General features: G+C 52.0%; 6 non-coding genes across 6 annotated transcripts; all 6 read left to right on the top strand.

Annotated features, from left to right (window-relative positions):
* The first annotated feature begins 4,517 nt into the window (after positions 1-4,517).
* Positions 4,518-4,737, top strand: LOC120389437. Its single transcript, XR_005590917.1, has one exon. It is a non-coding gene; the product is annotated as a small nucleolar RNA U3 (small nucleolar RNA).
* A 2,533-nt stretch (positions 4,738-7,270) lies between these two features.
* Positions 7,271-7,483, top strand: LOC120389442. The gene has a single exon (XR_005590920.1). It is a non-coding gene; the product is annotated as a small nucleolar RNA U3 (small nucleolar RNA).
* Positions 7,484-10,448: 2,965 nt separating this feature from the next.
* On the top strand, positions 10,449-10,665 carry LOC120389511. The gene has a single exon (XR_005590983.1). It is a non-coding gene; the product is annotated as a small nucleolar RNA U3 (small nucleolar RNA).
* Positions 10,666-15,872: 5,207 nt separating this feature from the next.
* On the top strand, positions 15,873-15,946 carry TRNAT-CGU. Its single transcript has one exon. It is a non-coding gene; the product is annotated as a tRNA-Thr (tRNA).
* A 17,647-nt stretch (positions 15,947-33,593) lies between these two features.
* On the top strand, positions 33,594-33,673 carry TRNAS-UGA. Its single transcript has one exon. It is a non-coding gene; the product is annotated as a tRNA-Ser (tRNA).
* Positions 33,674-39,548: 5,875 nt separating this feature from the next.
* On the top strand, positions 39,549-39,620 carry TRNAQ-CUG. Its single transcript has one exon. It is a non-coding gene; the product is annotated as a tRNA-Gln (tRNA).
* The last annotated feature ends 14,502 nt before the right edge of the window (positions 39,621-54,122 follow it).

The raw sequence follows: 54,122 nt of genomic DNA, 5'->3' as shown, positions 1-54,122 counted from the left end.
AAGGTTCCTGCTTCAATCCCAGGCTTTGACAGGTTCTTTCATTCTCTTTGTACAGGGGGGCAGCTTGTTCTCTGGCAGCCCTGACTTCTTCATTCATCCCCTTTTCCTTATTTCCTGGCTGAGGCGGCGGCCTGCCAGGGAGCTCCCTGGCACCTCTGGCTGCCTGGGCTGAAGGCGAGAGGCAGGCCTAGGCGTGGTGAGGGCCTCCTGTCCGGGCCTGAGGCTGCAGTGCTTCCTGGCCCCCTTTTCCCACCCACACCGGCAGGCGGCGGCTGCGGGAGAACACGAGGGAGGCTCTGGGGGCGCTGGGCAGCGCTGTGTGTGTGGCTGTCAGGGGAAAGAGCCGAGGCTCCCGACTCGACCTGCCATTGACTCGCGTGGCTCTGCGCGGCCGTCAGCCGGGGCGGGCCAGGCTGCGGACGTGACTCAGGCTTGGGCCGCATGGCCGCGCTTTCCTGACGAGGTAGAACCCTGGGTGTCAGGTCGCTGTGCAGCTTTGATCTAAACTGACCAGCAGCCCACAGCCTCCCCCTGGGTCTGCCCCACCTGGTTACTCCTTACAGGCCGACCTTACCCCCCTTCCAGCCCCGGATTCACCCCCTAATCATCCTACTGCCACTCAGAGCCACAGCCGTGGAGGTGCTGAAGGAGGGAGGGGTGACTCCAGGGTGGGGTTCTTCTCTAAAGATGGCTGGCAGAAAGGTGGTGCTCAGCTCTGTCAGCCACCTGCCCAGGTGCCTCGCTGCCAGGGGATGCAGACATTTCTGTAAGGGGATTAAATGGGGTATTTGGCTTCTGAGTGAATGTGAGAAATGTGCAATTATGAGAGGGAATTTCCATCTCTCATTCTACTGCTCTTCAGTGGCCTAATGGCGAAAACATTAGCTTCCTAAACCAGATATTGTGGGTTCAAGCCCCATCTGGGGTGAAAAACTCCTCTCTTCTTGTATAAAGTACTGGATCTTCAGAACAGTCCTCTAGGAACAGCATCTTCCATTTGACAAATGCTTTCTAAACCCATCAGTAGCAAACAGTTAATACTAGTGTTTGTCTGAGAATAGAGTGAAGGGGAGTGTTTACTCTGACACAGACAGAAAGAGCAAGGCTGTTCTGAAAGAGAATGGATCTGTCTGGAGACAAAGCAGCCCATGAGACTGAGCAACCGTGTGAAAAGAAGAGGTTCAAATATGTTAGGTGTTATGTAGGTTGGCCTGGCAAATTTAGCGCTTGGCTACACTTGCAGATGTAGAGCGCTGGGAGTTAAACCAGCCCTCGGAGACCACAGCAGAGAAAATGCTGCTGTGTGTTTACTCTGACAGCTGCAAGTGCACTGGAATGGCCACACTAGCAGCTCTTGCAAATGCCACAGAGAGCAGTGCATTGTGGTAGCTATCCCAGTGTGCAAGTGGCTGCAATGTGCTTTTCAAATGGGGGGCGGGGGTGGAGTGTGTATGTGGGGGGAGATACAGTGTGTTTGGGGGACTGAGAGTGTCAGCATGCTGTCTTGTAAGTTCAGAGAGCAGCAGACCACCCCTCCCCCACCTCTCTCTCTCACACACACCCTGCATCATCGGCAGCAGCATTCCCCAGTAATGGTTGCTTTGTCCCGGAGCAGATAAGCAGCCGGCTGTCGGAAACAGAGCTTTGAAAGGGAATATCCGCATGCCGATTTCAAAACAATGACCACAGTGGGCACTTGACTTCAGGGGATTATGGAACGTTTTCAGAGGCCAATCACAGTGCAGTAATACAACACGTCGTCACACTCACACCTGGGCATTTCAGCCGAGGCAAAGTGAACTTTATGCTTCTCATGGAGGTGGATTACCAGGAGCGCTCCAGCTGCACAGCCCAGGTGCTCCATGTGCCTTGCCAGTGTGGACAACTCAGGAGTTAGGGCACCCGGGGCTGCTTTAATGGGCTCTAACTTGCAAGTGTAGCCAAGCCCCTAGACTTGCGACCTGACACCCAGGGTTATAAGACAGACATAGTGACCCCCTTACTGGCCTTGGGGAACCCCAAACCCTTGTTACTAAGGGCATTGAGGAGTCTCTGTCCATTAATAACTTCTGGGAGCTCCCCAGCAGGCTACGGGCATCAGCCGCCTCCTGCCTCACAGGTTAGACTCTTGGTGCTGTGCCAGCCGCCCCCTCGCTTGCAGGCCCAGTGTAAGAAGAAGGAGGCCCGGTGCTGGCAGAAGAGGGTTTTTATTAATCGATCTCTGTGTGCTGGGCACAGGACGCTTCCACTGTGTCCCTCTGCTGGCTTTTCTTCAGCAGCGCCTAGCGGCCCTGGCTCCAGGCTAGTGACTGGTGAGCTCTGGCACTGGCAGGAAGCGCTGCAGGGTGCTGGGCAGCGGCCCTGGCAAACCAGCTGCTGGTAGGTGTCTCTGTGATATCATGGGTCAGTGAGTGCAGCTGTTAATGGAAAGGAGGGGGGGTTATGCTCCCCCAGGGATGCCACTGAAGGCTCCTCATGGGCTCCTCAAGGTCTGCTGGGAGCCGTGTTGTCCCCCTTTTGCCACCTCAAAGGCTCCCTCTTGGACACAGTGGGGTCACCTGCTGCCTACAAGAGTGTGGGGGCCACGCTGCAAAAGCGCATCTCCCAGCAGCCACGCCAGAGCCTCAGGTTTAATCCTCAAGGCCGAGCGCAAAACCTTCAGCCGGGAACGTTTCGCTCCCTTCCTGCCTCTGCCCAAGGAGCAAGGGAGAAGCGGAGGAGACACGCCGGCTCAAAGACGCCTCCCTCCCACTTCCCTGTACGCTGTACAAAGCTCTTGGCCTGCCTCATGCCTCGTCAGGAAAGCACGGCCATGCGGCCCAAGCCTGAGTCACGTCCGCGGCCTGGCCTGCCCCGCCCCGGCTGACGGCCACGCAGAGCCACGCGAGTCAATGGCAGGTCGAGTCCGGAGCCTCGGCTCTTTCCCCTGACAGCCACACACACAGCGCTGCCTAGCGCCCCGAGAGCCTCCCTCGTGTTCTCCCACAGCAGCCGCCTGCCGGGTGGTGGGAAAAGGGGACCAGGAAGCACTGCAGCCTCAGGCCAGGACAGGAGGCCCTCGCCACGCCCAGGCCTGCCTCTTGCCTTCAGCCCAGGCAGCCAGAGGTGCCGGGGAGCTCCCTGGCAGGCCACCGCTTTGCCTCAGCCACCTCTTGCCTCACGGCCTAGGCTCTTGGTGCTCTGCTGGTCACCGGCTCGCTTGAAGGCCCAGAGGGAAAACAAATGAGCACACAGGTAGTAGAGGATGGTTTTGCTCCACTGACCTCTGGGCCCAGCACACTTCCACTGCACCACTCTGCTAGCTTTTCATCCTCTTACCCCCCAGCCACCACTATCCGGATTAGTGCCTTACGAGCTCTCGCGCTGGCAGGCAGATGCGCAGGCTGCTAGGCAGATGCGCAGGCTGCTAGGCAGCTGCCCTGGTCACAGGATTTTACAGCTTATAGAGGGTAAAAGGGATCTATTTGGAGTTTGGACCCCATTGGGAGCTGGGCAGCCGGTTTAAGATCGGGTGGCGTAAGGAATACACAATCTGCAATAGCCCCGATTGGTGGTAAAGGGCTTTGGTGTGTGGAAGGGTGCAGGGTTAATTCGGTTTAACACTGCTAAATTTGGTATAAACGCGTAGTGTAGAGCAGGCCTAACAGGGATCTCTGGGGAACAGACGTCATTGCTTTAAGAGCAGATTGCTTAGTGTGTACATCTCTTCTGAAGCACGTTAGCACCTTTGGCTCTTGCAATGTGTGCTTCTTGTGCGTAACTGTTCCGATGCGTCATTCCAACGTAGCCAGTTCCAGTTTGTTAGTCCCGCCTCTGTGAGTACAAGCTATGGAAGAAATATCTGATTGGCTGAAGAGGTGTTCCTCTCTTAGTTAGAAGAAGTGATTGGTGAAATTCGAGAAGACGTTTATTTGTAACAGAAGCTAAAGAGGCATTTTAAAAAGTTTCTTCATATGTCAGGTGCCACAATGAGACATGCATACAGTGTGCTGTTTGTCAGTCTCGCTGTCTCTGTGATCATAGTGAGATTTGATGTATTAAATTACACTCTGTAACCACTAAATATAGGCACTCTAGACGTTAGACTATAGCCGTGGGAGGTTGTTTTAACACAAAGTGATTGGATAGAATGGAACACACAGACAGGATATATTTATGTGTGTGTTCCATTCTATGCATCTGAAGAAGTGAGCTGTAGCTCACGAAAGCTCATGCTAAAATAAATTTGTTAGTCTCTAAGGTGCCACAAGTACTCCTGTTCTTTTTACGGATACAGACTAACACGGCAGCTACTCTGAAACCTGTTAGTTGGTTATATGCTGCTGTGACACACCCTTTACATAGAAATTGTTAGCTACCTGTTACATTTATATTTCTGTGTTAATTGGTTACCCACCATGTTGTATCCTACTGTATTGTACCCCACTATTGAAACCCCCCTACTGTTAACCAAAAGAAACCAATCCCCAAATGTCTACCCAAACAAACCCACACCCCTCACTATTGAATTTTCCGTTTTGCATTTTCTTAATAAAGTTTATTTTGCACCCCACCAGTGCAGTAATTGCCCCAAGATCCCCTACCTGCTGGCAGGGACAAGTAGGAGGATGAGTTAAAGTGCTTTTTCCTGAGTGTAAAGCAAGTAAGCAGTATTGCTTTGATGCAGTTGTCTGTTATTGATGATTTTTCTTTCTTCTCTCTGGGGAAGTAGAAGGGAAAGAACACAGACTGAGTGGTTAGTCTGTATAAACTACATTAAAAAACATTTTTTGGAAGTTGGTGTTTAACTTCTGTTTCTGATGTGTATATTTAGAGAAGGGATGTAGTGATTGTAACTAATTTTTAGTATATGTATTGCTTCTGTATTGTGGGAGGATGTGGGTGTTTTTCAGTGAGTTTTCTAATAGCATGAGAGAAGAAAATGCAGTGTAAAAATACAACAGTTTTTTATGTAAACAGTTGCTTAGTTGAACCTCTAATTGCTTAAACTTCTAAGTCCACCTTTTTATGCAGTGTCCCTCTCTTTTGTCCTCCCTCGTTCTAGTTTAAACTTATAGACTCATGCATATTAATTCTGCAAGTTCTCTCCACTTTCCACTTTTTCTTCTTTTCTCCACCCTCTCCCCCGTTTCGAGTAGCCCCTATTTCTACCCCTAATGCTCTGCCAGTTTGTTGGTATGCAACTTTCTCAGAGCCTCTCTGAGCCCTTAATACAGTGCGTAAGGTGTAAGTGGGGGAGGAGAAAATGGGACCCACAGAACCCCTGGCAGGTAAGGGGACTGGGAGAGCTTGACTTGGGAAGGAGGGAGGAATGGGGAAGAAGAGGCAAATAGGGGTGCACACAGTCTCTACAGTGGTGGAGAGAATGGGGCCCTGAAATGAAGCGAGGGGATAAGTGGAGGTACACAGAACCCCTCGTCCTATGGAGATTGGAAGAACCTGGCATGGGGAAGGGAGGGTACACAAAGACCCGGCATGGGGAATAGAGGGAACACAGAGTCCCTGCCATGGGGAAGTGGGAATGGGGGTGAGAACAGAGCCATTGGTGTGGGAAGAAGTGTGGGGAACTTGGTATGGGGAGAATAAGGGTGAGGAGATTCTCTGGTAAGGTCTGAGATTGGGGGAATTTCAGGGAGTCCCTAAAAGAGTGGCATGGGAGAGGGCACATAGGGAGCTTGCGGGAGGAATTGAGGGTGCTGGGAGCCTTGGGGCGGGCAATAAACTCGACCTGTACAAACTACAAAGTGTGCTCCCCACTTCTGTGAAGAACGTGGCCATCTGTTGACAAAAGGCTGTTTGCAAAGGTCCGATCCATTTTCTTTCGTGACCACTTGTTTTAAAAACGAGTCATTAAGACGTTAATCAGGGTAGCCGGGATTGGCAGTAGGGAGGTGTCTTTGCAGGAGAAATGGCCGGCGCTTAGCTAGAGACGTGCTTTCCAAAGGGATTGTTGGAGGACGATTTTTACCATGTTTTCTTCCAATCCGGCACCGAATAGGCGGGATTGCTCGAATGCAGCTGCTGTCTGGCGCTGATGCCCGCTCAGGGCCGCCCAGAGGGGGGGGCAAGAGGGGCAATTTGCCCCAGGCCCCGAGCCCCACGGGGGCCCCCACCAGAGTTTTCGGGGCCCCGGGCGGGGTCCTTCACTCCCCTCAGGGGCCTGGCAAACTCTTGTGCGGCCGGGCGCAGGAGCTTCTGCCGCTTCCGGTCTTCGCCGGCGGGGGGTCCTTCCGCTCCGGGTCGGAAGGACCCCCCGCTGGCGAATTACCGCCGAAGACGGAGCGGGACCCGCCGCCGAAGTTTAGCCCGGTCTTCGGCGGTAATTCGGTGGCGGGGGGGCCCTTCCGTTCCTGGACCCGCCGCCGAAGTGCCCCGAAGACCCGCGGTGGGGCCCCCCTCCGCCGAATTACCGCCGAAGACCGGGCTGCGCTTCGGCGGCGGGTCCCGCTTCGGCGGTAATTCAGCGGCGGGGGGGCCCCCGCCGCGGGTCTTCGGGGCACTTCGGCGGCGGGTCCAGGAACGGAAGGGCTCCCCACCGCCGAAGACCCCGGGCCCCTGGAATCCTCTGGGCAGCCCTGCACTAGTACGATGTAGGGGCGCCGAGTTTCCACTATGCTGGGGGGCTGCGCCCCCCCCGCGGGCTCCGCCCAGGCCCCACCACCCCTTTCCCCAATGCCCCACTCTCGCATTCAGCTCCTCTCCCTCCCCCCCTGTCAGCGGGCGGGAGGCGCTGGGGGAGCGCGAGGAGTGAAGGGGGCGGGGGCTGCTGCTGCTGGGCACTAATGACCCATCTGGTCCCCCCCCGATGCTCCAGTCTCGAAGCGGCCAGAGGCGGCGCCTGCCCCCGGTCACGTGACACGCGAAGTCTCTAGTGCCGGGAACCGGAGAACCAGCGGCAGCCCCGGGCGGGCAGAGCTGCGCCGGGCCGGGCTCCGCCTGCGGGGACACGGGCGCGGCACCGGCACGTGGCAGAGCAGAGCCTGTGAGAGGCGGGGCCGGTTCGGGCAGTAACAGCAAGAGGGTTTGATTGGTCGGTAGGAGCTCCGCATGCTAATGAGGAGGCGTGTTTCTGTAAATAGCGACATAAACCTCTTCTAATGGCCAGTGCGCTAAAGCTGCCTCGAGTGCGCTTCATGGCATGGGGACCTGGCTTTAGATTTGTGTCCTTTAGTTCCCATGGGGTGAAACCCGCTGTATGAAAACACTCACCGTGGTGTAAAGCGTGTGCGCATTAGCCTGGGTATGTAGATGGGGCTGGGGCTGAGGCTTTGAAAGTGTATTTTAAGCATCATTTCTATAATTTGTAATGAGGGAATGCTGGTTGAAAGTGTCTGATTTCGTTAGGAACGAAGAGAAGTTACCGTGTCTCTTCTGAGGGCAGAACAAGTAGCGTGTGTTGCTTTAATGTAGCTGCTGTTTGTTGTTGATTAGCATTCCTGCTTCCTTTTTGGGGGAGCCGTGAGGGAATGAACAGGGTCTTAGTGAGTAGATCTTACAAAGCAAGTTTAAAAATATGGTTTTTGTATTTTTGTTAAATTAATCTATTTATAGTTTTTGCTGACAAGTCTGTTAAATGACAAAACTTAATTTGGTTTGGTAGGATTTGGAAAAGAAGTAAGTTTAGTGTGAGCATGGTGTTTTAAAGGTTTCTAGTTTGGTACTTAGTGAGTTTTTTTTTAAATTCCTTTGTGCTGTTCCATCTCTTTTTCTCTTGTAATCTATTTCAGAATTTAGGTGGGTTCCTGTGTCTGCACGTTCTCTTCCTTTTCCACTTTCTTCTCTGCTTTTCTTTTCTTCCCTTCCCATTTTTCTGGAAGCCCCTATTTTTACTCCTACTGCTCTGGCAGGGGATATGCAGTTTTCTCTTGGCCCCAAGCCCATCAGACAATCCACACAGGATCTGAGAGTTGCTGTCTCCTGGCCGTATAGTGGGTAGAGGGTGGAATGGGGAGAAAAGTGGCTCACACAGAGCCCCTGCCATTGGGGAGAATGGAGGACCTTGCTATGGGTGGAATCAAACACACAGAACCCCTGCCATGGAGAAAGACTGGGGAACCCTGGAATGGGTGGAGGAGACAATGAAGGGCATGGGGGGGAGGGGTTTACATGAGGGATTTGCATATGTCAACATCTCCCATGCCCCACTGGGTGTTTTCCTTCCCATCTTATTTCTTCTCTTTTCTGTTACTCTCTTTTTTTCTGTCTGAGGTAAATTAAAAATCCACACCCCTGAGAGACGTAGCTGAGCTGACCTAAACCCTCCTACAGTAACTCCTCACTTAAAGTCGGCCTGGTTAACATTTCGTTATGTTGCTGATCAATTAGGGAAAATGCTTATTTAAAGTTGTGTAATGCTCCCTTCTAATGTTGTTTGGCAGCCCCCTGCTTTGTCTACTGCTTGCAGGAAGAGCAGCCCGTTGCAGCTAGCTGAGGGGGGCTTGGGACCAGGATGGACCGGCAGCCCCCTATCAGCTCCCCACTCCCCTACCTTCCCTGTGCTGCAGCTGTCTCCAGTTCAGCTGTGTCCCTCCCCCCACTGCCATGTGCTGCTCCTGCCCTCTGCCTTGGAGCTGCTCCCCCAGACTCCTGCTTGCTGTGCTGGGGGGAGGGAAGGAAGGGGGGGCTAATGTCAGGGTGCCCCCTACCCCCTGCTCCTGCACCCCACTTACCCTATCTTCCATAGAGCAGGGCTCAGGAGGGAGAGAGCTTGCAGCAGCTGGGGTCTCAGCAAGCTGATCTAATTAACAAGGCAGTGTACTTAAGGGAAATGTGCATATCTCCCTCCATTCCTGCTGCCTTGCAGAGTGAGAGAGTTAACCCTTGAGGGCTCAGCTAATTGCTAGTTCATCATTTAGCAGTAAGGGAAATATCCCACCCTCTGACTCCTCTACCTCAACCAAGCTTCACAATCATCATCACTGTGTATCAGTATTAAATTGTTTGTTTAAACCTTATACTCTGTTGTCTGGTGAAAAAAAATTCCCTGGAACCTAACCTAATAGTCTGGTTTCTTTCATAATCTGAAGTGGATTGAGCATCTAAATCCTTCTACTCCTCTCCCCTCCCCCTCAAATGTGAAGGGGAACAACCTCAACCTTTTGTCTTATTCTGCTTTGTAGGAGAAAGATGCTCTATGTAAATAGTCATGATCCATTTAGGTTAATTCTTATGCTGAATGGCGGGTAGGAGAGGGTATAAATCATTGGAGACTCTTGCCCCACTCCCTGTGTGGCCTGTGTTTTTCTTTGTTTTAAAATGAGACTGTCTAGTTTTTATGTAAATATATTTGGGTAGTTTCACTCATATTTATATTGCTATGAATTTCATGTGCTCTTGTCTCACAGCAGCCATGGGGGGGAAAGCCTGTGGCAATGGACTTTGCAAAATTATAGACTAGTGATTCTCAACTTGTGGCCCAATCGGCAGCTGCGGCCGATGTGGCATCCTCAGGGCCATACAGGTAGTATATAGTGTGTGGATTCTGCTCACATAACACAGAGAAAGTTGCCTATGCAGCTCACAATAGTAAATAGGGTCAGACCAGAAGATATCTTCTTTCCAAGTGGGAATTGTGCAGGGAGAAACAACAGACCTAGTGCAGCTGTGTTGCCACTGTCTACTAGCACTGAAATGGTTCAGAATGCCTTGGGTCAAGTGGCACCAGTTCTAAAAGTAAGGGTGATTTAGTGCTGTGGTTCTCAAACAGGGGTATCCAATGGTTTTCCAGGGGGTACATCAACTCATCTAGATATTTGCCTAGTTTTACAACAGGCTACATAGAAAGCACTAGCAAATTCATAACAAATTAAAATTCACACATTGATTTGTTTCTACTGTTCTCTATAATATACACTGAAATGTAAGTACAATACTTATATGCAAGTGATTTATTTTTATAAATATTGCATCTGATTATGTAAGCCAGTAGTTTTTAAGTGAGGTAAAACTTGGGGGTATGCAAGAGAAATCAGACTCCTGAAAGGGGTACAGACTCTCTAAAGGTTGAGAGCCACTGATTTAGTGCAGGTACCACCGGTAACATAGAACCCTGCAAAAACTTCTAGTGCAGATGAATTTGAGAGCAAGCCAGAGAGAAACAGCTGCGGAGCATGCTAGAAAGGGCTGACCTGTCCGCATTGTCTGTGCCTGACAAGCGGTCATGTGGTACGGAGGAGCCTGTGAGAGGTATCGCAAAGCAAGAGGGTTTGATTAGTTGCTAGGAGCTCCACATGCTAATCAGGAGGTGTGTGTCTGTAAATAGCGACATAAACATCTTCTAATGGACAGTGTTCTAAAGCTGTCTCAATTGTGCTTAATGAAATGGGAACCTGGTTTTAGATTTTTGGTCTTTAATTCTCTGGGGGTGAAACCTGTTGTATGAAAACATTCACCGTGGGAATAAAGCTTGCGCACATTAGCCTGGGTTTGTAGCCAAGCACAGTTTTGTTAAGACTGTACTTTCAGGGATCATTTCTATAGTTTGTAACTAGAGAAGTGTGGTTGAAAGTGTCTGACCTTGCTAACCATGATGAGGAGTTAAAGTGTTCTCTTTTGAGCATGAAGTGAGTGGATAGTGGTGCTTTAATGCATCTGCTATCTGCTATTGATGAGTGTTCTTGCTTTTCTTTTGGGAAGCTGAGGGGAAAAGAACACAGACTGAGTGGCTAGTCCTTATAAAACAAGTTTAAAAATAAATGTTTTGGGTTTTTTTTTCTGTTATCTGAATTTATTTAAAGCTTTTGTACAGTTCTGTTTAGTAGCAAGTCTTAGTTTGTTTTGGTAGAATTTAGAAGAAAAGTAAAGGTAGTGTGAAAATGGTATTTTAAATGTTTCTAATTCAATACTTACTGAAAGATTTTTTTAAATTTCTTTATGCTGCTCTCTCTTTTTTTCTTGTAATCTATTTAAGAATTTAGGTAGGGTCCTGTGTCTGCATGTTCTCTTCCTTTTCCACTTGCTTCTCTCTTCTTCCCTTCCCATTTTTCAGGAAGCCCCTATTTTTACTTCTCCTGCTCTGGCAGGGGTACATGATTTGCTCTTGGCCCCAAGCCCATCAGACAATCCACACAGGATCTGAGAGTTGCTGTCTCTTGGCCGTATAGTGGGTAGAGGGTTCTAAAGCTGTCTCAGGGTATGTCTACACTATGGGATTATTCCGATTTTACAGAAACCAGTTTTTGGAAACAGATTATATAAAGTCAAGTGAACGTGGCCACACTAAACACATTAATTTGGCAGTGTGCGTCCATGTACCGAGGCTAGTATCAATTTCCAGAGTGTTGCACTGTGGGTAGCTATCCCATAGTTCCTGCAGTCTCCCCCACCCATTGGAATTCTGGGTTGAGATACCAGTGCATGATGGGGCAAAAACAGTGTCGTGGGTGATTCTGAGTAAATGTCGTCAGTCAATCCTCCCTCCATGAAATCAACGGCAGATAATCATTTCGCGCCCTTTTCCCTGGATTGCCTGGGCAGACACCATAGCATGGCAACCATGGAGCCCGTTCAGCCTTTTTTTCACCGTCACTGTATGCCTACTGGATGGTGCTGACCGACGCGGTACTGCAATGCTACACAACAGCATCCCCTTGTCTTTTGCAAGTTAGCAAAGATGGTTATTAGCTATACTGTACTGTCTGCTGCTTTGCTAATTGACAATGATAGTTGCAAGTTATACTGTACTGTTTGCTGCTGTCATGCGTGCTCTCGGCTAGCTTCAGTAAGGTTGACTGGGGGTGTATGGACAAAAATAGGAATGCCTTCCTAGATCATTCTCTTCTTTAAGTTTTGTTCTAATGGAGAGGCAGTCCTGGCTAAACTATCAGGCAAGTCTACTAAAGAACTAGAGAAGCAAATGGCTGCTCCAGGTCAGAGCCCCAGATGTCAGGCAGAAATGATGAGCTGCATGTCATTCTAGGGGGTGCCCCTGCAACAACCCCACCCATTGCTTCCCTCCTCCCCCACCCCTTCTGGGCTACCGTGGCAGTTATCCCCCCATTTGTGTGATGAAGTAATAAAGAATGCAGGAATTTGAAACAACACTGACTTTATTGCCTCTGCAAGTAGAATTCAAAGGCAGGAAGGGGAGGGCAGCCTCCAGCTGCTATGATATTCCAGGCAGGACTGAATCTCCATTAGACAAAGCTTAAAGAAGAGAATGACCTGGGAGTAATTCCGATTTTTGCCCAGGCACCCCTGGCCGACCTCACTAAGGCCAACCAGGAGCACTCACGGGATGACAATGACAGATATCAGTCCTCCCATACCATCTGCCCTCAGGAAGGGAAAGAAAGGGGATGCTGCTGTGTAGCACTGCTGCACCGCGTCTGCCAGCAGCATCCAGTAGACATACGGTGACATTGAAGAAAGGCGAGAAACAATTTTTTTCCGTTTGCTTTTGGGGGGGGGGGGGACATATACCCTGAACCACCCGTGACAATATTTTTGACACTTCAGGCTTTGGGAACTCACACAAGAATTTTCTTGACTAGCTTCACCTCTGCACCAACTTGCACTTTTCCTATGTGAGCCTGGCTAGCTCAGTTGGTAGAAGCAGCAAAGAGTCTTGTGGCACCTTATAGACTAACAGACGTTTTGATATAAACTCGTAGTGTTGACTGGGCCAGAGAGAGCAGCAGGTTTCCCCTGTTGTTTCTTGCTCTTGTTTTCTTGACTAGTTTCTCCTCTGCACCAACTTGCTCCTGTGCTTCATGAGCCTGACTAGCTTAGTTGGTAAAGCATCAGACTTTTAATCTGAGGATCCACAGTTCAAATCCATGGTCAGGTGATAAACTACTCATGAAGATCTTAAACTGTCTTTCTCATGTCCTCTTTGATGTTACTTTTTCTCTGCAGGATTTTCCCTTTCCTCAGAAGGGCCTTTTTCTGTGTGGGTTTGAAGGGGCAACTTCCTGACAGCCCCTCTGTCCTTGCAGCCTGGAGGAATAAAGGCCTCTGGGCATAGAGCATGTTCCTCCCCTGCACACACACACACACACATACAAACACACAGAATATCCCTAAGGAATTAGAATCACCTGCTGCCTTCCCCTGTCCTGCTGGATCCCCAAATGAAGATGCTCTTCAGCCTAAACCCATGTCCCCTCTTTTCCCAGTGCCCCTCAGTCCCAACCCTCAGTCCCTCCTATGCTCACTGCTCCTCACTCCCAACCAGAGCCTGCTCCTCTTCACCCTTCTCCTCTGTCCCAACCCACAGCCCCCTCCTATTCCCAGTGCCCCTCAATCCCAACCCACAGACCCCTTCTCCTCACGCTGCTCCTCAATCCCAACCCACAGCTCCCTCCTATGCTCACTGCTCCTCACTCCCAACCAGAGCCTGCTCCTCTTCACCCTTCTCCTCTGTCCCAACCCACAGCCCCCTCCTATTCCCAGTGCCCCTCAATCCCAACCCACAGACCCCTTCTCCTCACGCTGCTCCTCAATCCCAACCGATGGCTCCCTCCTTCCCTCCAGCAGCAGGTGCTTCAGACCCCCTCAGGAAGATTTTCTTGCAAGGTTTCATGTATGAGTCTGCATGTGGATTTTACAGTATGTTGGAAATAGGTTGGGTTACTTGCTGAAATGATCACTTGTGGCTGGTGTTGGATTCCCAGTCTCCATGTTATAGGGGCAGGAGAAATAAAGGGTTGTTATCCTTGTTGTGTGAATCGAGGGCAGCACAACTGTGCTTGGCAGACCCCGATTGAAGGACTCACCCTCAATTCAATAGCACTTGCTAGGCAGGGGACACCGGTTCCAAAGCCAAGTGGGCCAGGGTCTGGCTGTCAATGCTAAAATTTAGGTCTTAGACCAATGTTAGGACAGGGTGGCTATGGGGAGATGAATGAATCCCTAAACAGCATAGTGAGTATGGTGCCTTCTTATTTCTTTCCTTTTCCACCCAGGGTAGGAGGTGAACTGGACAGAGGCACCTCTGGGCTTACACTGACTAAGAACAACAGCTGTGAGTGGGGTGCAGAGAGGGGATGGCTCATGTTAAAGGACTTTTGGTTGCCGGACTTACGAGCTGTAGGGAGAAGGACACTGCCCAGATTATTTGGGGGTGGGACTTTCCCTCGTGGTTTATGTTTATGTGTTGGGGCTGCTGACATAACTTCTGCTAACCCTGGGCTTACATTGCAGTGTAGACATACCCTGAGAGGGCATCTAGACTGTGATAAAATCCCGCTGGCCCGGCTGGCCTGGATGAGCTGATTTGGGATCCTGGAGCTCATACTGGAGCCCAGGCTTGGAGACCCTCACCCCTCATGGGGTCTCGGAGGCTGGGCTCAAGCCCAATTCTCTACACTGTCATTTTATAACCCTGCAGCACAAGCCCCACAAGCCTGAATCAACTGACCCAGGGCTTGAGAATAGTGACGTGGGTGTGTTAATGGCAGTGTAGACATAATGCTAGGCTATGTCCACACTACAATGAAACACCCATGGCTGCCCCGTGCCAGTGCAGGCTCCCAGGCTAGGGCGGGGGGGTGGTAAATTTGCACCGTAGACATCTCAGCTCAAGCTCAATATCGGGCTCTGGGAGCCCTCAAGGTTGGGAGGGAGTTTAGTAAGCAAACAAGGTAAAATGGCAGTGGAGTATTACCCTGGACTCAATGGCATTTCTCCATTGGTCTGTCTGCTTTGGGGCAGGGACAATAACACGTCCTGCTGCATTCGTTATTTCAAAGGGCGGTTTAGGATTTTCATTCTCACACACGGTGCACAAAGCAGGACTCAACCCTCGGTGCAAACTAAATGAGCTGCCCACAGGTTCTGGCAGCCACAATGAGCCATTTGGTGTGAGAGCCCAGACCTGCCCCTGTCCCAGAGGGAGAGGGTCATCTGTGATGGGCTTGGACCACTGACCTATCAGCTCTTAACTCCCAAACTTTCAGTAACTCTATTATCAGTGCCTGTGAGTGTAATTTAAACCCTAAGAAAAGCCACACTGGGCTAGACCACAGGTCTACCTAGCTCTGTGTTTTGTCCTCTCACAGTAGCCAATACCAGGTGCCCCAAGAGTTACTCAACAAGGCACCACTGGGAGTTGAACCCAGGATCTCCTAGTTTACAAGGCAGGTGCTTTAGCCAGCTAAGCCATGGTGCCTGCTCGTGGCAACAGCACAGTGTCTGCCCACACCTGACTCCCTGCCATCCCCACTGGGGCCTGACAAGCTTTGCTTGTGTTTGGATTCTGCAAAGCAGAGGAGCAGGTGAGGTTTTCCTTGCAAGCTCTGTGTGTGTGTGTGTGTGTGTGTGTGTGTGAATCTTTGGCCAGGTCTGCACTACAAGGTTACTTCAGCATCATTATATTGCTCAGCTGTGTGAAAAACACACAACGCTCCCTCGGTCAGCAGCTTGTGGCTGGTGCACACACTGCAATGCCACGTCTGGCGACAAAACTGCCCTGTTTTGGTGACAAAATAAAACCACCTTGATGAGAGGCCTAGAGCTTTGTGCAGCAAACTTAAAGTGACAAATTTTCAGTGTAAATGCTGCTGGTCATTATATCACCATAACTGGCCTCCACCAGTATCCCACCATGCCTGCCGTGAACTCACTTGCCCTGCATTCCTGCTACAGAGCCATGGGCCCCTCCCCTTTCATAGCTCCAGAAAGTTCTGACAGCTGAGCCGCTATCTACACCGGGATTAGGTTTATAGAACTGCATTGCCAGCCTAAGTAATGTAATTACACCAACCTAATTTTGTAGTGTAGACCTGTCCAAAGAATCACACACACACCTTGGGAGCAAAACTTCAGCTGCTCCTCTGCTTTACAGAATCCAAACACGAGCAACACTTGTCAGGGCTCAGTGGGGATTGGCAGAGAGTCAGGTGTGGGCAAACATGATGTTTTCAGTAACAGCAGGTACCATGGCTTAACTGGTTAAAGCACCTGTTTCGTAAACAGAAGATCCTGGGTTCAACTCCCAGTGGTACCTTTGGGAGTGGCTTTTGGGGCACCTGGTATTGGCTACTGTCAGAAGACAAGTTTCAGAGCTAGATGGGCTCCTATGCTGCCTCTTTCTCCAAGACACTGCTCTCTGCCCCCTCCCCACCCTTATGGTCATTACAAAGTGGCAAGGCAGAGCCCTCCCATTTTTAAAAGCCCTGGGGTGTTGTTCCCCCCTGTTCAGGCACCCCTGGGGCCCTGCACTTCACACAGCTCTCCCTGATTTCAGCTGTTAGTGAGGGAGCCTCACTGCTAGCGCAGACTGGGCAGTTTCTTGCATGAGAGACACTGTCCCAAAGCAGGACTAATGCTTAGAGCTGGTTATCAGTGATTTCAGATCTGTTGGTCTGCAGCAAGACTCTCCATTGAGTCTTAACCAGCTCTGTTATTACACAGGGAAGAACAAAAGGGTCAAATGGGGCCTGGAACCCTTAAGAAGAATCCACCCCACCGAGTACAACACTTGTCGCTACCTGCTCTCAACCCCACTGAGAATGTTTTGGGGTCACTCCTTGCCTTTATCAGCCTAGGGGTCTTGGAGAATTATAGCTACCAGTGGCACAATTGGTTAGCACACAGTACTTATAGGGCAGTGCTGAGAGGAGCTATGCTGAGATTGTGAGTTCAAGCCTCACCTAAAGCACTGGTTTTTATTAGCCAAATGGCTTCATCCCCTTGTTTGGCCCTGTGGAATGTAGAATTCCAGCCCTGAGGAGGGGAGAAGTTAAAAATGCCCCTTCACTTATTACCTCCTCTCCAGAGCACAGGTCAGAACCTACAATCCTTTCTCACCCCCCAGCCCCTGTGCCAGGATCCCTCAAGCAGAGCCTGGAGTCCTGCCCCTGGCGTCTGTACTATTGACAAAGACTAAGTGACAGGGACAAAACACTCAAATCCTGCCTGGTGCGGGGAGCCAGGTTTGCTCTTCAAATTCTGTCGTTGGTACATTTGCAGGCCTGGGAATGTCCCACAACAGCATTGAATGGGAAGCTGCCTGCAGAACAGTTACACTGCACAGAGCTCCTGTGGAGGAGGGGTGGGAATTAGTAACATTTTGAGGATCATTTGGGAAATGAGCCTTTGCTGACAAGGTTTGTCTCTGTTCATATTTCACCTTCAGGTGTTATGTTGAGGGATCTTTAGTATATTTTGGGGAGGTTAATAACTATCTCCTCAACTTTATTTACTCAACTTGAAAATTGGTGTCACTTGATTTTTGCATCTCCCTGTGAAACTACAACTGACACGTGTGGCTTTCTACAGGGGGTCATGATGTTAAAGTTGGGGAATTCAGTCTCTGTACTTCTGGGCGGGGGGGTTGCTTTTTTACAGCTGCCTCACGGCCAGGCACACCGGGCTGTTAGCTGCACCCACTGTCCTTGCCAGGGGCCCCTGCTGACCCCTGGGCGGCTGCACTGCCGTGCTGGGGTGACTCTGCAGGTGGAGAAACTGCTGTGGAGCAATGTAGAGCAGGTGCAGGAAGGAGACGAGGTCACTATTCACATTCTGAACTGCACAATTTTCCAAATTTGGGAAAAGATTAATAGATTCATAGACTTAAGGTCAGAAGGGACCATTATGATCATCTAGTCTGACCTCCTGCACAATGCAGGCCACAGAATCTCACCCACCCACTCCTGTAACAAACCCCTAACCTATGTCTGAGTTACTGAAGGCCTCAAATTGTGGCTTAAAGACCTCAAGGTGCAGGGAATCCTCCAGCAAGTGACCCGAGCCCCACGCCGCAGAGGAAGGCGAATGTCCGAGAACAATTCTAGGGGAAGGTGAATGCAGAGCAATGACACTGGAGATGCCCAGACCTCCAATGGGGGCAGCGTGGAAATTAATAATGGGAAGATCATTTGCGAAATTAGTCGTCACTGACAAGATTTGTCTCTGTTCCTATTTCACGCTATGGTGTTAGTTAGAGGAATCAGTACAGATTTTTACTATATTGATTAAACACTTAATTTTATTTAACCAAGACAAAAACTTAGTGTCACTTATTTTTTCTCTGTCCTAGCAAGAAAGAATTGAATTTCGTGACTTTCTGGAAAGTTCAGCGAGATTAAATGTGGGGAATTCAGTCTCTGTGTTTGTGAGCTGATGTTTTCCTCTCACAGGTCAGTGCCTGCATTGAAATACCAAGAGGGATCTAAGGGCTGGTGTACACTGGGCACTTCACTGGCAGAGCGACGTCTCTCAGGGTGTGAACCCCCCCCCCCCCTCATATAGTTACAGTGACCTAAGCCCTGGTTAGATAGTGCTAAAGAAAAGGAAGAATTGTTCTGTCAATGCAGCTCTTATAGGGATGGGAAAACCTCTCCACTGACTGTCTACTCCAGAGTGCTATAGCAGCTGCCACAGCAGCATTTTAAGTGTAGACAGAGTGAAACTAGATTTAGCTCCAGTTTGCACTGTGGATGCTCAGGCACTAAAACTAGAGTAATCATAACAACAGTGTAGTGCTTGCATAGTTGACAGGATTTGAACCTGTGCGGGGCAACCCCAAAGGATTTCTAGTCCATCGCCTTAACCTTTCAGCCACAACTACTTGACATACAATTGTTTCACTACACGATAATTCAGTTCTCACTGAATTGTCACTTCAAATTGTTTGCTCAGACCAGCTTCCCCAGCACATTCATGGCTGTGCATCAGTGTAAGTGTGTCCTTAGGTGAACAGCGAGAATTCCTGCCCATTTCCCTTCCAGCTGGAGCAGGATGAGAGTGTGTTTGTGTTAATGACATTGCTGTAGATTGTTGTTCATTCCCCACTCTGACAATTCAGACATTCCCTTTCCCGTTCAAATCTCCAGCACATCGTTCCAATAGCAGGTGGCAGGATTTCTCTGGGGCACTGAAATTTTTTCAGGGGGCTGGTGCATGAACTCAGCATTGCATTCCACCCTTGATGTTTCATGGACTAACAACAGCAGCAGAAAGAAAGAGCCGAGCCAATATCTCCCTGGCAGGGATGCAGGTGCCACGTCCCCTCTGTCTGACCATCGCCATTGCAGGAGAGAAGGGTTCACTGGAATCGAATGCCCTGGCTCAGACCAGAGACACAGGGAGGTTTTGCTGTTCATGGATCTGTGCAAAGGAAATTGTGTCTCTGTGGGAAATGGAGGCAGGAAATGAAACACCCAATGCCCTAAGGAATGTGGGTGAAGGACTCGGGCTGAGCAATGATTTAACAGGGATTTGTTTCAATTTATTGGCCTGATTATAACTATGGCTAAAAGCCCCCTGTACCAGGGGCTGTGGGACAGGACAGGCAGTTCTGCGTGGAGTGTTCAGAGCTGCCCTGTATCTGCCCTTTCTCTGCACCGCCCCTGCTCCCAGAATGCACCAGGCCCTGGACTGAACTCTTCCCCTGCTGGCCGAGCTGGTTTCGTTTGCTGTGATCCTGTTGGCTTGGCAGGGGGGGAAGTGACAGTCCCACCCCAGAGCCAACGCCCCCCTGTCACCCAGCCCCCTGACCCCCAGCAGTGCAGGTCAGCCAGGAGCTGGGCCCTGCCAGGCACTCAGGGGCATCTCCCCTGCAGCTGGGGGCTCTCCCCAGCGTGGTCTGTGGGAGCTCGCGCACTAACGGGGCAGCGGCAGCAGCCACGTGGTGGGTTGGGCTGGTGACCCGGGTCCATCTCCTGGGGTCGGCTGGGTTCATGCTCAGGTGACTGGCCCCAGCCACCGGCCGAGCCCCACGACCACGCTGCTGCTGTTACCGCACTAGCCCCTCACGCCCCCATTCCCTCACTGAAGCCAGGAGAAGGTTTGCAGGGAGGAGGGGGGGGTTGACCCCAATATCCCAGAGCTGATTCTCCAAACAAAGGGGTGTGTGCATGTGGTGGGTGCCGTGTGCAACGCCCTGTGCCCATGAGGAGGGGACCGGGGCTCTGCCAGCAGGAAGATTTATCCTGCAGGAGCCCTGCCCCCCTCCCCCAGGGGTTCCCCTGGAGCAGAGAAGCTTTGAATCCTCGCTGGAGACTAGAGACGCCCGAGCTGCCTGGCAGAGGTTCTGGATCAGGGCCTCACGGGCACATTGGGTTCATTCCCTCAGGGCTGCCCTGCCCAGTGCCAGGGCTGCTCTCACTCCTCCAGCACAGAGGGGGCTGCAGGCTCTTTGCCAAGCTGGGTCCCAGCTCAAGGCAGATTTAACACTAGCAGGGGGCCCAGGTATGTGCTGGTGCCGCTCAGGGAGGGAATCTGGGCCAAAGACTGATTAGAAATTGGGTAACACTAAAGTGGGACTAGAAAGACCCTTGCTGGGACGTGGCGGGTAGGTAGCCCCCATTGTGTACTGTGCCCTTGCCGAGAAGTCTCCGGGAGAGTGGATTCTTCTTAATGGGCCACCAGCACGTCTCGTTGGTCCTGATGTCGGCTGCTCCTTTGCTGATACTGACAAGCTAGTTGTGGGCCTTCCCCACTCACCCCATAGCTCCGGGATGCACAGACAGCAATACTGGTGTGGAAGAAACGAACGCCACTCTCAGGTTTCAAGATCCTTAAGATCACTGACTTGCCCACACAAATGTCAGGGAGTAGAACTCAGTGGTAGAGTGTTTGACTGCAAATCAAGTAGTCCTTGGTTCAAACCCAAGTATCCCCTTGAAAACCTGGTCCTTCAACAAAAAGAATTATTTCCATTTTCATTATGTTCAGGAGCTCCACTGACTAGGGATGCCTGAAATGAACAGAAACACTCAACATTTTCCTGTGCAAATGCATAAAAACCTAGCAAACATGTCCCTCCAATGAAATCAGTTCCAATCCTCTAAGTGTCTAGGTTTGTTTTCATCAATGAAACAAAGGCCCATGAAGACACATTTGCAGGTCCTTGGCCTCCATGGGCTACAATGTGCAGAAGAACAAGAACCACATCCACTTGGGAGGCATGGACTAGTCTGTGTTACATTTGGTAAGTAAGTTGCCATTGGGACTGAAAACTCTACTGGAGGTGGACAGGAGCCTGTTGCAAAAATAAAATAACCAAGATTTACCAAATTCCCTGTTACACATTCAATCCTCTCTTTTTTCTATTCTATTAAACTGGGAGCAAGTTACCAGTGACCCAGGGCTGGGGCGGAAGGAGGGTGCAAGTGGGGGGAGGAGCCCAGGGCTGGGGCAGCAGGGCAGGTGTGGGTGGGGGAGCACTGGTAGGGGGGAAGGAGAGAGTCGAGAGCTGGGGCAGCACAGGATGTGTGTGGGGGAGAGAGCCCAGGGCTGGCTTGGCAGGGAGGTGAGGGTCAGGGGGTAGAGCCCAGGGCTGGGGCAGCAGGGGGGTGCGAGTGGTGGGAGACCCAGAGCTGGGGAGGCAGGGGGTGCAGGTGTGGGGAGGGGAGAGCCCAGGGCTCAGGCAGCAAGGAGATGAGGGGGGCAGACAAATTTTTTTTTGCTTGGGGAGGCAAAAAACCTAGAGCCAGCCCTGCCGCCACATACCGTGAGGTAGGTAGGAGCCAGGGGTGGCTCTAGGAATTTCGCCGCCCCAAGCATGGCAGCACTCCGCGGGGGGCGCTCTGGCAGTCACCGGTCCCACGGCTCTGGTGGACCTCCTGCAGACGTGCCTGCAGAGTGTCCGCTGGTCCCGCGGCTCCGGTGGAGCATCCGCAGGCACGCCTCGGGAGGTCAACTGGAGCCGCCTGCCGCCCTCCCACCAACCAGTGGAGCGCCCCCTGCGGCATGCCGCCCAAAGCATGTGCTTGGCATGTTGGGGCCTGGAGCCGGCCCTGGTAGGAGCGGATCATTAGTATCCCTACTTGATAGAGGGAGAAGCTAAGGCTGAGAAAGGAGAATTGACTTGTCTTAGGTCACACAGCCAGTCAGTGGAAGAGTTGGGAGTAGGACACAAGAGCCCTGATTTTCAAACTAACCATCAGATCTTGAATTTCAGACGTTGAATGACCTGAATAAAGTGCTCTCAGATGAGCTCCAGACCAACAACAGTGCACAGTAATTATTCAGCAAGTATTTGAGGAGAACTGCAATGTTAGAGAGAATCATGAACTGCTCAGAGACAATTAATGCAGAGAAGCAGCAAAATTCATCAAACATATGACTGGTTATGACTTATTTACTTGGTCTTAAAAGAGAACAACAAGGACCTGAGTCTCCTCCCTGTCAATAACCCCCTGCTCAGCCAATCAGGGTAGAGACAGGACGGGAGGCTGAGAGTTCTCACCAGAGAGCCCAAAGGATGGCCCAGGTCACCGGTGAGGATCACTGCCCAAGCACTATTTCAGCCCCACATTTTTGGGTGGACCTCCCAGAGTGGGAGCTGCCGAGCACTCCCCCGCAACACACACACACACACACCCACACACCTCGCTCCTGGTGTTGGGAGGGGAACAGGAGAAAGGACAAAAGAAGGAAGAGATGAAGAGAAAGGAGGGAGGGATGGATGGAGGAAAAGGTGAAACAAAAAGGACAAACCCTAATGTCCCCACTGATTCTATGGGACAAAATCCCAAGTGTGAAATAAAATTCTGCCTCCTTAAGCTCGTGTTTTCCATGCCTAGAATTCAACTGTCACCAGATGGATCAGACCGAAAAGGTTTCAGACCTCGAGGAGGCTCTTACCTTCTAAACAGGGACGGCTGTTTTCTAGTAAAATCACTAAAAGGGAAGGAGAAAAGTCGAAAGAGGTTCCTCCTGGCGCTCACGTCCGTGAACCCGAATACTCTCTCAGTCCTCAAAGAGAGACCTGGAGAAGGAGACTGGCTGAAGCAAAGCCACAGGGGTCTCTGAGGTTTCCCTGGCCCCTCGCTCCTGTCCTGCCTGGCTGATGTCAGCATCTCTCTGTGAGGTCACCACCTCCCCACCACCTTTGACCAATAGGCTGAGGTCCTGCCAAAGACCTTTGTGATGTCACTGCCACACCCCTCCCTTGCTGGGCTAATGTCCTGCCCCTGCCCAGGCACTTTGGAGGTTTGAGCTACTCCCTGTGGATCACCCCACTCAAGGAGCGTTCGTTCTAGGAAGCAAGCCAGCTAGACAGGAAAACATCAGACGCTGCTGCTCCCAATGCTACACTCAGTTTTTCAGAAATTAGTCAACTTTATGGCCAGAAGAGACGATTAGAGCATCTAATCTGACCACTTGAGGATCACTTAAGCTGCAGTTAAGCACTCTACCACTGAGCTATACAGCCACAATGACCTGAGAAGGACAAACCCTGCTTCATTGAGGTCCTTTGCCATTCCCAGACTACAGGTGGTTTTAAAAATGGGGTTTGATTAAACTTCTTAAATGTGGCAAACACCACAGCTTGCACACCCACCGATATAGCTTCTCCCACTGACATAGCTGCCACCTCTTGCAAAGTGGCATAACTGCACCCACAGGAAAACTCTCTCCCCTCAGCATAGAGCAGTGGTTCTCAAACTGTGAGTCAGGACCCCAAAGTGGGATGTGACTCTGATTTAATGGGGTTGCCAGGGCTGGCATTAGACTTGTTGGTGCCTGGAGCTGAAGCCAAAAGTCTGAGCCCCACCACCCAGGGCTGAATCCCTCAAGCTCTGGTTTTGCCCTCCCCTAACTGGGGCAGGGCTCAGGCTTTGTCTCCCCTGCCTCTGCCCAGTGTGAAAGGGCTTGGTCCCTCTTTCCAGGGCCATGTAGTAAGTTGTTGTTTTTTTTTGGCAGAAGGGGGATGCAGTGAAAGGAAGTTTGAGAAACCCTGGCATAGAGCCTCTGAATATGTCTAGACTTGGGTCCCTGTGGCAAATCAGAGACGGAAAGTACAGCCATGGAGACACCACACACCAGCCTTGCCTAACAGGCAAGAATCAAACCTCCACAGAAAAACACCTGTTGCTTTCTAATCTATCTCCCTAAGCCCTCAGCCACCACCACTTAACAAAGGGGCTTTTCTACACTATGGTTCTGGTCTCACTGAAGGGTCATTTCCAGTTGTTTGCTCAGACCAGCGTTAGGGGAAATGGTGCCCTGGGCAAAGCTTGTACTTTGGTATTTCTCCATTGCCCCTGGACGATCCCCACTCCCCCTTTACCGCTAGCTCCTGCACTCCCAACCCTTGCGCCTCCTTCACCCCTAACTCCTGCCCCCTCCTGTGTCCCCTTTGCCCTTAACTCCCTGGGCCACCAGCCATTGCCCCTCTCCTGCAGCCCCTTCACATGGCTCCAGTGCTGGGGCCCCACACTTGTTCTCCCTTTCCCTGGGCTTTGGCATCACTAGCCGCTGATTAGCGAGTAGGGTTCAGTGGTTCCCAAAATGTGGGGCATGACTCCTAGGGGGACACAGAGGAACATTCATGGGGGCACCACAGGGCCTGAGCCAGCCCCCATGGAGGGAGCAGCACTCAGCCCCACTCTGCCCCAGCTCTTCCCCAACCCCACCCTCAGCCTGGGCCTCCTGCTCCCAGCTCAGCCTCGACCCCCTTACCTCTGTCTGCATCCCTCTCCCCTGCAAGCAACAGACCCACTCCCAACCCGAGATCTTGATCGCACCTTCTGAGGGTCCACAGCCATGGCTAAGAGGGCACAGTGTGAAATGTTTGGGGACCACTGGTTTAGGGTGATGTTCTCAGTTGGGTCTACAAAGTCCAATAAAAGCTATTCCTCACCCACCCCTCCATCAGGACGGACTAGGTCTGTTCTGCTGCCCTTCACTCATGTAGGAAGGATAATAACATTTCATTCTATTCACTCCTAAAGTGATTTGTAACCCGCCACCAGCCAAAACGGGTCATTTTGGGAAAGCGGCCCCATCATGCTGCATACCTAGGCAGAGTAGGCGTGTCTGTGCAAACACGGTCTGTTCCTGAAGTCTTTCCCCCAGCTCCTCACTAGATGTGAGGGGGGAGCTCATTGAGCCCCTGCTTCCGCTTAGTATTTAAAAACTCCTTATTGTCCCTATCTCTGCTGGCCTTAGATTTCTCCTCCTGTCTCTTTTGTGACAGCTCAGATGAGGTGGCCGAGTGGTTAAGGTGGTAGACTGCTAATCCATTGTGCTCTGTCTGCATGGATTCAGATCCCATACTTATCAGATGCATTTAGTCTTCACCCCTCCTTTGTAGACAGCCATGTCCCCCTTTGGTACAAATGACAGATCAAACAATGTTGCTTCTTGCAAACAAAAACCTTCTCAGAAACTCAGAACTCCCTTGCTTTGAATAAAATGTCTAAATCCCAGATTTCTAAAAAAAAATTCTCTAGTGCTGTATTTCTTAGTTTTTATCTCAAAAGGGAACATCCTCATCTTCTCCCCCAAACACCCTGGAACCTGCCCAAATTATTAAAATACCCTCAACCCGAGCAAGGCCAGAGCAGTGAACCAGAGCTAGTGTCTAGGCCAAGCTGTTCTGAAGGAGGCAACTCAAACATTTTCTCCCTGCTTCCCTTGGCAAGGTCTGACTGAGAAAACAAAATTCCCCAAACTGAAAATTTTCTGCTGAAAAACCAATACTAGTCTGGTTGGGGACTTTGGATTGAAAGTATTAGTGTTATTATTCTCTTCTGATTTCTGAATCAGTTCAGTTCAGTCCTTGTTCTCCAGGTGTGTTTCCAGCTGCTGAGTTGTGGGGGAGAGAGGCCAAGTCATGATGTCTCTTCCCCTCTTTCATAGTTTCTTCCAACTTGCTAGGAAGCTCCTTTGCTACGATGTGAGTCAAGCAGTGTCCATTGTCGCTGTGCTATCTCGGAGAAGTCTGCATTGTACACGGTTCCTGGGATAGTCCTTGGGAGTGTGGATCCCTTCAATGGGCCAGCAGCGAGTCTGGCTCCTCCCTTGTCACACCTGAAAGGCTGGTGGGGGGCATTTCCCCACCTCATAACATATCCCAGTAACGCACACAGAGCAAAACTTCATAACTTCCCAACCAATGCGAGCACACACAATCCAACACGATATTAATGTTCAACAGATCAAGACTTTTGAAATGACACCTCACCAGGCAGACTTTGTACAAACCATCTCATCATTATATGAGAGTGGTGAATATGGGGCTTCCAGGTGCTGCTTTGAGCACAGCGTGCCACACCTGGGCTGACACTGCAATGGAGACGTACCCTTAGAGTCCATCTCTCCTGGGATAAAGATGGCAGCAGGGCTGGCCTGGGTCATCTGTCTTGGGCTCATGGACATAAAGCTGAGGGGCTAAAAACTGTGGTGCAGATATTTGTGTTCACACTGAAGCCTGGGTTCAGAAACCCTCGCCCCTCATGGGGCCTTAGAGGTTGGGCTCAAGCCCATTTGTCTGCATTGTAATTTTATAGTCTTGCAGCCCGAGCCCCATAAGCCTGAGTCAGCTGAGCCGGGCTTTGGGACAGGTGCCCTGGGTGTGTTAATCACAGTGTAGACATAACACTAGGCTACGTCTCCAGTACAATGAAACTTCCTCGGCTGGCCCGGGTCACATTAATCAGGGCCATGCGGCTTGGGCTGGAGTAAAGTTGCAGTGTCCGTGTCTGGGCTCAGGCTCAGTCCCCTGCTCTAGGAGCCCAGAAGGGTGGGAGGGAGTTTAGCGAGTGGAAATGGTGAAACCGCATTGAGGGGACTGGACCACTGACCTACCAGCTCTTAACACCCAAACCTTCAGTAACTCTATTATCAGTGCCTGTGAGTGTAATTTAAACCATAAGAAAAAACACACTGGGCCAGACCAAAGATCCAGCTAGCTCTGAATTTTGTCTTCTGACAGTAGCCAATGCCAGGTGCCCCAAAAGCCACTCCTCACCTCACCACTAGGAGTTGAACCCAGAATCTCCTGTTTACAAAGCAGGTGCTGTAATCAGCTGAGCCACAGTGCCTGCTGTTACTTAAAGCATCGTGTCTGCCCACACCTGACTCTCTGCCAATCCCCACTGAGCCCTGACAAGCTTTGCTCGTGTTTGGATTCTGTAAAGCAGAGGAGCAGGGGAAGGTTTACTCCCAAGGTGTGTGAGTGATTCTTTGCACAGGTCTACGCTACAAAATTAGGTCGGTGTAACTCCATTACTTAGAGGTGTAAAAAATGTACCCCCCCCCAAGCAATGCAGTTATATCAACCTAATCCTGGTGTAGATAGTAGCTCAGCTGTCAGAACTTCCTGGAGCTATGAAAGGGGAGGGCCCCAGCCTCTGTAGGAGGAATGCAGGGCAGGCGAGTTCACGGCAGGCATTGTGGGTTACTGGAGGCGGCCACTTATGGTGATATAATGAACAACAGCATTTACACTGACAATTTGTCGCTTGAAGTTTGCTGCAAAAAGCTCTAGGCCTCTCATCGAGGTTGGGATTGAGGGGCACTGGGAATAGGAGGGGCTGTGGGTTGGGACACAGGAGAAGAGGGCCAACTGAGGGAGTGTTGTGTGTTTTTCACACAACTGAGCAATATAATTCTGCTGAAATAACTTTGTAGTGCAGACCTGGCCAAAGATTCACACACACACAGCTTGCAAGGAAAACCTCACCTGCTTCTCTGCTTTGCAGAATCCAAACACATGGAAAGTTTGTCAGTCCCCACTGGGGATGGCAGAGAGTCAGGTGTGGGCAGAGATTATCCCTATCCACAGGCAGGTACCATGGCTTAGCTGTCTAAAGCACCTGTTTTGTAAACAGGAGATCCTGGGTTCAATTCCCAATAGTGCCTTGTTGAGTACCTCTTGGAGCACCTGGTATTGGCTACTGTCAGAGGACACAACAGAGAGCTAGATGGACCTTTGGTCCAGTCCAGTATGGTTTAAATTACACTCACAGGCACTGATAATAGAGTTGATGAAAGTTCAGGAGTTAAGACCTGATAGGTCAGTGTTCCAGCCTGTCACAGATGACCCCCCCCTCCCTCTGGGACAGGGGCAGGTCTGGGCTCTCACACCAAATGGCTCATTCTGGCTGCCAGAATCCATGGGCGGCTCATTTAGTTTACACCCAGGATTGAGTCCTGCTTTGTGCACCATGTGTGAGAATGAAAATCCTAAACCGCCCTTTGAAATAACGAATGCAGCAGGACGTGTTATTGTCCCTGCCCCAAAGCAGACAGACCAATGGAGAACTGCCATTGAGTCCAGGGTAATACTCCACCATTTCCACTCGTTAAACTCCCTCCCAATCTTCTGGGCTCCTAGAGCAGGGGACTGAGCCTGAGCTGAGACACATACACTGCAACTTTACAGCCCAAGCTGCATGACCCTGATTAATGTGACAGGAGTCAGCCGTGGGTGCTTCCTTATGTCTACACTGTGATTAAAACACCCAGGGCACCTGTCTTAAAGCCCAGGTCAGCTGACCCAGGCTTATGGGGCTTGGGCTGCAAGACTAAAATTGCAGTGCAGACATATAGGCACTAGATTTGCCTTTTTCCAATCATCCAAGACCTCCCCCAATCACCATGAGTTTTCAAAGAGAATGATCAATGGCTCTGCAGTCACATCTGCCAACTCCCTCCAGACCCTCAACTGCATTAGATCCAGAACCAAGGACTTGGTCATGTCCAGCTTTTCTAAATAGTCCTGAATTTGTTCTTTCACCACTGAGGGCTGCTCCCCTCCTCCCCATACTATGCTGCCCGTGTCTGTGAAGACCGAGGCAAAAAAAAGCATTGAGCACTTCCGCTTTATCCACATCATCTGTCCCTAGGTTGCCTGCCCCATTCAATAAGGGTCCCACACTTTCCCTGACCACCTTCTTTTTGCTAACACACCTACGTAGAAATTGACTTTGAAGCTAATCAAAAGAAGTTCCATTTGAAATACAAATCATTCAAATCGATACTGGGTCAGTTTTCTCCTCTATTCTATTTCTCACACACATTCCCCCACCCCAACCTTTGGACTGAGGTTTTACAGCCGGACATTTTAGGCCAAGGGGGGTAAATTACATCAAAGAAGCTTTTCAGGATTAGCCCCCATTTCCTACATTACTAACAAAAAGAAAAACAAGACAAGTTTTATTTCTCCAGTATAATTCAGTTGATCACACAATTAAGTCTCTTCTCCGTTAAAGAGTAACTTCATGTGTAATTTCATTTTCATTGGTAATAATAAATCCTCAACAATTAAAGAATTTTCTCATATATGGCAGTTTTCCTTTAATCCCCCTTTCCACCAGTGAACCCTTGAGTACAGTTGTGGTTAGGGATTAGATCGGGGTGGGCAAATTTTTTGGCCCGAGGGACACATCTGGGTATGGAAATTGTATGGGGCCATGAATGCTCACGAAATTGGGGGCTGGGGTATGGGAGGGGGTGAGGGCTCTGCCTGGGGCAGTGGGCTCTGGGGTGGAGCCAGAAATGAGTTCAGGGTGTGGGAGAGGGCTCCAGGCTTGGACAGGGGATTGGGGTGGGGCGAGGGATGAGAGGTTGGGGGTGGAGGAGGGTGCTCCAGGCTGGGACTGAGGGGATAGGAGAGTGGGAGGCTGGGGCAAGGGAGGGGGTCAGTCTCCAGTTGATGCTTACCTCAAACAGCTCCTGGAAGCAGCAGCACGTCCCCGCTCTGGCTCCTACACGGAGGCATGGCCAGGCAGCTCCCAGTGGATGCAGTTCGGGGACAATGGGAACTGTGGAGGTGGTGCTTGGGGTGGGGGCAGTGTGTGGAGCCCCCTGGCTGCCCTTATGTGTAGGAGCTGGAGGGGGGACATGCCAGTGCTCTCAGGAGCCGTACGGAGCCACAGCACATGCGGAGCGGGGCAAGCCCCCGACCCGCTCCCCGGCTGGAGTGTCGGAATGTGGCAAGCCCTAGCACCTGCTCCCCAGTGGCTGGATTAAAATGTCTGAAGGGCCAGATGCGGCCCCCTGGCCGTAGTTTGCCCACCCCTGGATTAGATACAGTCCTGGATCAGAATCTCTGTAAAATAACAGAGATGAGGTTCCTATTAAAAATGCAGCCATCTCACATACGACACTGATTTCGTCCTACACACAGTTCCATCACCCACAAATGGTGAGTTCAACAAAAACACCACTTCTGTTTCCTCCACATCTACATCATTATGGACAGTGTCATGGGGTTGATACATCCTGTCACAGGGTGTGTGGCAATGTACGGAAGAAGGCAGGGATTTGGGGGCGGGGCGGAGAAATCTGTCCCCTGGGTCAAGACAGCTTGTCTTCAGGTGGTGACTCCATCCAGTGGTGGGCGCAGTGTGGGGAAGAGGGACCTGGGACCACCCCACTCCACCAGGTCCTGACCCAGGGCCTTGAGGATCCAATACTCCTGTGTCCAGGGTTGATCTCTCACTGCAACAGTCCCGCTCCCTGAGTCACTTCCCCCCTTACGTCCAGAGTCGGTAATGTCCCGGCATCCAGCGTCGCATCCTTGGCGGTCAACTGGGTGTCTGCAGGGGCCTTAGGGTGGCTGGATGGTGCAGCCTGGGGGTCCAGCAGCTTCCTGGCAGGAGCCCACAACATAGGCTGGTTCTCCTCCTCAGTCCACCCAGGCTGAGCTGAGCTGCTCCCTTTTATACTCCGTCTCCAGTCGGCGCATGCCCAGAGAGGGGGAGGGGGTGTGGCCTCTTCAGCCCACAGGGCGCAGTTAACCCTAGCAGTGCCAGTTCAAGGTTGATACACCTCATCACAGACAGCATTTCCCAAATGTTGGGATTAGCTAGGAGATCTCTTCAGGAGTAACCTCCTGCAGGGACTGGGTCACAAATACCTTGGGAACCAAATACCTGGGCATTTTGCCTAGTTCCAAGTCACTTACTGTGGAATTCTATCCCTGGATCATCTGAGACAATATTGACTTAAACAATTGAACTACCCTGTGACCATGTGCACTTACTTCCATCAGTTGCACCATTTGGGGTCTCCTGCTGTTCACCTTTTCAGAGTGCAGATTTAAATACACAACTGTTTCTCTGATAATATGTCCAGCAGCTTGGAGTATTCTGTCCTGTTGACTGAACTGCATTTGAATTTTCTCCATGTCACCACGCAGGGATAGGGGAAAATCCCTTCCACCCCAGGGACCACCTGTTCCAAACCCCCCAGAGTGAACACACCCACCCACAGGAAAAGTACAATGGATATAACAAAGGAAGATATTTATTTACAGAGGGATGAGAGGAGAAAAACAACAAGGTGAAATATAGAGGGAGCAGTAGAACAGGGTTGCATTTAAACCCAGGTCCCACGGGCCCAGTGGGAGCACAGTCTGACAGGGCAGACACTGAGCAATGTGTCTGCGCACAGAGTTCACGAGTCCTGAGCAAAGTTCCAGTCCAGTGGTGAGTCTTTGGTGCTCCTGGTCATCTTCGGCGCCAGTGAACTCTCCCCAGCAAACCCCTCCGGTGCCCTCTTCTGCCGCTCTCTGCAAAGCCCCAGAGAGCGACCCCCATCCCCACTTAACTAGCTACAGCCTCCCTCCTTGTTCCCAATGCAGAGTCACCAGCCCCAGTACTCACAGCCCCATGCAGCTCTGGGCAGCCATGATACAGGGTCCGGCTCCGGCCTGTCCTTCTTCAGCGATTCCCCCCCTGGCACAGTGCACCTCCTGGCTCCTGTCCTGGGCTGTCCCCGACTGGGCCTGTCCTTCTCAGGCTTTACGCAGGTTTTTCCCCTTCCTTTTCCAGGGCCTGAAGACTGCCTTTCTCCTCCCTCCTTCTGGGAAAAAGATTTATAGGGGCCATGCTCTCTATACCCCAAAGGGGTTACACAAATAAGATGCAAATATTCAACAGTGAGGATGATTCACCACAGGGACAAGCTACCAAGGAATGTCATTTAATGAAGACTAGCTGCCCTTCTGGAATGTGTTTGCCCCAAAAGTAGCTCTTGTGTCATACAGGAGGCATTTGATATGTAGGGGGTCAGACTAGATGCTCTAATGGTCTCTTCTGGCCATAAAGTCGACTAATTTCTGAAAAAACTGAGTGTAGCATTGGGAGCAGCGTCTGATTTTTTCCTGTCTAGCCAGATTGCCAGGGGCGGCTCTAGAAATTCCGCTGCCCCAAGCAGGGCGGCGCGCTGCACCGCTCGTGCCGCCCTTCCCCGGTCCCGCGGCCGGGGCAGAAGTGCCTGCGGACGGTCTCGTGGTCCCACGGCTCCGGTGGAGCATCGGCAGGCATGACTGCGGAAGGTCCGCCGGAGCCAAATGCCGCCCTGCCAGGACAATGCCGCCCCACACGCCTGCTTGTCGCACTGGGGTCTGGAGCCGGCCCTGCGGCTTGCTGCCTAGAACGAACGCTCCTTGAGTGGGGTGATCCACAGGGAGTAACTCAAACCTCCAAAGTGCCTGGCCAGGGCAGGACATTAGCCCAGCAAGGGAGGGGTGTGGCAGTGACATCACAAAGGCCTGTTGCAGGGGCTCAGACTATTGGCCAAAGGTGGTGGGGAGGTGGTGACCTCACAGAGAGATGCTGACATCAGCCAGGCAGGACAGGGGCGAGGGGCCAGGGAAACCTCAGAGACCCCTGTGGCTTTGCTTCAGCAAGTCTCCTTCTCCAGGTCTCTCTTTGAGGACAGAGAGAGTATTCGGGTTCACGTACATGAGCACCAGGAGGAAGCTCTTTCGAGTTTTCTCCTTCCCTTTTCCTGATTTTACTAGAAAACAGCCGTCCCTGTTTAGAAGGTAAGAGCCTCCTCGAGGTTTGAAACCTGTTCAGTCTGATCCATCTGGTGACCATTGAATTCTAGGCATGGAAAACACGAGCTTAAGGAGGCAGAATTTTATTGCGCACCTGGGATTTTGTCCCTTAGAATCACAGGGGTCATTAGGGTTTGTCCTTTTTTTTCACCTTTTCCTCCATCCATCCCTTCCTCCTTTCTCTTTGTCTCTTGCTTCTTTTGTCCTTTCTCCTGTTCCCCTCCCAACAGCAGGAGCGGTGTGTGTGTGTGTGTGTGTGTGTGTTACGGGGGAGTGCTCGGCAGCTCGCACTGTGGGAGGTCCACCCAAAAATGTGAGGCTGAAATAGTGCTCGGGCAGTGATCCCCACCAGTGACCCGGGCCATCCTTTGGGATCTCTGGTGAGAACCCTCAGCCTCCCGTCCTCAGTCTCTACCCTGATTGGCTGAGCAGGGGGTTATTGACAGGGAGGAGATTCAGGTCCTTGTTGTTCTCTTTTAAGCCCAAGGAAATAAGTCAGAACCAGTCATATGTTTGATGAATTTTGCTACTTCTCTGCATTAATTGTCTCTGAGCAGTTCATGATTCTCTCTAACATTGCAGTTCTCCTCAAATACTTGCTGACTAATTACTGTGCACTGTTGTTGGTCTGGAGTTCATCCGAGAGCACTTTATTCAGGTCATTCAATGTCTGAAATTCAAGATCTGATGGTTAGTTTGAAAATCAGGGCTCTTGGGTCCTATTCCCAACTCTGCCACTGGCTGGCTGTGTGACCTAAGACAAGTTAATTCTCCTTTCTCAGCCTTAGCTTCTCCCTCTTTCAAGTAGGGATAATAATGATCCGCTCCTGCCTGCCTCACGGTGGGTGGAGGATGGGGATCCATTGGAGAGTGTCACTAGGAGTATCAGAGGGGCCGTGTTAGTCTGGATCTGTAAAAGCAGCAAAGAGTCCTGTGGCACCTTATAGACTAACAGACATATTGGAGCATGAGCTACTGCACATGGCTAAGCAAAGAGCACAAACCCCAAATCCCCCCTATGCTTTGGGAGCCAGGTTTGCGGTGGGAATTCTGTAGTTCAGATGACTTCACGCCTGGGCATTGGGATTATTTACCAGTTTCTCTGGCACGGGAACAATTTTGTGCTGATGGCCGAGTGGTTAAGGTGTTGGAGTTGAAATCCAATAGGGTTCCCCTGGGCAGGTTCAAATCCTGCTCACAGCGAGGCCTGTGTTTTAGCCAGTCCCTCACCCGGGCAACACCTCTGTACAACCCCCTGAGACACTCTCAATTCTCTCCCCACCCCAAGGAAATCCTGTTCTGCTCCTTTCATAGAGATCCCTGGGACACCACCTCACCCTGTGTCCCTGAGGGGTCAGGCAAACTCTCAGCGCCTGAAGCCTCTGCCACTCACCTGGTGCCCCATAGATCAGCCATAGCCCTGGTTCTGCTCCTCTCTCTAGAGTGTGAAAGGAGCCAAGTCAGCGACTCCATGGGAGCTACGGGGCTGCAGAACCAACAGAGAAAAAATAGGTGCTCAGCGCCCACTGGCAGCCAGCTCCCCCGCCCCACTACAGGCCTTGCTGACAAGCTCCTCCTCTTCCCCTTCAGCGCCTCCCACCTGCCAGTGATCAGCTGTTCAGTGGGGTGCAGGAGGCACTGGGCGGGGAGAGGGAGGAGCAGGGACGGCAGGAGGTGGGAGAGGGAGAGGAATGGGGCAGGAAGGTGCAAGCCGGGAAGAGATGGGACAGGGGTCGGGGCTTGGGGGAAGGGGTGGAGTGGGAACAGGGCCTGGGGTTGAAAGGGGGGGATTTGTCCTGGGCCCTGCACCCCTTTAGGGCCGGCCCTGAAGGGAAGCACCAACTCTCACAGTGACAATACAACTGACCAGCATTGCGGGGGAGGCTGAGGGAGATCCGCACTCACCAGGTCTCTTCTCTCCCCCACGGTGAGCCAGACACTGCTCTCTCCTGGCTCTCACTCTAGCAGCTGGACGCCAAGGAGCCATTTCCCCTCAGGAAGTGCATTGAGTGCCCCTGTGGTGCTGGGGGGCTGGCGCTGCTGCTGCCTGTGGGGCTGGCAGGGGGGCTGATGTCTGCACAGACTCTCAGCTGCCAGGCTGGAGGGGGCACTTGGGACCTTACCAGACTGGCTCAGTGAAGACGGGGAGTTGACAGAGCAATACAGACGCTCTCCAGAGCACGGAGCAGCAGCCGCCCATGCAGCCAGGCAATGAGCATTTCCCACAGCCTGGAGCCGAGGGGGAGGCGGCAGCTGCTGTTCCAGCTCCTCGGGGACAGGCCCTGTCAGCCAACGGCCACTTCTTACTCCCCACAGCTAAGGGCGCCGGGTTCCTCCGGTGGGGGTGTGGAGCAGCCGTTTGTTTTCCTGTCCTTTTTGTGTGCAACATCTGACAAAAACATCCCAGACAGAGAAGCAACAGGCGAAAATACTATTTTGGAGGTGCCAAAGTAGCTCAGTTCGGCGAGCATTAGACTGAAGATCTAAAGGACCCTGGTTCAATCCCAGGCTTTGGCAGGTCCTTTCCTCTCTCTTTGTGCAGGGGTGGCTTGTTTTGTGGGAGCACAGCGGTGCCTGCACCCAAGGTGAGTCCCTGAGCTTGGGCTCTGCAGTAGGAAAACATAGAAGGGGCTTCTGCTCCTAGTTGGCCCACCTGACCTTTAACAAGGAGAGATGGGAGCTGTCTTTCCCAACACAGCAGGAAGAGAGTGAGGCAGGGTGACCCTCAGGAGTGGCACCAGAGGGCTGCTGGGCAGTGACAGGCAGGGATTGGGGATGGAAGCTCCTCTGTGCAGCTGAGCAAGGGCAGTACCAGGGAAGAGGCATCTGTAAAAGTGACCCAGCAACACCTCTCCTCCTCTGGGCACCTAGAGCAGAGGCAGCTGGTGCTGACAGCTCCAAGGGAAGGGTTAAAAGCCACAGAGCAACTGAGGTCAGCGCTAGAGGAGGGCAGGACCATGCCTACGTGTGGCCTTCAGACAGGCACAAAAACACCCAGCCAGGCTGCTCCCTGCCATGCCAAACACCCACTGAAGGTCACCAGCATGTGGGGCGGCTGCTGATGCTCTGTGGCCAACATCAGAAGACGGTAGGAAAGCAGGGCCAGCCCCCCTGGTGGGGCCTCTTACCGTTCCCACTCCAGGTGCTCACTTTTTCAGTGGGGCAGGAGATTTTACCCCAAGAGGCTTTTCCCCAGCTGGCGAGAAGCAGAGAAACACCCAGGCTCCCAAGGTGCTATGTGTTGTATCCTTGGGGCAGCCGGTGTAGGAAGCAATCACTTGAGGCCAGAGAGCAGGCAGCTAACCAAAACCTCCATTTTATTTACATATATACAGAGAGCTCCTCAACCGGTTGAAACCGGTTGAGCTAACCCATAATAATCTAACTCAGTTGCCATAGCAACAAAACCATGACAACCAAATACACAACACTATGTAGCAACCCCCCTCAAACACAGGGACAGGCGCACACTTGGAAGAGGGAAACTGCTCCACACGCTAGCCCGGGCAGCCGCCCATTTTCTTTGGCAAGTCAGGAAGGGCAAAGGTGAGACTGGAAGCACCTGGGGCTCATGCCCCAGCCTTTGTGACATCCACCCCCCAACTCCTTCCCGGGGCTCTAGCTGCAGCCAGAGCATTGGCCTGAACAGCCAAGAAGAGGTTCCAGCCCTGAAGGGAGCAGGACTTTCAGCCCAAAGGTAAAACTGCAGAACCACAACCACCAAGGGACTCAAACTCTCAGTCTTCTGATTTACCCTCAGACACCTTATCCATTAGGCCACATGGTAACAGGATAAAAAACCCCTCCAAGCACTTCTTTGGAAAATGTGACATTGTGTGTCTCAGGTCGTCTGCTAAGGAGGGCCGAGACTCTCTGGGCACAAGAAATCGAGTTCCCAGTGACACGTGAGACTTAATTCTATGGGGCCAGGTTCAGGGTTTTGGCAGGGAGGCTCAGGCATGGGGGATTGGGGTGCAGCGGACGGACCGGCTGTCCAGGTGCGGAGATTTAGTCGCACTGAGGCACAGGAGGGAGGAGGAGGAGGAATCCTGCTGACAGGCAGTGGCTGTGCAGAAAGAGGAGGGGTTCCTGGGACTTTTTTTGCCTCTCTTTTGCCTGCCTGCTCGCTCTTGTGGTGAACGGTGAAGATGGTCTCACCAAGCCCAGGTAGCTCAGTTGGTAAAGCATCAGGTTCTTACTCTAAGGGTCCAAGGTTCAAGCCCCTGTCTGGGTGCTCAGCTTTTAAGTTGCCTTGTGTGCCAGGAGCCAAATGATTCCTGGTGCTGTCCACCAGCCACATGCAGATTCGCAGAAGCCGTGGCCATTTCCTGGAAAGGTTCCTTTCCTCAGGAATCAGGAGAGAGGCCACATCCACAGGAGCAGGCCTAGAACAGGCAGTCTCTGGGTGGCGGGAAGCGCTGTGGGGCAGGTGCTGAGAAAGCCCAGAGGGGGAGCATCAGAGATGGGGGGAAGGGAGACAGAGAAGCAATGAGGACAGAGCACAAGTGTACAAGGGGATCAGGTTCCGCTATTGTGGGGAACTTCCCTGGTTTATACACGACCCTGGTGCAATTGGCCAGCGGAAGGATCTGAGCAGTGATGAGCTGCCAAAATATTAACAACTGGTTCCCTCCTCCTCACCCCATGAGGGGGTCATTCCCCCCTCCCCGGGGACTCCTGCCCCATCCAACCCCCCCATGTTCCTTGACAGCCCCCCCACCCCAGACCTGTGCCCTATCCACCCCCCTTCCCTGTCCCCTGACTGCCCCTTGCCACCCCATCCAACCCCTTCTTTCATTCCTGATGGCACCCCAGGACCCCTATACCCCATCCAACCACCCCTTCTCTCTGTCCCCTGACTGTCCCTGGAATCCCTACCCCTAACTGCCCCCCACCCCATCCAACCCCTGCTCCTTCCTGACTGGCCCCCTGGGACCCTTGCCCCCATTCAATCCCCCTGTTCCCTGCCCTCTGACCGCTCTGACACTAATCCACCCCCCCCCAACTCCCCTGCCCTCTTCCAACACCCCCTCCCTGCTCCCTTACCATGCTGCCTGGAGGTGGGGGCCGAGCTGGGCTGGGGCTGGGACCGGAGCCACCCAGCCGACGTCGATGCTGGACCCGGGGGCCAGGCAGGAGCCGCGCCGCCCTGCCGGACCTGGGGATAAGACCCGGGGGCCGGGCCGGAGCCGCGCCGCCCAGCCGGACCCGGGGGCCTGACCTGGGGGCTGGGCCGAAGCCACGCCGGACCCGGGGGCCGGGCCAAAGCCGCGCCGCGCTGCCTGGCGAGGTCGCAGCTGGACCTGGGGGGCAGGAACAGTGCCACCCGGCCCCAGGGTCCTGCCGCGACCTCGCCGGGTGGCGCAGCACCTGGAGCCCTCCTCCCGCTGGCGCCCCCACCCCCTGGCCCCAGCTCACCTGGTGGAAGCCTTCTCAGCCCTCCCAGTCTTCCCGCGCGAACAGCTGATTTGCGGGAACCTGGGGAGCGGGAGGAGAAGCCAGAGGAGCTTCCAAAGAGGAGGCAGAGGCGGAGTGAGGTGAGCTGGGGCTGGAGGAAGGGCAGGGAGCTGCTAGAGCTTTTGTTAAATTTAAAAGCCCTTTTGGAACTAGTTGTTCCTCCAGGAACAACCGGTTCGAAAGGGGCTTCTAAATTTAACAACCGGTTCTCGTGAACCGGCTGCAGCTCACCACTGGATCTGAGTCCCCACCCCGTTACCCAGAGGCTGCCTGCCCCCAAGGATGCTCTTTCTACTCTCCTGTGTGGCAGAGACCTCATAACCCCAACAAGGCTGGGCCCAGGAATCCTGGGGAGCTCAACCCCCAATCTTGTCATGATCACTTGAACAGGGCTGCAGTGTCTCCACTCTGGGCACTTCCCTGACCCACTCCTCATTGCATGTGCTTCAAGCAAACACCATTTATTACCCAGCAATTAAGATGAGCTTCAGTTCATCTGCAAATTTGACACCATCAGCTCAGGATTAAACAAAGACTGTGAATGGCTTGCCAATTACAGAACCAGTTTCTCCTCCCTTGGTTTTCACACCTCAGCTGCTAGAAGAGGGCCTCATCCTCCCTGATTGAACTAACCTCCTTATCTCCCGCCTGCTTCTTGCTTGCTTATATATACCTGCCCCAGGAAATTTCCACTACATGCATCCGACGAAGTGGGTATTCACCCACGAAAGCTCATGCTCCAAAATGTTTGTTAGTCTATAAGGTGCCACAAGACTCTTTGCTGCTCCAGCAATTAATGTAAAACACAAGGAAAGATTAAAGGAAAACACGTTACGCTGTTCTGTGGCGCAGGGAGATCACAACCAGCGTCTCTGGAGGGTCAGGGCAGGTCACAGTCTCTCCCTCACATGTCCCAGGCCTCCTCCCCAGGCCCTGGCTGTGCTGCAGGGACACCACGAGCTGGACACTTGCTCTGGCAGTGGCCACATGCTCCAGGTGACAGGCCCCTTGTTCCCAGTGTCAGCCCCCATGTAGGGGATATGATCCCCCCACCCCCAAAAGTCTGGCCTGCAAGATCTCTTGACTGGTGGCATCTCCTTGCACTGGGCCTTCTGCCCAGGGTCCCCCTCGCTCTCCCACGCTGCTCCCTGCACCCACCTCCAGCCCCAGTGCTGCTGCGGCTCTGCCTCCAGCTCCCTGGGCTGCTCCTCTGGCTCCGCTTGCTGCAGCTCGGCTCCCAGCACAGATCTGCTCTGGTTCTCCCTGGCTGGTGCAGCTCTGCTCCCCAGCTCTTCTCAGGCTCCTGCTCTCTTCTTAGCTCCACCCGACTCTGGCCCAGACTGTTCCAGCTCCCACGGAGGATGGGACCCCCCTGGCCTGGTGACTCCCTCATTACACTGCCTGGCCTGTCAGTGCAGCTAACTTGGAGCTTTGGCCTCTCCCCATTGCCCCTGGGGACTGTCAGTCTCAGGGGCCTGATTTCTCATTGGTCCTTCCCCCTTCTATTGGGAATGGGAACTAGCCAACCAACCCCCCACTAAGTTTTAGTAAGGGGCCAACAGTCCCTTACATGAGCCAGCCCCGTGAGGGTCACCACTCTGCAGAGAAAACAGTACAAGCTGGTCCCATGGTGTAACGGGCAGCACTCAGGACTCTGAATCCTGCAATCTGAGTTCAAATCTCAGTGGGACCTTGTGTTAGCTTGTGATAAAGCCCTGGAGCTCACAGTGCTCAACTTCCCTGTCTCCAGCTGTGCAAGAGCAAATCTTTCCCCTCCTGCTGGGTGACTTGCCAATGGAGCTGGGTCATGATGGCCAAAATTGCTTGGGGCTCTAGAACTTGTTACCCTGATGCCTGTGGTTTGACCAGGTGGCTGGGATTCTTGCTGCCTCACATGAGGCCCATAAGTTTGGCCATTTTGCTTGCAGCCACGTTATCTCTTGTCCACCTGGCACTTGAAGGAAGGAGGGCCAGGGCCAGGCTTCATAGTCAGGGATAGGCAGGAGGGAGGCAGAGGCTGGAGTCCAGCACCTCTCCTCCTCTGGGCACCTGGAGCAGAGGCGGCTGGTGCTGACAGCTCCAAGGGAAGGCTTAAAAGCTACAGAGCAACCGAGGGCAGGGCCAGAGGAGGAGAGGACCATGCCTATGTGTGGCCAGCAGACAGCCACAAAGACACCCAGCCAGCCTGCTCCCTGCCATGACAAACCCCCACTGAAGACGTGCTCAATCCACTTGCTGATCAGGAGGAAAACCTGTCAAAATCTGTGTGCGAGGAGAACCCGCTTGGCTTGGAAGGGAGCGAGGAAAAAGAGCGAGTGAAAAAAATAATCTGTGAGAGAGCAAGTGAAAAGAACGTGAAAGGCAGAGAAAGAAATAAAGGGAGAGAAAAAATATTAGAAAAAGAAGGAACGAAAGGAAGAGCGTGAAAGGTAGAGGGGAAAAAAGAAAGCAAGAACATGCAAGCTAGAGAAGGAAAGGAATGAAAAAGAACGAATGAACCACAAGCGCTAGTTGAAGCTGGAATGGGAGAGTCAGAGAAAGGACAGACTGACCCGTTAAGTAAGGTTGCACCCCCAGATTCTCCATGTTGGGGGAACAGGCTCCCCATTTCCATCCTGGCCCTGCTTGGGGGGACCATCCATAGGTGCCTATTGTCACCCCCATGCTCTGAGGAGGAGGCAAGCCCCCCCATACCCGCCCCTCGGGACACGGGCTCTCCCCAATCCTGACCCCCTTCCTGCACGATCCTGGGAATGGGGGGGAAGGTGGGGGGAAGGCGTGTGCTGAGCAGCACCGTGGGTGTGTCTCTCTCTGGGGAGAAGGAAGAGGATATTTTTGTACCAGAAGGAAAGAGCAGGGGGCAGGGGCGTTTGTGGAGCCGGGGCGCACACCAGAGACAGGAACTGAATACAGCCCAGTGTGAGCCCAGTGCCAGTTGGAGCCGAGACGCCCGTACCTGGAGGACCATCTGCAGAACCTACCTTGATGGTGCCATCCATCACCGCTCCCACATGGAGCTTCCCGCCTAGACCTCCCTGGACGAGGTGAGGTGGTGCATTGGCAAAGGGGGCTGTTTGAGCAGGGCTCTGTCTCTCTCTGTGTGTGTGTGTGTAATATTTTGGGAAGTGAAGTCACAAACTGCTGGGGCTGGTTTCCTGTTGGTGTGAGCTTTATTTTTTTTCTCTCATCTTCTTGTTTTAGGGCTAGGGCTGGGTGGCTTCCTGCACTGCCGTTGACAAGGGCAGCGGCACAAGGGGCTCAGGGTGCAGAATCGGGGAGGGGGAAGGGTGCACGGGAGGTCACAGGGATAAGAATCACATTTAGCCCTTGCACGGTAATGGTGGTGCACTCACGCACTGCCACATCTTTTAGTATCACGACTATTTATCTGTACAACAGCAGCACCTTCAGAGACCGGCGCAGATTCAAGGCCCCCGTTGGGCCAGGCGCTGCCCAGATACAGCAAGAGACAGGCCATGCCCCAGAGAGTTTACAGGCTCCACACCCAAAAAGTGGGAGGAAAAACAGAGGCCCAGTGTCACACAGCAGCACTGAGAATAAAACCCAGGACTCCTGGCTCCTCCTGCTCTAACCACTAGACCCCACTCTGCTCCCAGAGTTGGGGACAGAACCCAGGAGCCCTGGCTCCCCAAAAGGGGGGGAGTGGGGTCTAGTGGTTAGAGGAAAGGAAGATGGGTGTCAGGACTCCTAGGTTCCAGTCCCAGCGCTGGGGTTAGAGTGGAGTCTCATATGTTAGCACAGGTGGGGCTGGGAGCCAGGACTCCTGGGTTCTTCCCATCCCCCCCCAAACCATCTTGCACAGCAGGAGGGAACTGGGCAGGAAGTGGTGATGGGCTTAAAAACTACCAAGAAATGAAAACACTTGAAGGAGCCTGTGCCAGACAATCCAGCACGAGGGGGGAGAGGAAATGTGGCTGGGGGGAGGAAAAGCCTTGGGCTGCACTGGGGGAGCGCAGAGCAGGGGTGACACCCCAGAAACCTGCAGCAAAGGGATGGACAGGTGGGGTGGGTGGATAGAAGAGGCAGCGGGACTAAAATCTAAAAGGGGAGTGTGGGGTCTGGTGGTCAGAGTGGGGGGGTGGTTTGGTGGTCAGGATTCCTGGGTTCTATCTCCAGCCCTGGGAGGGGAGTGGGGTCCAGTGGTTAGAGTGTGTCAGGGGGAGAGCCAGGACTCCTGGGTTCTCTCCCTGGCTCTGACTCTCTTGTGCAATCCCTCGGCAGTTACCCAACTCACCAGCGTGTGGGAGCGAGGGGCTGGGGTCGGGTTCTGACACGGCCCAGAGTCCTGTGCTGCCCCTTTGTTACCCAACCCGGGGCAGGGTGGGGGATGGCCTGGGAGACCCACTAAGAAAGGCGCTTCTGGAGGTTTTGTGTGTGGGTCACGCTGCCCCTGGCTGGATAGACCCCTCTAGGTCAGAACCAGTCTCAGCCCGGGTCAGACCCTGGGAGCCAGCCCCCTCTGTGGCCACGGCCATGTCTATTGGTCTCCTGGAAAGGTCCATTCTCATGGGTAGCTGTCCAGTGGCAGTGAGTTCCACAGGCCTTGGCACACGCTGTGTGGGGCAGGAGGTCCTTGTGTTGGGAGCAGTGGGAGTGAACTGTGTGCGGTTGTGTCTCTGAGCACAATTGTGAATATTCTGGTGTGTGTGTGTGTGATTGTGAGTGTGGCTGGGGGTGTGATTGTTTCTCTCTTTGGGGGTTGGGCTAGCATGCCCCTCTGGGTGTGTTGTGTGTGAGTGTTTTTGGCATTGTGTGAGTCCCTTTGTGCGTCAATGTGTGTGTGTGTGTGTGTGTGTGTGTCACTTGCTGCAGGATACAAAATCCTGCAAAGCCACCACCCACACCCACACCCAGCGCGAGGCTCAGCCCCACCAGCAGGGGGCAGCAGGGACACACACGTCTCTCCTGGGCCAGCTTGGACAATTTCCCATCACGACCCGGCACAGTGCTGGTGCCCCCGCACGGGGGTGGGCAGCGACCGGGGGGGGGGGGGGCAGATATGCTGGATTCAGAAGGAAGCACTTTGGGAAAATCAGTCACGGCCCTTAGCAGAGCTGGGACACTGACCCAGTGACCCCCTGCACCATCCTGGGAGGGGAGTGGGGTCTAGTGGTCAGAGCAGGGATGGGGCTGGGTACCAGGACACCTGGGTTCTATCCCTGGCCCAGGGAGTGGAGGGGGTCTAGAGCAGGGGGATTGGGAGCCAGGACTCCTGGGTTCCATAGGGGAGACTGTTTTTTTCCTGTGCTTCCCTTCGTAGAGATCCAGCCCAGCCCCTTAGTGGAGAGTGAGTGGGAGCCGGGGAAGTTGCTCTCCCACTTCAGTAACATGATTCAACCCCACCCCCCCATGGGCTGTGACATCCTGGAACCTCCCCTCCGCCAAGGCAGACAGTAGAGAATGGGACCCAGCCCCCCTACTTTTTACAGGGATTAAAGAGGGGCAAAGGGGGGCAAATCAGAGGAGGGGGGTGGCCAGGGTCTCAGCAGGGGGTGGAAATTGACTGGTCAGGGGGTCAAGCAGCTGGAGGCAGAGTTAGGAGAGGGGCTGAAGGGCAAAGTCAGGGAGCGGGGAAGGAGCCGGAGTTAAGCCCAGGGGGAGGCGCTGCCAGAGGGTTAAACTCCGGCACAGACAGGGCAGAGGGGTAACAGTTATCCTGGGGGGCTGAGACTCTGGTGTTTGCAAAGATACAGGGGAGGGAGCAGAGGGGCTTTTCTATTTCCCCTCCCACAGGCAGCACCTCTCAGCATGGGCTTCCCAGGGCTGGGCTCTTAAAGGCACAGGCATCCCACTGCCTAGACACTGCAGCTCCTCTCTGATGTGACCTACTGAGGTGCTGCAGTAGGAGGCTCAATTCGGTAAAACCGGGCATTCCCTATACGCCCCCCAGCCACGGGGCTGTGCACCCCCTCCCCCGAATTTCCCCAACACCCCCCCCCCAGAGGTCAACTAGTTACATGCAGCGCTGCTAATGTAGTCTTTGGTTGCAAATTTGAATGGAAATTGAAATGTTAACACACACTTTAAAAGAAGATACAAGGCTCGTGCTGCTGCAGCTCAGCTCCCAGCACAGATCTGCTCTGGGTCTCCCTGGCTGGTGCAGCTCTGCTCCCCGGCTATTCTCAGGCTCCTGCTCTCTCCTTAGCTCTGCCCCACTCTGGCCCAGGCAGTTCCAGCTCCCACGGAGGATGGGACCCCCTGGCCTGGTGACTCCCTCATTACACTGCCTGGCCTGTCAGTGCGGCTAACTTGGAGCTTTGGCCTCTCCCCATTGCCCCTGGGGACTGTCAGTCTCAGGAGCCTGATTTCCCATTGGCCCTTCCCCCTTCTACTGGGACTGGGAACTAGCCAACCAAAAACCCCACTAAGTTTTAGTAAGGGGCCAACAGTCCCTTACTTGAGCCGGCCCCGTGAGGGTCACCGATGCACAGAGACAGCATCCTACTAGATTGCCAGCTGCTTTTCAACTGCAGTGTGGAGACTGTTTGTGTGTGGGGAGAGATAGTGAGTGTGTTTAGGTAGGTAGGAGCGGATCATTATTATCCCTCCTTGAAAGAGGGAGGAGCTAAGGCTGAGAAAGGAGAATTGACTTGTCTTAGGTCACACAGCCAGCCAGGGGCAGAGTTGGGAATAGGACCCAAGAGCCCTGATTTTCAAACTAACCATCGGATCTTGAATTTCAGACATTGAATGACCTGAATAAAGTGCTCTCAGATGAGCTCCAGACCAACAACAGTGCACAGTAATTATTCAGCAAGTATTTGAGGAGAACTGCAATGTTAGAGAGAATCATGAACTGCTCAGAGACCATTAATGCAGCGAAGCAGCAAAATTCATCAAACATAAAAGTGGTTATGACTTATTTCCTTGGTCTTAAAAGAGAACAAGGACTTGAGTCTCCTCCCTGTCAATAACCCCCTGCTCAGCCAATCAGGGTAGAGACAGGACGGGGGGCTGAGGGTTCTCACCAGAGAGCCCAAAGGATGGCCCAGGTCACCGGTGGGGATCACTGCCCGAGCACTATTTCAGCCCCACATTTTTGGGTGCACCTCCCACAGTGGGAGCTGCCGAGCACTCCCCCGCAACACACACACACACACACACCCTCGCTCCTGGTGTTGGGAGGGGAACAGGTGAAAGGAGCAAAAGCCAAAGAGAAAGGAGGAAGGGATGGATGGAGGAAAAGGTGAAACAAAAAGGACAAACCCTAATATCCCCAGTGATTCAAAGGGACAAAATCCCAGGTCTGGAATAAAATTCTGCCTCCTTAAGCTCGTGTTTTCCATGCCTAGAATTCAACTGTCACCAGATGGATCAGACTGAACAGGTTTCAGACCTCGAGGAGGCTCTTACCTTCTAAACAGGGATGGCTGTTTTCTAGTAAAATCACTAAAAGGGAAGGAGAAAACTCGAAAGAGGTTCCTCCTGGCACTCACTTACGTGAACCCGAATACTCTCTCAGTCCTCAAAGAGAGACCTGGAGAAGGAGACTTGCTGAAGCAAAGCCACAGGGTCTCTGAGGTTTCCCTGGCCCCTCACCCCTGTCCTGCCTGGCTGATGTCAGCATCTCTCTGTGAGGTCACCACCTCCCCACCACCTTTGGCCAATAGCCCGAGGTCCTGCAAAAGGCCTTTGTGATGTCACTGCCACACCCCTCCCTTACTGGGCTAATGTTCTGCCCGTGGCCAGGCACTTTGGAGGTTTGAGCTACTCCCTGCGGATCTCCCCACTCAAGGAGTGTTTGTTCTAGGAAGCAAGCCGGTAGTTTTGGATCATCTGCAAATTTTGTCAGCTCACTGTTTAGCAGATCATTTATGAATATGTTGACTAGTATTGGTCCCAATACACACACCACTAGTTACCTGTTTCCATCCTGAAAACTGACCATTTAGTCCTACCCTTTGTTTCTTGTCTTTTTACCAGTTATTGATCCATGTGAGGACCTTCCGGAGGTGAAAATAAGCCGGTATGTTCCGGTGGGGGTACCGGCAAGAGCCGTTATGCTGTGCCAGCCCAGCCCAGCTTCCCCAGGCTGGTGATTTAAAGGGCCCAGGGCTCCCTGCAGCGGCCGGTGCCCTGGGCTCTTTAAATCACCTTCCGAGCCCCCCTGCCAGAGCCCCGGGGAGCAAATCACTGCCATGGATGCTGCTCTCTCCCGCTCTGCCAACACAGAGCAGGGGCAGCAGAAGCTTCCTTACAGTGGGGGGGGGGCACCGTTGTCCGAACTGTGGCACCCCCATGACACCCCTTCCGTAAGGACCCCCACTCACACCACCTCTCCCCCCAAGGCCACACCCACAGACGCCTCTTCCCCAAGACTGCACCCTCCCCCCCTCCATCATTTGTCCTAACAGCCAGTAAAGAATGGTGGGGCCATGGTGCTCTAACCCTCTGTTCCAGCACCCCTGACACAGAGCTAAGCAGGCAGCAGTGTGTGTGTGTGTGTGTGTGACAGAGAGTGCTGTGCTGTGCTGAGCCAGTGAGAGAAGGGGGGCTGATGTCGGGGCTGTCCCCTGCCTCAGGACTGGTTGCTTCCAGCAGCTGTCTGAACTTAGAGACAGTGTGTGACACACTCACTCTTCCGCAACGCACACACTGTCTCTCCCCCCCCCCCCATGCTCTCTACTCCACCACACACATTGCAGTTGAAAAGCAGCTGGCAATCTAGTAAGATGCCCATGGAACAATGGGATAGAAACCTGCATCAGGTGATGCTGTACCAGCCTGTGAGGCATTGCAAACCCTTTCCAAAGCACCCTGCAGCACAGTGGGATAGCTACCCACAGTGCACTGCTCTCTGTGGCAATGCAAGAGATGCTAGCATGGATGTGCTCTGGTGACACAGCGTGGACATGCAACAGCTGTTCAATTAAAGCACTGTAACTAAAGCCACATCACCCTTTAGCTTAGGCCTAGCTTAAGAGGGAGACAAGACCCAGCTCCATTGAAACTAAAGAACCACAACTTCCTCCATAGTTGGCAGGATTTGAACCTGCGTGGGGTGACCCCAATGGATTTCTAGTCCATCACCTTAACCACTTCATCACAACTCCTTGATGTACAGCTGTGTCATTACATGATGATTCAGTTCTCACTGAACTGTCACTTCAAATTGTTTGCTCAGACCAGCTTCCCCAGCACACTCACGGCTGCGCATCAGTGTAAGTGTGTCCTGGGCTGAACAGTGAGAATTCCTGCCCATTTCCCTTCCGGCTGGAGCAGGCTGAGAGTGTGTTTGTGTGAATGACATTGCTGTAGACTGTTGTTCATTCCCCACTCTGACAAGTCAGGGAATAAGAGAATCTCTCTGATTTACCCTAACTACTTTTGTTGTTACAGTGGATGAAATGACATTTTCCCCTATCCCTGCCCTGTTCCTGCTCTTTGTTATAGTTCAATATATTTTAACTGAGGAAAATGATAATAAAAATATTTGCTCTCCAGCAAAACTTGAAGCAACATCAAAGCAACTGGGAATGAAACAATTTGTTTCCAAAGGGGGAACTCGATGACTAACAATTGCTTTGAAATGGGGGAACAGTATAACCGTGATGCTCAGGCTTTGGCCAGCCCTAATCAAGGCATTTCTCACAGTTCTCTCCCATTTGGATTTTCTGATGTCTAATAGGGAATGACCTCTGATTGAAGCTTTTCCCAAATGCAGAGCACGTGTAGGATCTCTCTCCACTGTGGATTCTGCGATGTCTGACAAGGTTTGAGCTCTCAGTGAAGCTTTTCCCACACTCTGGGCATGTGTAGGGTCTCTCTCCTGTGTGGATTCTCTGATGTCTGCTTAGGCCAGAGCTCTGTTTGAAGCTTTTCCCGCACTCAGAGCATGTGTAGGGCACCTCTCCCGTGTGGCTTCTACGATGTGAGATAAGGTTTGAGCTATGATTGAAGCTTTTCCCGCATTCAGAGCATGTGTAGGGTTTCTCTCCTGTGTGGATTCTACGATGTGTGATAAGGGCACTCCGATTGAAGTGTTTCCCGCACTCAGAGCATCCATAAGGTTTCTCACCCGTGTGGATTCTCCTATGTGTAATAAGGTAGGTGCTCCGATTGAAGCTTTTCCCACACTCAGAGCACATGTAGGGTCTCTCGCCTCTGTGGATTCCCTGATGTGTGAAAAGGTCTGAACTCCCATTGATGCTTTTCCCACACTCATGCCATGTGTAGCGTGTCTCTTCCAAGTTGATTCTCTCGTGTGTAATAAGGTCTGAGAGGCTACTCAGGTTTTCCTCTGGCCTCTGCTGAGACTCACAGGCTTTTGCTTTTTCTGGCAGTGCACAACTCCCGGAAACATTCCCTTGGGTCTTCCTGATAATGTCCTATGTGATTCTACTTGCTCAGCATTTTCCTGCTGGGGATTCTCCTCATTCTCACTCACCATCCCAACACCTGATGGGAGACAGAGAGAATCCAGACATAGGTCACTCCCTGTGCCGGAGAGAAAGGAAATTTCAGAGACAGGAAGGGAAAAACGGATGAACAAACCAAAATATGTGTGGGAGAGATCAAACCTATCAAGAGTTCATTTTCTCCACACCCTTCCCCAGAGGAGAAAGGAAGGGATCAGTTTTGGTCTGCATCTCACCAGAACATGCAGGGGAAAGCGGGATCAGGTAGGGATCTGCTGCCAGTTGTTAGTCAGGATAGGTGGGAAGCCATGAGTGACATCTGCCTAATGATTCCACATCTGAAGGGAACAATCCTGAACTTGGAGATCTCACAAGGTCTTTGTAGGGCATCCCAAATGTTTCCTGTATTCATGGAGAGTTTTTGAGTTGGTTTAACCAATCCCTCACCTGTGCAGGCAGCTCTTGGGAGCACTTCTTTCTCAGAGCCCTGGAGGTCTGGGACCCACAGCTCTTCCCCTCATTCCAGCTGCGAGATCACATCAGGTTTGGAATTTAGAAACCTTACGCCAGGCAAAGAAAACAAGGGAGGTCAGTGGAATTTGTGGGATACTTGTCACAAAGAATAGTCCACGGTTTTAACCCCAGCTCATTTTTAAGCAGTAACATCCCAAGGTCGGCTTCCTTGGCTCAAAGTGGCAGGAGAGTTATTATTATTATAAATCATATGCATTACCTTAGTGCCTAAGGACCAGCTAACAGTGGGTCCCCATTGTGCTAGGCAAAGTACAAACACAGAATAGTAGATGGCCCATGCCCTAAACGATTTACAATCTAACTAGACAAGACAAGCACAGAATGGGGGAAGGGGTAGAACCACCAGATAAAAAACAGATCTTAAGATGCTTAAAGAAAATTTAGTTTGATAGCATCCTGTCAGGCAAGAAATCACTTATCAACGGTTGTGGTACCCTCATTACAGTATTGTTTTATCTTTATGTCCACCACTTCTCTGGTTCTCTAATTGTTTCTGCCTGCGGTATAATTAATTTTGCTGGGTGTAAGTTAATTAGGGTAGTAGGATATAATTGGTTAGTAATTATGTTACAATATGTTAGGACTGGTTAGTTACATTTCAGTAAAATGATTGGTTAAGGTGTAGCTGGGAATATGACTATATAAACTGGGGTCAAACAGGAGGGGGAAGGGAAATTGGAATCAGGTTTATTAATGGGGGGGAACGGGAACACGGACACAGGCAAGGCTCTGCGGCATCAGAGCTGGGAAGGGGGACGCAGGGTAAACGCTCTGCGGCCTCAGAGCTGGGAACGGGACACTGGGGAACAGACTCTCTGGGCGTATAGCGATAAGCCCGACTGGTGGGAAGGGCTTCAGAATCTGCTTGCTTGGAAATAACCCCAATAAACATGCCACTATCTGCCCTTCAGACTTCTGGTCTTTTGCTGCTTGCTGTCTGCGTGACAAGAACCAGGGAAGTGGGTGGGGGAAGGGAAAGCCCTCTAACAAAACTGACACGACCTGATAACCAAGAGGTGAGCCTTAGAGGAAGGTTTTAATACACTTTGTAACTGATGAGGGATTCCCACGAGGACTGAGGAGGGTGCAATGGTAAATACACATTTAGATCCTTTTCTTGTTTTATATCTTTTTCCCATAAGGCTTAACCTCCGGCGCAGTGTCATGGATGCACAGGATCTGTGCAATGCCCTGGCTTTTAAACAGTCCTTGGGAGATGCCCCTTGAGTACGCTAGACCCCCAAGGGGTCCCACTCTTCCACAAGGAGAGACCATGTAGCTTCAACACTTGAGACTGAGCCTCAGGATTCAACACTCCTATTTCAACCTGTGAGCTCTGCCAGCAGGTCCAGCTGAACGACACTCCTGTTCAGAGACTGCTCCTCATTCATGCTTCAATGCACCTCAGCAAGTTTTTGCTGTGACACTGGGCAGACTGTTAAAATATAGCAGGGCTTAGTAGTTAACTGAAACACAGCATTAGAAAGGCTTTAGATTAGGACAGAGAAGCAAAGACGACAATATAGTCCATATTGGCCAATGCTCTTGAGCCACACTGCTGTTAAAAACAGTTTTGTTTCCTTTCACTTTGCCTGTCCGTTTGTCTTCGCTCCGGTAGAGCTCCCTGTGTCTGCAAACCCAGTTCTTCCTGCTCCCAAGCACATCATGAGTCCATGTGTGCTTCACTCAGCCAAGCTGAGATCCTCCCATGGACAGGTGACAATTATTCCCTTGTCCCTGTCGGGTATTCCATTGATGTACGTTGGTCCCAGCCTGTCCTTAATGACCCATTCATATCACCCCGTGACAGCTCCGTGACAAAACACCTCATGTCTCCTCCTCTTTATAATCATAGCAATACCAACCACAGAGGGAAACTGAGATGTGTATTGGCATCATAGAAGTATCACACACACACTGCTCACAGCCCTTGGAGAGAAAGCAAAGCACAGGAACTGGATCTTAGTCCAGTGAACACAGTGGAGGACAAGCTGCAGTCCTCACACCCTGGTCAAAGAGGAGAGGCATGTGGGTCCCCACCCACAGAGAGGGGCTGGCTAGAGGCTTGATACCCGAGAGGCCATTCCTTGAGCACCCCATGGACGCAGGTCAAAGGCTTCGCTACCCCAGAACTGTGACATCGCAAAAGCAGATTTGGGGGAATTAGGAAACCGAGTGACTCAGGTGTAATGGGAGGGAGAATTAAACTCCCCCAGTGTGAGAAGGCTGGGGAATTAAACACTAAAATTCAGGAGCAACAGCCCCTAATTCTTCCGGAAAAGGAGAATGTAAGAAACAAGAACTGGGCCACGCAAGCTCCGGAGGGACAGGCCCAGAGATCCAAGGAGCCTGGAGGGAAGACAGCTTGTGGCTGCTGCAGATGGGGAGAGGGGGGACAAGACTCTCCAAACTCTCACTCCTGTTGACCCCAACCTGATTTTATCATCTACGACCACCATGACTCGTGGGCAATTTTATACTCGCTAGAGGGAAAATGTCATGATCAGAGTATTGCTTATTAGCTTGGAACATGCGTGGAGGGACAAGGAGGCGATGCAGGTCTACACTACAGGCGGGATCGACGCTCTGAGATCGATCCACCCATGGTCGATTTAGCGGGTGTACTAAACACCCGCTAAATCGACTGCAGATCGCTCTCCAGTTGACCCCTGTACTCTATCCAGATGAGAAGAGTAAAGTAAGTCAACCCCCTGCAGCTTACACCCTGTGGTAACGCGATCTAAGGTACGCTGACTCCAGCTACTTTATTCACCTAGCTGGAGTTGCACAGCATAGGTCGCACTGTTTATACTACTGACTGCAGTAGTGTAAACATAGCCAAAGCTTGCTACAGTTAAGGGCCGTATATTAGGTGGAGGCTTTGTGGGAGTAGCTATGCTGAAGTCTGGGATTTACCTGAATAGGCCTAAGGAGAGAATCCCAAGTCAGATATTTTGCACTCTGATTTTGAGAGACTAACGAGTAACCACAAACAGGTGCAATACCCACAGGATTCTGAAAGCGGGGGTGGGCTTTAGCAATCAGGTTGCTATGCAGTATCTCAGCAGTTGGACGCATTCATATATTGGAATTATTAATAACTAAGTGATGTAAATCGTGAGTATTAATGCTTGATGCTAAATTATGGACTTCCCAAAGGCCACATATGGGTTGGGGCAGCTATTGACATTATTGTAATCAGAGTAAAGGAGCAGATAGGGTATATAGCCATCCTATTACCATAATAAAGTGGATAAATTACCTTTCCTAGTGACCATTTCTTCATTTTGTTGGGTCCCTGAGATAGGGTCAACGGAAGCAGGGCCTCCCTTCTGATGGGCTCCCTTGCCCCTCGATCTTTGTTTCCAGCGGTGTCCATAACTTGTAAGTATGCACAGGGCAAGACCCTCTTTACTATCTAGTCTAATTGTTACGTGTATTGAGCCTTGCCTATGATTTCCATTATAACTGTCTGTATTAAATCACGTTTCTGTGTGTTTCACCAAATTTCATCCCCTCAATACACTGTGAGTGGCCATGTACAAGGACAAGCTGTACCCCAATACGTAATCTTATAGGCATAAACATTGTACAGGCTACACCACCACCCTGTGACATCATCAACAAAGTGCCCATTTGTGCCTGGGTAGCGGCCCCGCGATGGGAGGGAGGATGCAGCAAGGACTCCGGATCGGTGGCCAGGGTCGCTGTGCATAGAGATGGGGAGGTTATATGGGGAGGGGGGTAATGAGCGGGAGAGGGAGGTCAAGAGTTAAAATAATAATATTTAGGGAAAAAATGTATAATGATGCGAAACTGAACAGAAATAAAACCGGAGTATAGGCTCTAAAGCTTGGGTAGGGATTCGGGGTTAAAGGTCTGGGATTCCCCACAGCTCCAGATCCCTAAACCTCTCCTCCCTCCCACTGACCCACCCAGCCCACGTCCTGGGTGCCCTTCCTCCACACTCCCCTCCTCTTCGTCCCATTACTCTCAGCCGGCACCACCTCCCGGCACCTTGGGAACTTCTTGCCTTTCCTCCTCGTCTCTCACAACCTCATTCCTCCCTGCTGCTTCTTAGCTCTAACCCTGCACACCCCCTCCCCATGTCCTGGCACCCCAGAATTATCTACTCCCCCCTTTCCCCTCCCCACCCCCAGCTCTGTTCACCCTTCCCCGTGGGGTCCTGAATGTCAACATTATACACTCTCCTATCAAAAACAACAAGGAGTCCAGTGGTGGCACCTTAAAGACTAACAGATTTATTTGGGCATCAGCTTTCGTGGGTAAAAAACTTCACTTCTTTAGCTGCATCTCCTATCAAAAGAGGAGCTCATCTGCCTGTCACACAAGCCAGGCATGAGTCATACACCTATTTACTCAATGTAGAATTCTACAGTCAGCAGATTTTCCTATAGAAAAGGCATGAAAGCTACAGTTATTAATATAGTTGCTAATGTAGCCAATAAGGATGCATTCAATGCAATTTTAAAAGGACTGACAGCACCAAAAAAGGCACATGTCCAAAAATGATACTTGTGTATGGGAGATAAGGCAAAAAAGGGGGGCAAGGAAACTTGTCAAAACTTGTATGACAAATCAAGGTATAAAGTTATCACTACTCGGGTTCTTTAGAGACCCCACAGCTTCTAATAACCCAGGGGACAGGACTCCTCACCCAGCAAGACCACCGTCTCATAGTTCTCCTGCATGACATCCCTGTAGAGGGCTCTCTGACTGGGGTCCAGCAGAGCCCATTCCTCTCTGGTGAAATACACAGCCACCTCCTCGAAGGTCACCGGCCCCTGAAAGAGAAAGAGTCCAACACTCAGTACCTGCTGCCCCACTCAAAGTCCCATTATTCACAGAACAGCAGCACCAGGTAAATGGAAGCTCCGCAAGGCACATGTTAACAGAGTCCCACCCCACCTTGTCTAGAGCATCCAGGAGGCATCAGAGGGTAGAAAGAGAGAACCTTTGTGTCTCCCAGCTGACAGACGGAGGCAGGGTCTTCACATTTATCACATACCTACTAGCCAGAGCTTGATACAGGAGATGGGGCTGTCTCTGGACCCTGCTGGTGTCTCCCTGGTAGGAATCCCAACACCCTCCAAATAAAATATATGGAAGAAAGGGGAAGTCAATAGTTAAGAGTGTAAGTGAGAAGGTCAGAATTGTACAAAACTGGCTATAAGAAATCAATGGAAATATGAAGGAAGTTTTTAAAGGTATATTAAGTACAAAATTAATCCTAACAATGGTAGTGGTAAATTACTAGATGG

The sequence above is a fragment of the Mauremys reevesii genome, linkage group 23, assembly GCF_016161935.1.
Source record: "Mauremys reevesii isolate NIE-2019 linkage group 23, ASM1616193v1, whole genome shotgun sequence".
NCBI lineage: Eukaryota > Metazoa > Chordata > Testudines > Geoemydidae > Mauremys > Mauremys reevesii.
This window is presented reverse-complemented; position numbering and strand designations above follow the sequence as displayed.